Source organism: Zea mays, chromosome 7 (genome assembly GCF_902167145.1).
Source record: "Zea mays cultivar B73 chromosome 7, Zm-B73-REFERENCE-NAM-5.0, whole genome shotgun sequence".
NCBI classification, from domain to species: Eukaryota; Viridiplantae; Streptophyta; class Magnoliopsida; order Poales; family Poaceae; genus Zea; species Zea mays.
In genome coordinates, this window is record NC_050102.1 from 135,984,846 (window position 1) to 136,055,669 (window position 70,824).

General features: G+C 45.0%; 3 protein-coding genes and 1 long non-coding RNA gene across 4 annotated transcripts; 2 read left to right on the forward strand and 2 right to left on the reverse strand.

Annotated features, from left to right (window-relative positions):
* The first annotated feature begins 2,023 nt into the window (after positions 1-2,023).
* Positions 2,024-6,304, forward strand: LOC103632909 (uncharacterized). Its single transcript, XM_020541672.2, has 8 exons — positions 2,024-2,058; positions 3,623-3,685; positions 3,820-4,327; positions 5,190-5,315; positions 5,400-5,485; positions 5,587-5,757; positions 5,867-6,047; positions 6,267-6,304. The coding sequence occupies exons 2-8, from the start codon at positions 3,641-3,643 to the stop codon at positions 6,302-6,304; spliced, it is 1,155 nt and encodes a 384-aa protein (XP_020397261.2). The 5' UTR covers positions 2,024-2,058; positions 3,623-3,640.
* Positions 6,305-11,485: 5,181 nt separating this feature from the next.
* On the reverse strand, positions 11,486-26,245 carry LOC109939271 (uncharacterized). Its single transcript, XM_020541673.1, has 6 exons — positions 26,167-26,245; positions 12,629-12,736; positions 12,429-12,512; positions 12,147-12,347; positions 11,752-11,952; positions 11,486-11,653 (listed from the first exon to the last, which is right to left on the reverse strand). The coding sequence occupies exons 1-6, from the start codon at positions 26,209-26,211 to the stop codon at positions 11,486-11,488; spliced, it is 807 nt and encodes a 268-aa protein (XP_020397262.1). The 5' UTR covers positions 26,212-26,245.
* LOC103632912 (uncharacterized) lies at positions 24,886-25,468 on the forward strand. Its single transcript, XR_002263527.1, has 4 exons — positions 24,886-24,958; positions 25,063-25,137; positions 25,243-25,349; positions 25,454-25,468. It is a non-coding gene; the product is annotated as an uncharacterized lncRNA (long non-coding RNA).
* A 22,814-nt stretch (positions 26,246-49,059) lies between the features above and the next one.
* LOC100281504 (uncharacterized) lies at positions 49,060-54,012 on the reverse strand. Its single transcript, NM_001368021.1, has 7 exons — positions 53,666-54,012; positions 51,235-51,562; positions 50,983-51,123; positions 50,766-50,897; positions 50,447-50,659; positions 49,770-50,360; positions 49,060-49,676 (listed from the first exon to the last, which is right to left on the reverse strand). The coding sequence occupies exons 1-7, from the start codon at positions 53,923-53,925 to the stop codon at positions 49,158-49,160; spliced, it is 2,184 nt and encodes a 727-aa protein (NP_001354950.1). The 5' UTR covers positions 53,926-54,012; the 3' UTR covers positions 49,060-49,157.
* Between the last annotated feature and the right edge of the window lie 16,812 nt (positions 54,013-70,824).

A 70,824-nucleotide genomic window follows, 5' to 3' on the forward strand; every position in this document is an offset into this window, starting at 1 on the left:
TTGTATTCCTCTCTATTTAGAGAGGCCAAGAGTATGGTTGTGGCTTGGGAGTTGAAGTGCTCGATTTGGGCCACTTCGTCCTCATCATAATCCCCATCCCCTACGGATGGTACCTGTGCTCCAAACTCAACAACATTCCATATACTTTTGTGGAGTGAGGTTAGATGAAATTTCATTAAATCACTCCACCTAGCATAATCTTCACCGTCAAAGGTTGGCGGTTTGCCTAATGGAACGGAAAGTAATGGAGTATGTCTAGATGTACGAGGATAGTGTAAGGGGATCTTACTAAACTTCTTACGCTCTTGGCGTTTAGAAGTTACAGAGGGTGCATCGGAGCCGGAGGTCGATGTTGATGAAGTGTCGGTCTCGTAGTAGACCACTTTCCTCATCCTCTTGTGCTTGTCCCCACTCCGATGCGGCTTGTGGGAAGAAGATTTTTCCTTCTTCTCTTTGTGGTGAGAAGAAGATTTCTTCTCCTTCCCTTTGTTGGAGGAGCTCTTCTTCTTCTCCTTCCTCTTGGTGCGGGATTCTTCCGATGAAGTGCTCCCGTGGCTTGTAGTGGGCTTTTCGCCGGTCTCCATCTCCTTCTTGGCGTGATCTCCCGACATCACTTCGAGTGGTTAGGCTCTAATGAAGAACCGGGCTCTGATACCAATTGATAGTCGCCTAGAGGGGGGGGGTGAATAGGGCGAAACTGAAATTTACAAATATAAACACAACTACAAGCCGGGTTAGCGTTAGAAATGTAAACGAGTCCGCGAGAGAGGGCGCAAAACAAATCACAAGCAAATGAAGAGTGTGACACGCGGATTTGTTTTACCGAGGTTCGGTTCTCGCAAACCTACTCCCCGTTGAGGAGGCCACAAAGGCCGGGTCTCTTTCAACCCTTCCCTCTCTCAAACGGTCCCTCGGACCGAGTGAGCTTCTCTTCTCAAATCAAAGCCGGGAATAAAACTTCCCCGCAAGGGCCACCACACAATTGGTGCCTCTTGCCTTGATTACAATTGAGTGTTGATCACAAGAGCAAGTGAGAAAGAAAAGAAGCAATCCAAGCGCAAGAGCTCAAAAGAACACGGCAAATCTCTCTCGCTAATCACTAAAGCCTTTTGTGGAATTGGAGAGGATTTGATCTCTTCGGTGTGTCTAGAATTGAATGCCTAGCTCTTGTAAGTGGTTGAGAAGTGGAAAACTTGGATACAATGAATGTGGGGGTGGTTGGGGTATTTATAGCCCCAACCACCAAACTTGACCGTTGGTGGAGGTTGTCTGTTCGATGGCGCACCGGACATGTCCGGTGCCCCCGCCACGTCATCACTGCCGTTGGATTTTGACCGTTGGAGCTTCTGACTTCTGGGCCCGCCTGGATGTCCGGTGCACACCGGACATCTCCTGTTCATTGTCCGGTGCGCCAGTATGGGCGCGCCTGCCTTCTGCGCGCGCTGCGCGCGCATTTAATGCGTTGCAGGTAGCCGTTGACGCCGAAATAGCCATTGCTCCGCTGGTACACCGGACAGTCCGGTGCACACCGGACATGTCCGGTGAATTATAGCGGAGCGGCTGCTGCGCGTTCCCGAGGCTGGCGAGTTCCGGAGGCCGCGCTTTCTTGGAGCACCGGACACTGTCCAGTGTACACCAGACAGTCCGGTGAATTATAGCGCGCCGGCCTAAGAAATTCCCGAAGGTAGCGAGTTCGAGTTGGAGTCCTCTGGTGCACCGGACACTGTCCGGTGGTGCACCAGACACTGTCCGGTGTACACCGGACAGTCCGGTGCCCCCAGACCAGAGGTGCCTTCGGTTGCCTCTTTGCTCCTTTGTTGAATCCAAAACTTGATCTTTTTATTGGCTGAGTGTGAACCTTTTACACCTGTATAATCTATACACTTGAGCAAACTAGTTAGTCCAATTATTTGTGTTGGGCAATTCAACCACCAAAATTAATTAGGGACTAGGTGTAAGCCTAATTCCCTTTCAACAACAACCTGTGGTGAAGCAGGCGGGTCTGGAGTTCCACTGTGCGAAGGTTGTGTCCCGGCATCTGGTGGCACTGTCGATCCGGTGAGGGTGCTCTTCGTTTTACTTCATCTTTTCCTGTGCTCGAGTATATTTTCCTAGTTCTACTGTTTTTTTGGGATGTTCAGTATGCAATGTGTGTTCTTCTGTTTCTATTAGCAAAGGAACAAATTATGCAATTCTAGTTAAAATTTGTCCTAGTATATTTGAGGATAACATAGGTATTGTTGAAATTTATATATAGTTAATGCATGCAATTTTGAAGTTGTAATTTAGCATTGAAATGTATGTGCGATGTCTGTGCCTTGACGGAGATGAATGAGTGTGAGATGTCTGTGCGAACTGTGATGTGGTTCTTTTAAAGGAAATCTAGGTTGCTGCCTGGATTCTCTCTTAGGTCCATCAGCCAGGGATTCAGACTTACATATATATGATGCAACTATGTCTGGTACTATATAAATAGGCAAATGAAAAAAAAAGATTAAGTATAGCCGTATATATAGGAACAACACTGTAACTGAAGAACAGTGGCAAGTGTTGTGATCTTTTATTGTGAAGCAGCAGACAACTCCTACTTTTTTTTTGTGGTGATGGTGCATACTAATGCATAGAGGGACAGAGAGAACCAAGAGCTGATACAGATTGAAGAACTGAATTGGGTGTATCCTAGCTTGTTGTTCAGGGATTTGGAATAAAGAGAGCTTGATGGAGGAAGCTTGAACATTTTTTAGGCTCATCTGCTCCTGGAACTGGACAAGATGATGTCCTGGTCAATTATTAACTCCATTAACTTGCTGCTACTGTTGGGTTATTCCTGTCCTGGTTCATTAAATTGCCACTGTTGATTATACACTAGCTACTAGCTGCATCTTTCTGATTCATGCGAGCATTTTGAGGCCTGTCTTGTCTCTCTTGGTCTGCAAGACAGGAGGCAAAGTGGCTTCAGAGCTACAAAAAATGATTTTATATGGGATGGAGCTGCAGAGTTTAATTATAGCCGTGGAGCAGCTCATTCTTGTTTTTTCAGTTTTTTGTTTGATTTTTTCCTTATGTCATCTCATGTTAATGTCCCTTAGGAGTTTTTTTTGTCTGGAGTAGGTTCTATTATATCCAGGATTTGCATCATTGATAATCTGTTTTTGTGTTTATTGTTTAGGTAAATAATCTAAGTTAGCTAAGGGTCTATTTGGTTGGGCTGTGGCTGTGAAAAAAGTTGCTGTGGGCTGTGAGCTGTGGAAAAAGCTGTTGTAGGCTGTGAGCTGTTAAAAAGCTAAAAACCGTTTGGTGGAAACCACTAAAAATCGTTAAAAATTCTTCGATATATGTTTTCACAGTTCCATCCGAAAAGCCACTAAAAGCAGGTCTAGAGGTGCTTTCAGATTTGCACTACAAGAAAGTCGACTTTTAGAAAAAGCTGCTTCCTGGATCCAGCCCTTTGGTTGGCTTTTGGCTTTTAGGGGTGCAAAAGCCAAAGCCAAAAGTCAAACCAAACACACCCTAAGTATAGTTGTGTGGAGTTATAAAATGTATTTTCTCAGTATATTTAGTTCTTAGAAATTGTTTATTTATATTTAGTTTTTTATTTACAATTTTTTTGTTATTTTTGCAGGGCATCATTTCCTCTCCTATGGTTAAGTTGATTGAAACTTTTGCTGTTTTTTGCAAGTCTCAGGTAGTTTGTTCTTTTTGATCTTCTTTTTTTTCTGTACAAGTTCTCAATTGTATATTTTTTATATGCAATTTTTTTCATGTGGTTTTTGTTTATTTTTTTGTTACTTAATTTTATTTTTTATTTTTTATCTCTAGAGAGCTGCTTATAGGGAGAAGGTGTTAATTGAAGCAGAGAAACAATTTCTGCATGATTTCACTTTTTTCAAGGAAAAGTTATTAGTTGATTTTGGCCAAATAGTGGATGTCGAATGCATTGATAGTACTTGCCAAGTTCTGTGTGACAAGGTCAGGGGTTGTTGTTCAATTTGCAAGTCAAGATGTACTGAAGCTATCATCGATTCTCTAAAAATTTTGGCTGAAGCAATGACTATTAAGCATCAGAAGTTTTTGAATTCCAACAACCTTCTGGCGAAAGATATGGATATTAAGTCAGATGAGAAAGCTACCAAAATTGATACTAATGTGCAGCCAGTTGATGTTAAGTCGAATGAGAAAGGGGCTGGTGTGGGCATTGTTGAGGCTTCTCATGGAAAAGCTCATGTGGTTATTACAAATCCCCTGATAACAGTGCCCATACAGTTGGAGACACCAATCGTTAATAGGCTGGATGGAAATAATGGAACATCTTTGAATCCACCAGTGGGTTAGTGCTTTTTAAAATCTGTTTTTAATGTTTTTTTGTTTTCCTTTTTTTTGCATTTTGTACTTCATTGTATTTGCTCAATGCATTTTTTTATTCTATGTGCTACCTATGTGGGCATGTCTGGGGAAAGCGGAAATTGTAGGTGATGGATGAGATGTCTATGTCAGGGTATGGAACTGTACTGTGTTCCATGCCCTATCATGTATATGTTCGTCGTTGTCTTGCCTCTCTCGGGGGCAAAAGCAAAAGCCAGGATTGCACTTGGTGGGGAGAAAAGGAGGGTATAAATCATCATCTTTCATCAAGGGGGGTAGCGCTGTGACTTGCTTATTGTGCCTACACTATGTGGTTTTTTGCTGTGTTTTGCATTGGCATTTTTTGTTTCGAAGCTCCTTCGCATGTGACATGTGCGAGTTGTTTGATTGATCTTGCGTTAAACTCAGTCTCAGGACCTGAGTCCACCTTTTTGCACCTTGATTGGATAATACAATAACCTTTTTTGTTGCGACCCCTTGGCATGTGATTAATTATGTAGAATATGAAACTCTATTTATTTTTCAAGCAGTCACTGCCCTTGAACGCATACTTTTTTTCTTGCGTGATTTTGGTAGGTGCCACTGAACTCCTTTTTTGGTTTCTTGCTTTAGCATCATTTTTTAGGTTATTATTGCTCTGTTTTTTTTGGTCGTCGTGTAAACCTAATACGAATCTGATGTATGTCTATTTTTTCTTTATTTTTTTATCGCAGAGTGTGCTCATCCTCTCAACAAGCGATTCCATTACTCAAAAACTGATAAGTTGGGTCTCTTTCCATGTACAAAGCTTTTCTCACTTATGGGTCTTTTTGACCTTCAAATTACAGATGATGAAAGTGATCACAATGGAAGGGGCAGAAATACTGCAGCTGCTATATGTCCACACGAGCCAGCTGGTGTTCCAATTGGGCTAGGCCAACTTGCTCCTCCTATAGCCACCCATGTCGTTTATGGTATATTTCTCTCAATGGCGTACTATCATTAAGACCATTTACTTAAGTCACATGCAAATCCTAATAGAAGGCCTATTAATCTAGGTGCAACATCAGCAGCGGCAACAGGTTGTGTTAACAATGATGTTTATAGTGGTGTTGCTTCTGTGGTGTTGTCTCAGAATCCAAAGGTATAGTTTGTGGTTATTTTTTTATGTTTATTATATTTGTTTAGTTTATAATTTAATATTTTTTTGTATATCTGTTTTTGTGTGTGTTTGCCTTATGTTAGGCACATGCTGCTGGTGCATTTTTAGTAGGGAATGATAATATATATGAGCCTACACTAGCATTGAATTATTCAAAGTTAAACTCAACTGAAAGACATAGGAACTCCGGAGGAATAAGTGGCAAAAAGGAAGAAGTTATTGTCATTGCTGATGATGTAGGGGCTGATCATGAGGTGATTTTTTCGGTTTATTCTCTCATGTAGTCTGTTGTATATTTGTTATCTTTTTTCAATCTTTTTTAATTTATATCGTATAAACATACATTATGTTAAATTTTTCTAGGTTCAAACTGTTGCTGTTAATATGGTTGGCGCTAATTTACATGGTAGTAGTAGATCCAAATCAGCAGCTGCAGTTGATCAGATGTACAATGATATGAACATATTCAACGTAGAGTCAGAAGCTGGGGGATTCTTTTTGGGAAATCAACTAGAAGTTGGAAATGTAGTCAGGAATGATGTTGGTGAAAATTGGTTACAAGTTTCAAAATGCTCACGCCCGTTTTCCATGTTCTAATGTGCTATTGCGATATTATAATATTCTTTGTGGCATGGGGCGGAGCCAATGGAAAGAGTAAGTGTAACTTTTATTTTTATTTCAATTTTTTTCTTTATTATGTTTATTTTCTGTTCCTATACACCAATTTTCATAATAGTCTATTTTTTTTACTTTTTTTGTTCAGTTTGGTCGCAGTTCGGTTTTCCAAAACCACCACTGTAAATTGGGAATCTTTTGGACTGTCAATAGAACCCAATGGTCACTGTGACAACTTTTTTATTGCTGGATTTTGCCGGAAACATTTTGAAGATATTCATCCTAGGCTGTCAAAGAAACATTTCTTTTATCCAAAAGTGGGGGTAATTATTCTTCAACTTTTTATTTGGTTTTGTTTTGTTTTTTTTGTAATTTTTTTTATTGTTTTTCATTTTTTTAAAAATTTCTATTGTTACTACAGCATTCGATGATGGAATACAATAGCTAATATGAAGTTGAAGATCTAAGGAAATCGTTTCTAGGGGCTAATTTTGCTTTGAAGTTGCACCGCTCTAACAAGGTTTTTTGTTTGCTTAGTTTGTTGTAATTTTTTTGGTCCAAACAGCAGCCTTAATGTGCCATACATTTATGTCTTGTTCTTATTTTACCTCAATCTGTTTTTTCAGCTGTATTTTCCAGTGTGCCATGCGAACCATTGGTTTTTGTTCATTGTTGATTTGAAGAATAAGCGTTTTGTTTTTATGGATTCATATTTTGATGAGGAAGATCCTTTTCAATGCTTTTTTAGAGACAAGCTTGTAAGTGCCTTTTTTCTTCTTCATGTATTTTTTGTTTTCTTGTGTATATTATATATTTTATTGATATTTATCCTTTTTTCATTTTTTTATAATGTTGTGTGTTTTTTTCTAGATTCGGGTGTTTAAAGTCCTATGGTTATTATATTCTGATTCAAACATAGATGTATCATCATTCAAAATTTTATATCCCGCGGTACCAAAACAGGAAAATACGTAAGTTTCATTTCTATCCTTTTTTTCTTTTTTTTATTAGAATCCAAATTTAGTTGCTATCTTAATTTTTTTATATATTTTATATGGTTTAAAATCTCACTCAATATATTATTTATTTGTAGATATTTTGTAGTTGTTTTTACTATTAGTAGAATACAAATTCAGATACTATCATGTTTTAGTTGTTAATTGCCCATGTCTCTGATCTTCACTGGGTGTAGTGTTGTGCTGCTGTGATGTCAGTCTGAGGCTCTATTTTTTGGTATACTGTTATGGATGGTGGCAGATAAGACATAATTGGTATATGTAGTCTTTTTTTCCTAAGTTGTTTGTATTCTTATTCCCAGTGTGTTGCTCACTTCTACTGTCTTATAAATGCTCTTGCCTGATCTGTCCGAGATTTTCAGCAATTTTGTTGGTTTGTTTTCATTGCCTTTTCCATGTGTAGTGTATCGTCATTTGTTTAGCCTAGTTTAGACCTTAGTTAGAGTTGCTCTGCCTAGTTTAGTTGGTCATGCTTATGTATCATCATTCAAAATTTTATATCCTGCAGTACCAAAGTAGGAAAATACGTAAGTTTCAACTCTATCATTTCTTTTTATTAGAATCCAAATTCAGTTGCTATCTTAATTTTTTCTACATATTTTATATGGTTTAAAAACACCCACAACAAATTATTTCTTGTAGTAATTTTGCCTTCTTTAATTATCATAGGCATGACTGCGGTATTTTCACACTTCAATACATGGAATATTGGGATATATCTGTTGATATGATGCTCAAGTTCCGCACTGAGGACATCCCTCAAATTCGAATCACCTTGGCCAACGATCTCTATTTTAGTGAGAAGAACACTGAAGACAAGTCTCTAGTTCGCAACATGTTTCTTCAGGTTTTTTGTGATTCAATTTGTGTTGTTTTTTGGGCGCTCTTATTATTTTGTTTTTTCTAGTTTTTTCCTTTTTCGTGGGTGGTGTGTGCAGTGCTGATGGTGGTATGGAGTTTTTTTGTTTTTTGTGCATCATTTTTTTGGTCTGATTTGCTTTTTTTTATACCAGAATATTGATCCTCGGATTGTCAACTAGCATATTTGAACCATTGGGAAGTAGCTGTTCGTGTTTTCTATGGATGTTGGAGCAGCAATGGCAGATATTTCTGATTCATCATTGTCAAGTTTTGATCCATAGCTTCTTTTTCCAATAAAAAAAACATGTTATATCTCATGTTCATTTTTCCCCAGTGTATGTAATAAAAGTGTGATTTCGTACTATTATTGAATTAAAGAGTTTGTTTTTTACTGTTTAGTAAGTTCTTTTTTTTCTAGAGTTTTTTGTTCAAGCGATTCCATGACTCATCTGATTTAAAAACAAAACCATTTTTCTGCTTTTTGTACTATCTCTATTAATATATTATAAATGCAGAGCTCATCCCATCATCCCACCCCCCTAAAATTTTCTTCATTTCTTTTCTCCATTTTTTCTCCAATTTTTTGCTCATGTTTCTTGAAGAGAAAACGCATATTGAACTTTTGGTTAAACAAAAAAATTGTTATAATAGGAACTTTTTTTATCATCTTGTCCTTTACGACTCTACTTAGATAATAGGAACTTCTTTATCTTCTCCATAAACTCAAGTAGATTGGAATCCGTGGCAGCTAAATAATGTTTTTGTGGTATAAAGTGTGTAAATCATTGCTGGTGGGCCTAGCCAATGGAGCACGACCCAATACCAGATAAGCTAGCTATGCGGTACATGGATGGGCTGATGCGATGGATCTAATCAGGCAAGCATGATCTGTTTTTCAACACTTTGTTTTTGCAAGCGATTACATGACTCAACTAAAAGAAAAACAAACTTTTTTTTGCTGTTTGCACCAACTATATGAATATATCATAATTGCACAGTCCATCCCTTCCCCTTTCTCCACTAAGTGTTCTTCATTTTTCTCTCTATTTTTTCTGCATCTTTTTCAGTGTGAGTGTTCGTGGTTCTGTTAGGAGGGGGGAGCAGTAATTCTTCAAGGTGCTGTTCTTTTTATCTTCTTCTTCTCCTTTCCTTGTGGGCCTATAAACACAAATTATAGCTTATAAGTCAATGTAATTATAAAAAAACAAAAGCAGGTTTTTAGATAGACATACTTGCTGCTGCATTGCTTGTTTTCTTGTTTTTCTTTGCTCTGCCTTCTTCATCTTGATGCGGATTTCCTCCACTAGTGGCTTTAACCTTGTAGGTTTTTTTGGCCTTCCTTTCTGTTTAACTGCTTCAGGGTTATGCAGATTTTCAACTATTGGTCCTGTATGTTTTGCAGCATTGTCTTCCTTGTCCTGTCGAAGGTCCTGCTATTACATCTTCTTCTGATGATAGCATTTGGCAAACCTTTTCTTGTAGTTTGTCTAATTCTTCACATATAAACTCCATAGTTTTCTCTGTTTTTGCTGCTGCTGATGTGAGTAATGCTGCTTTCCGGCTCAATAGGTTGTGTCTTAGCACTGGGTGGGTTGGCATTGATGCACGCAGCAGTGGTCCATCTATTTGTTTCTGTTTTTTCTTCCACCTGGTCAGTATGTATTGCTCTGGGATTTTCGTGAGCCCTTCTTCAATGATCACTTTAAGTATATGGGAGCATAAAATGCCATCCTTGTCAAACTTGCCACATACACAAGTGAACTCTTCCATTCCATATGTTAGGTTAGCCATAACAAGGTACCTCCTTATTTTATGTGGCGTTTCTTCTTGGTTTGATTTTGGATACACCTCGAAAGTATGCAGATTAGATGTTCTGTTGTAACTTAGCCTTGGTGTTGATTGCAACTGGAACTGGAATTTCTTGAATATGTTTCTATTGTAGACTTCTTGTGCTTGCCTCTCTATTGTATATCCAAACATTAGTTCTTTTGGACGTTTACGATTGCTTTCATTATCCTCATACTCCTCTGACACATTCACTTGCTCCACAATCCTTTGGTACTCACGCAAGAAGCTGATCACACTATAAGTCGAAGTCACATTGTCTTTAAACCTTGAGTTTGTCCCCTCGCTTCTACCTGTGCTTTGCAAGAATGGGAAGAAGTCATTTTTGAAATATACTGGTATGAACCTGGCTCTTGTTTCCCACATTTTGCTGAAATACTTGTTGTTTTCTAGGTGGTAGTCCTCAACCATTTGCTTCCAGTCCCTCTCAAATTCAGATACAGTTAGTGAATAGTTAACTATGTCCTCAAAGTCCTCTGGTATTCCTATATTTCTTGCAAAGCAATTTCCATTTTTTTGGTAGCATTTGCTTTTTATGTGGAAGAAGCAATTCCTATGCACTGTTTCAGGGAAAACCTCTTTGATCGCAGATCTCATTGCCATATCTTGATCTGTTATTATTGTGCGGGGATGTTTGCCTCCCATGGCCTCAAGGAATGTCTTGAATATCCACTTGAATGTTTCTATTGTTTCATCAGAAATGAATGCACATGCGAACAAGCATGTATGTGCATGCCCTGTAACACCCACAAATGGGGCAAATGGCAGGTTGTACTTGTTACTCATGTATGTGGTGTCGAAACTGATGCAATCTCCATACATCTCGTAGTATTTCAAAGATGTCCCATCTGCCCAAAACATGTGCTTCACCTTTTTATCTTCATCAATGACAATTCTGTAGAAGAAATTTGGATCTTCCTTCTATTTTTCCTGAAAAAACTGCAGTGCTTGTGTCATATCATTCCCTGTTACTTCCTTGTTTATTTTAGTTCTGTAGTTGCTAACATCTTTTTTTTTGTATGGCAATGCTGTCATACCTCCTCTCAGATAAGACAATATAGCTATCATCTTCCGTGTAGGTATGTTGTTGTGGTTCAATGTTCTTATAATTCCTTTTCCATATCTGTCATGTACTTATGCCCACTAAACATGTTGTTGCTGTCTGCTGGTCTGAGCTCATGATTGTGTTCCAAGTCTAACTTATCGATCACCCATTTTTGTCCATGTTCCTTTATAACCATGAATACTCTGCAATCTGTTTTAACTTGGACATTTGTATTCCTTTTTGGGCCTTTCTCGCAGCGCTTTTTTCTATGCAAATATCTTGTTCCTGCTGGTATGTCTTTTTTGTTTTGCCATGTTTGTTACATTTCAGCTCCACCTTTGTTACTTCATTGCTTCTTTTTTTGTTGGAAGTCCTGAAAGTGTGGGTGATTGCTGGTTTAAAACCAGCCAAAAAACCATAGAAGAATAAGAAGTGCTCTGCATCTCCCCTGATCTTAAATTCCATCCCAACTTGAGGTGTGTATTTGCTGTCTATTGATGCATTGTTCCCTTCTGTTGCAGCTATCTGCTCACTCATAATGAAGGCATCAATCTGATCCTCTGTTAACTCTTCATCTCCTGCATTTGTTGTTTCAGTTTCTCAATCATCAAAGTTTGCACTAGCACTTGATGTTTTAGTTTCTTTTCCATCATCATTTTGCGCACATTCAGTTAGTTGTTGTACATGCATTATCTCAAAGAGATCCCCGTGGTATACTGCTTCCCCATATTTAGATGTATCAGCTTCATTGCATTCCCCAAATGTCTCCTACAAAAAAATTCAGTTTTTTCATTAGTTTTCTATTTTTTATTTATGTTATGAAATGTATATTAATATTATTTTTTCCCACAGACCCACACACTTACCTTGGATATGTCTGCATTTGCAAGCGGGGAGTCCTCCTCAAGAATCATCTGTGTGTATGTCTCACATGGTGCTCCTATTAGGTTGTTGTTCATTGTTTCATTTTGTGTGCATAGGCCACTTTGCATTTCATTGCCTACTTCACTCACTGATTCTCCTTGCGAGTTATATATCTGTTCCATCATTAGATCCATGTATCCAAACTACATAATCATCAAGGATCAATCAAATTCCCATATATAATTTAGTAGGTGTTGTTCATGTTTTTTTCATTTTATTACCTGGTTTGAAACATATCAACACATCCTATTGCCACTATAAACATCATTGTTAACATCATTATTTATGTTATGAAATGTATATTACTATTATTTTTTCCCACACACCCCACACTTACCTTGGATATGTCTGCATTTGCAAGCGTTGAGTCCTCCTCAAGAATCATCTGTGTGTATGTCTCACATGGGGCCACTAGTAGGTTTTTGTTCATGGTTTCATTTTGTGTGCATAGGGCACTTTGCATTTCATTGCCTAGTTCACTCACTGGTTCTCCTTGCGAGTTACGTATCTGTTCCATCATCAAATCCATGTATCCACCCTGCATAATCATCAAGGATCAATTAAATTCCCATATATAATTTAGTAGGTGTTGTTCATGTTTTTTTTTGCATTTTATTACCTGGTTTGAAACATATGGCAGCGTCATTTGTGCGTATATCTGAGTACTGCTTGATCCATTTTGAGTAAAACGCCTTCCAGCCATCTGTTTTTTGCACATTCATAAAAAATCACAAAAAGTTTTTTAGTCTTCAAAACATGTGGATAGAATTTTTTCATCTTATTCAACTGCAATTACGGGAATTCTCATATACTTTTTACCTGAGTACTTCCAATTATCTCCAATATATGCTGCTGAAAATTGGTAATTTCATCTTCTGAGAATATGTTGTCTTCAGTGACAAACTTGTTAGTACCATCAACATGAATCTGCTATGATGTTGTCATTTATGTTAGTCTTGTCAATTCTGTTTGCTTGTTCTTTTTGGATCAATCAACTGTGCTGTAATTTTTGTATGCTTATTTAGGTGCTACTGGATTGCCCTCTCAGGATATCTATTGTGCTTACAGCTGGTAACTTTTGTTTCTTTTTTTGTTCTATAGATCTGTGAGAGATCACTGACACAATCGACTGGAGGTCCATCAGGACCCAACACTCCAAATTTTGTACATGTTTTTCAGTGTTTCCCACTGTTTTTTTTGTTATTTAGTGGTAACAGCATGGAGGGGCCAACATCCAGCAGTTTTGAGAACATTTAGCCAGAGGCTTAGCAGGTTTGTGGTCGTGTTCATGTGTTCTTATTTACCATTTGTGCTGTTTGAATTTATTGCCAGGACCCATCACATGACACTTCTAACTTCTTTAATGTAATTTACAGGGGTTTCAATGATGCTGTCAATGGGTTTCCAGATGACGGTTGGTCACTGATGAGCAGTGACGGTGTTGAGGTTGTTACTATTGCTATCAACTCTACTAGTGGTAAATGTGTTGTAGATTGTTTTTGCTCTGATCGTTTTCAGCTTAGTCAGAGGATGTTCAGATCATGCAGATATAGTTCTTGGAGGCGGAGGGCAGAGGGAAGTTCATGTGTAGCATTTTTTGTGTTTTTGCTTGTTCTGTTTCGATCAAACAGTTGTGCTGTAATTTTTGTATGCTTATTTAGGTGCTACTGGATTGCCCTCTCAGGATATCTATTGTGCTTACAGCTGGTAACTTTTGTTTCTTTTCTTGTTCTATAGATCTGTGAGAGATCACTGACACAATCGACTGGAGGTCCATCAGGACCCAACACTCCAAATTTTGTAAGAGCCGAAGTGCTTCCTAGTGGCTGTTAGAACTTGCTCTCCCGAGCAAGTTGATCCAACGGGGGAGTGGGAGCAACGTAAACAAGGTTTCAATTCGAGGTGGCAAGAGCTCTGTTAATCTAGCCTCTAAAGGGCACTGTGCGAGGGTATTTATAGGTATCTGAGTGCCCAGCGTCCTGAGTTAAGGACGCATGTGCCCTCAGGCGCCTAGGTTATCCCTGGAATATTCCCATAAAGCAGGGTTACAGACTGTAATTACAGGGAGACCTTTACAAATTAGGCCCGTAATGCGCAGCGGCCATGCAGGGCCTGTTGCAATGGGCCGGATCACACGTGGGCCTCCATGTTGGACGAGGCCACGAGGTGAGACGACCTCGTCACAGGTCTTCGTCCGGCGACGCGTGGGACGAAGGGTAAGTTTGCCAGTCGTCTTGTCTCCATTGGTGCAGCGAGGTTGGCGAAGGCATAGAGCGAAGGGTGGCGTCTTCGCCTTCGCCCCAACATTTGCCCTCTGAGGGACCAGTTCGACTAAGTCATCTGGTGCCGAAGACGTCGCTAGATGGTGGAGACGCTGCCCTCGCTCGAAGTTGTTTCGCGGGGGTTTTTGACATGACTGTTGATTGACGTCGTACTGTTGGATTGCGGGTTTCCCGAAGCGCCGCGCCCTGTGTATAAAAGGGGGCGGGGGGCGGCGTGTTTTGAACTTTATCTTTCCGCGCTCCGCGAAAACCCTAACTTCCTTCTCAAACCGCTCACTGCTCGTCTGCCCTCCTTGCTCTTGCTCGTCGGAGATCTGGCCCGTGTGAAGCAAACCGCCCTCCGCCACCGACGGTACGTAGCCATGTCGTCCTCTTCCTCTTCTGCTGCCGATACACCGTCGGCCGGCGCGTCGTCCAAGGAGACGCTGAGCAATGTGGCGGCGGAGGAGTTGCGCACCGGCGACACAGTGGAATTCGGCGTGTCGCGGATGTCCTTGGTCCGTGTGCAAGACATGCAACAGCTTGGGTATTTTGGCAGCGGAGTGGCCCGTGTCCCGGGGGCAGAGGAGGTCCCCGAGCCGGAAGGCGAGTTGGTCGTCTTTGAGGCTTTTTTCGCCACTGGCCTTCGTCTGCCCGCGCATCGATTTGTGGGAGAAGTTCTGCGTAAATTCGACGTCCAGGTCCACCAGCTGACGCCGAATGCCGTGGTGGCCCTGGCAAAATATGTCTGGGCAACGACTTCGTACGGCGGGCAGCCTTCGGTCGAAGTCTTCGCGAAGTATTATTGTCTGCATTGGCAGAAAAGGAAAATCGGAAATAAGATTGCTCAATTTGGATCTTGCACATTTACGCCGAAGACCGGTAAGACTTCGATGGAAGTCGTTGAGTTGGTTCCCTACGCCCGCAATAAATGGGGCAACTGGTGGGAATTTTGGTTCTACGTTGCCGAAGGCACAGTCGAAGACCATCCTGGGCTCCCCGTGGCCGTCATGTGCTCGCATTATTACTCAGCGTACCCGCAGTTTGAGGTAGCGGAGGAGGATGGAGACGAAGGGGCCTTTCGGTGCGCGGCCCGCATGAGTAGCGGACGCGATCTGGTTGAGGAGTTTGTCGGGTATGGGGTATGGCCCTTGGCGCGTGGCTGGGCGCTGGACGAAGTATGCCCTCGCCAGATGCCTTCCCGTGGCGGGATGCTGGTGCGGAGTCCCGCCTTCGTACTGGATTTGCATGGCCGAGATCCCGCCGCATTCGTGCGTGAGGCGGAGGATGGGGCAGTGTGAATTGTTGGTCGCTACGTGCCAAAGATGGAGGCCCAGCGGAGTTGAGATATACGTGGATCCAACGACCGCCTGAATAGGGTCTTCGAGTTGAATTGTTTGCCGTATGGTGGTTATCCCGGGCAAGACGTTGTCGACCGCCGCGGGAAAAAACCGGCGGTTGAGACTGAAGACGACCTCGCGCCGGAGGCCGCCCCATCCACTAAGAAGAGGAAGCTAGGTACTACGATGGGAGAACTGGGGGTCTCCGATAGTTTTGCTATGGAATTGATGGGGACATGCGCGGCCCCCGGGGGAAGGATGTCTTCGCCCGAGCTCCGGGAGTCTTCGGCGCGGATGCTGGAGGTTACCGGGGGTCGATGGCCTAAGAACGTTCCTATCCCCCGCGCGGCCGGCGAAGACTTCTTTACGTCTCGCATGGTTCGTGACTTGAGAGTGTTTCCTTACGGACAAAATATTGCTGCTGTTGTGTCGGCAATGATGAACAAGGATCGCCAGGAAGCTGCGCAGAAGCGCCGGGCGGTCATCAGGCTCCTCGAAGCTAGGCCAAAGAGGGCGCGGGGGACTGTGAAGGCTACCGTCCCCGGCGGTAGCCAGCCTACGCTGGCGGCGAAGTCGGCCGCCCCTAGGTCCGGTAAGGTGCCGGAAAGCATGAAGGCGGCCAGCACCGGCAGAACCAAGTCTGCCCCGGATGGAGCTGCGAAGGTCCGAGAATTGCCTTCGCCGGGGAAACGTGTTGCCGACTTCGGCACAAATATTAGCGTGGATGACTATCTCGTTGGTAAGTTTTTTTTTGACTGGTGATATGCTACAGGATCGGGCGAGGGGCAACTTGCTGTTGTTCCGCCTGTAGTGGCGACCACGGTATCTGCCACGGTGCCTGGGGTGAAGGGTAGCGCTCTCAGCGCTGGCGGTGAGATTTCGGCGGTCACTGCCGTCAAGGACGAAGCGGGCACTGTGTCCCGCCAGCTGAGGGAGGCGTCGCAGCGGCTGAGTCAAGTAAGTTGAGCTGGACTTCGGTGTTTACCGTTTCCATGGGGATTGTGGTCTCATGTGTGTATGTTAGGCTGCCGACTTCGCCGACCGCGTGGCGTCGGGGGCCCTTACTGCAGATGTGTCTGCCGAAGTCGAGAGACTTCGTGCGCAGCATGCTGACGCCGTCCGGGAAAAGTCGGTCGCGGACAGCAAGTGCCGCAAGCTGGCGGAGAAGGTGGCCGCCCTGGAGGGTGAGAGGACGGACCTCCAGCGCCAGCTGGTGGAGGAGAGGAGGGAGGCTAACCAGGCCATCGCCAAGGCGCAGGCGGAGGCCAATTTGGCGCGGGTGGAGGGTAGTCTCGCCAACCAGCGCGCCGAGGAATGGGAGGTGCGGTTCAACGCTCTGCAGGCCCGCATGGAGAGGGCCGAGGCCTCTACGTGCTCGGAAGTTTAGCGGACGCGCAAACAGCTCGTGGACTCGTACCGCGAGCTGGGCGCGCGGACTGCTGATTTCGAAGTGCCCGACCGGGAGGCGGGCCTTCGCTTCCTCGAGTGGCTGCAAGAGGAACTGTTGGCGCTCCCGACCATTGTGGAGGGATTTATGTCCTTTGCCTCCCTCGTCACCTGCGAAGGGGCGATGAACGCGCTGTCCCGCGAGGGGTGCAGTCACTATGAGGTCTTCGACCGATCTGATGAAGATTTTGGGCGCGAGATTTTCAAGGTCGAAGACCCTGTGGTGAAGGACTCCACGGGTGCCCTCTTTGACCGGATGTGGGGCCCCCACGGTCGGGAGGTGGTGAGGGAGCGGTTCGACCGGGCGAGGGATCAGGTAAAGTTTGTCTTTTGTCTAGTGTTGTTGAATGTGGGGTATGTGTGGGCTTGTTGAATCGGTGTGCTGTGTTGTAGGCGGCGCCTGCCGAGGACGTGGAGGACTTCGGACCCCAGAACAGCGTGCGGCCCGAAGCGGAGGCCAACCCGGTGGTGGCCGAGGCTGAGGTCGACCCGGCACCGCCCCCGGAAACTGGTGAAGGCTCCCACGCTGCCCCTGCGGCTACTGTGTCCGGTGGTGGCTCGTCGCCAACCGTTGTGCCGAGGGTGGAGGATCCCCCGAAGGCGGCGACGGAGCCGGCAGCGGAGGATCCCATGGCGGCGGCTGGGTCTTCGCAGGTGGCTTAGTGGGTGTGGGGTAGTTAGAGAATTTTGTCTATGTTGCTGAACCTTGGTTGCTGCGCAGGTTCAGGATTCTGGGCCTGCGCATGCAACCGCTACTGCTAATTTTGTGGCGGCTTCGACCGTGGATGCTGGGAATGAATCGGATGAGTCTGCGTCTAAGTTTTCTGATTTTGGTGACTCTGGGAGTTCGGTTGAGTGGACGGAAGAGTCTTCGGATGAGGACTTGGATTACTTTGCGGCCTTGGATGTGGCTACGACGGAGGCTTCTCCGCGTGTTGCGGATGCTGAAGGTGTGCCTGGTCCGAGTGCTGGGCGGATGGCGAAGCGTAGAGTGAGTGAAGCGGATGGCGGTCGACTTCGTGTGGGCAGGGCTGGCAAGCAGGAATTGTTGTCCTCGCCCACTGGGGCGAGTGTAGGTGAGGGGGAGTTGCGAAGTCTTTTTGAGGGTGAGGAGCTTAGGATAATGCTATTTAACTATAGGGAGATGTGAATCATTCCGAAGGTTGAACCAATGTAAGGTGTGATGCCCTCGCTGTACGTGTGTTACTATAGTTTGTATGATGAGGCTGTGCGCCTTCGCGCATCTGGCTATGTCCATAGGTGCGTTGCGCGCTTGGTCTGGCACATTTGTTATGTTGGTCCAGCTGCGCCTGTAGTTGCTCTGTGCGCGGAAAGTTTCTTGGTGTAGACTTTTGCATGGATGTAATGCGCTTGCGTTTTGGCGCGCTTGTTGAATTAGTCCGGCTGCACCCTTAGGCGACTTTTGCACGGATAGTCTTTTGAAGAAGACTTCGATTTTGCGCACTTATTGTGCTAGTCCGGCTGCACCCTTAGGCGACTTTTGCTCGGATAGGTTTTTGAAGAAGTCTTCGATTTTGCGCACTTGTTGTGCTAGTCCGGCTGCACCCTTAGGCGAGTTTTGCTCGGATAGTCTTTTGAAGAAGACTTCGATTTTGCGCACTTGTTGTGCTAGTCTGGCTGCACCCTTAGGCGACTTTTGCGCGGAGTGTCGCATGCGAGGGTAGCTAGCGCTGCCCCTCGCGGTGACTTTGTATTGGTCGAATGTCGAAGACCGTCGATGTGGTCTTTTTCGACGTAGATTTTTGCGGGGGATTTTTCACTCGTATATTACATGGCTCCGCCTCGTTAAAAACCTCACCCCCCGGGAGGAAAAGAGTGCGGGCCAGAATAAAATTGTTTTGCGAATTACAAGGGCGAGCTGGCCCTGAGGAGTCAAACAAAAAATTTGCGGAGATTATCAATGTTCCAAGAATGCTCCAAGTCCTCGCCGGATGGCGTTGTGAGCCTGTACGCGCTGGGGGACGCCTTCGTCTTGACGATGAAAGGGCCCTCCCACCTGGGCTCCAGCTTGCCCCTGGACTCTGTCTGAGCTATCCGGACGAGTACGAGGTCTCCTTCGCTGAATTCCCTCGGGATGACTATGTGGTCGCGCCATGCTTTTGTTTGGGCTTGGTATTTGTTTAAAGCCTGTAGGGCGAAGACGCGGTCTCCGACGATGAGGTCCTTCGAAGTGGGCTCGTCCACGTCGGGGACGGCTGACGGGACTGTCCGTGGTGACCCATGTTTTATTTCTTGCGGGGTCATGGCCTCCGATCCATATAGGAGGCGGAAAGGGGTGAACCCAGTCGCCCTGCACTAACTCATGTTTAATGCCCAGACTGCTTCAGGTAACAAATCGGCCCACTTGCCCTTTTTATCGTCAAGGAGCATCTTCTTGACAGCTGTGAAAATTTTGCCATTTGCGTGTTCCACAACTCCGTTGGATTGCGGGTGGTATACTGAGGCGAAGGCAAGCTTGGTGCCAATGGAGAAGCAGAAATCTTTGAAGTCTTGGCTGTCAAATTGCTTGCCATTGTCAATTGTGAGTTCGGACGGGACTCCGAAGCGGCAAACAATGTTTTGCTAGAAGAATTTCTAGGCAGTCTTCGATGTTATTGTGGATACGGCCCTCGCCTCGATCCATTTGGTAAAGTATTCGACAGCGACGAAGGTGAACTTGAGGTTCCCCTGGGCCGTGGGTAGGGGCCCGACGATGTCAAGGCCCCAGCGCTGAAGAGGCCATGTGTGGGCGATGAGCTTCGTGAACTGCGAAGGGCTTCCCGATCGTGGAGAAAATTTCTGGCAGGCTTCGCAGGACCTTGTGACCCGATTTGCGGCGCAGATCATGGCGGGCCAGTAAAAACCTTGACGGATTACTTTTGCGGCTAGTGCCCTAGACCCTGCGTGAGAGCCGCAGGTCCCGCTGTGGACTTCGCGCAGAATTTGGACGCCTTCGGTCTCAGTGACACACTTAAGCATGGGTTGACTGACCCCCTTCTTGTAAAGCTGTCCTTCGATTAGTGCGAAGTCCCGGCTTCGATGTTTGAGGCGCTTGGCTTCATTGATGTCGGTTGGATGATAGTACCCCTGTAGGAACAGGGTTATTGGTGCCCGCCAGTCTTCGGTCATGATAAGGTTGACTATGCGGTGGCCCTCGCTGTCATTGGTTATTTGGAGCCCCTCTGGGCTGCGGACGGCTGGCGTGCCGATGACATGGTAGAATACGTCGGAGGGCAGGGCCTCGCCTCTGGCGGCTGCCTTGGCCAACGCGTCGGCCTCCTCATTCTTGGCACGGTCCACATGCTGCAAGGTGAAACCTTTGAATTGCCTCTCGAGACTACGGATAGCTGCAAGGTACTGCATAAGTGCGGGGTCCTTCGCTGCGTAGTCTTTCTCGACTTGGCCGGCGACTACCTTGGAGTCCGTTCTGATGATGCAGGTGGTGACACCAAGGGCCCTTAGCTTGCGAAGGCCGAGGATGACAGCTTCGTATTCTGCTATATTGTTAGTGCATCTGTCAGACTCCAAGGCAAAGCTGAGGCGTGCTGCGTATCTGTGCTTGACCCCTGTGGGTGAAGTAATGACTGCAGCGGCGCCTGCCCCCGCATGGCACCATGCGCCGTCGCAATGGATTGTCCATACTTTTTCTGTAGACGGGTCTGGCTGTGTTGTTGGCCCAGTCTAGTCGACGACGAAGTCAGCCAGGACTTGTGACTTGATGGTTGTCCTAGGTTCAAATGTGATGTGGTAGCTGGAAAGTTCGGCTGCCCATTTGGCGATCCGGACTGATGCCTCCGGGTTTCTAAACAATTCGCCGAGTCCCCTATCTGAGGTGACCCGGACCTTGAATGCCTCGAAATAGTGGCGCAATTTACGCGAAGCCATAACAACTGCATAGGCAATCTTTTCCAGTTCCGTCATATTACATTTTGATGGTGTGAGCACTTCGGAGATGTAATAAACTGGACATTGCCTGATCATGCCCTCTGTGGTCTACTCTTGAACTAGTGTTGCGCTAACCGCATGTGGCGAAGCCGCAACATAGAGCAACAGGGGTAGCGAGGAGTCTGGGCTTGTAAGAATCGCCAATTCCGATAGGTACTGCTTCAATGAAGCGAAGGCCGTCGCCTGCTCTGGTCCCCAAGCGAAGTCTTTTGCGCCGCGGAGAGTTTTGAGGAAAGGGAGACTTCGCTCTGCGGATTTGGAGATGAATCTGTTGAGGGCGGCCAACCTGCCTGTCAGGCGTTGGACGTCTCTGGCTGACTGCGGGGGCGTTATGTTGATGATGGCCTGAATTTTGGTTGTGTTGGCCTCAATTCCGCGGTGTGACACCAGGTAGCCCAATATTTTCCCCTGGCGAACACCGAAAACGCACTTTTTGGGGTTTAGGCAAAGTCGTGCGTCCCGCATGTTCGCAAACGTTTCGACGAGGTCAGCAAGATGGTCCTCCTTGCTTCTGCTGGCGACGACGATGTCGTCCACATACGTGAATATATTTCTGCCGACTTGTCCCTCGAGCACCGTTTTGGTGAGCCGAGAGAAAGTGGACCCGGCGTTCTTAAGTCCCTCCGGCATTCTGATGAAGCAATACGTGCCGAAGGGTGTTATGAAGCTGGTGCTTGCCTTGTCCTCCTCCTTCATATATATTTGATGGTAACCAAAGAAGCAATCGAGGAGTGACATGACCTCACACCCGGCCGCACTATCGACGATTTTGTCGATCCGATGCAGCGGGAAGTTGTCCTTGGGGCAGGCCTTGTTAAGACTGGTGAAATCGATGCACATCTGCCACTTGCCGCTCTTCTTCTGCACCGTTACTACGTTGGCGAGCCATGTGGGGTAGGCGACTGGCTCGATAAATTTGGCCTCAAGCAGGCGATGTACCTCGGCCTTGGCGGCTTCTGTCTTCTCGTTAGACATCTTACGCAGCCACTGCTTCTTCGGCCTCACCGAAGGGTCGATTCCTAGACTGTGCTCAATGATGGAGCGACTGACTCCAACTAGGTTGAGGGCGGACCAGGCGAAGACGTCTTTATTCTTGGACATGCAACAGAGGAGTCTCTCCTCATCGTGCGAAGTGAGGTCTTCGCTGATGGTGACCGTCTGCTTGGGCGTGACCTGGTCGAGGGGGACGGTCTTGGTCCTGTCGTTGCTCTGCAGCTGTGCTTTGTCGTGTTCTTTGTCAGTTGGGCTGGTAGACGCGGGGACCTCGCGCTGGGCCGTGAGGCAGTGCACGTTTCTTTGTCCGGGGACGAAGTCTCGTTCTATGTTGCGCGCAGTCTGCTGGTTGCCGTAGACCGTGATGGCGCCTTGCGGACCTGGTATCTTCATGCACATGTAAAGTCCGTGAATGGCTGCCTCAAACTTGTTGATGGAGCCCCGGCCCATTATGGCGTTGTACGGGTACACCATGTCGACGATGTTGAATGTGACTTGCTCACTTCGGGCATTGGGTGCTACACCGAAGGAGAGAGGTAACTCTATTTTGCCGACAGGAAAGGTGCCCTTGCCGCCGAAGCCGTATAGTGGGTTGTCCGAAGGCTTGAGCAGACTGTGGCTTATGCCCATGCGATCGAAGGCATGGAGGAAGATGATATCTGTCTGGCTGCCATTGTCGACTAAGACTTTGTGCAGATCCCATCCTGCCACGCTGCAGTTGATAACCATGGCGTCGATGTGTGGTGCACTACGCAGGTCGACGTCGTGGGCGTCGAAGGTTAATGGTAAATGGGACCACTTTGTCTGGACGACTGGGCCTGTGATGACGACGTGGTTGACGCTGCGGTAATGGTCCCTCTTCTGCCGCTTTGTGTCGAAGTTAGCACTGGACCCTCCAGTGATCATATGAATGACTCTGCGATACGACTGATCGGCGAAGTCCTCTTGCTTTGGGGCATGGGGGTGGTGGATGTTTTGTTGTTGCTGGTGTGGAGGTGGGGGTGGGGGAGGTACGTTTTGTACCTCCTGGTGGTGCTGGTATGCGTGGTGCGGTGGATGCGGAGTGGGGCCGTGGATGTATGGCGGAGGGGGTTGCTGATATGTGTGCGCGACAACCCTAGGGTTGTCGGCTGGTTGCGCCCGTGCCATCCTGTCTCTGGTGGCCTTCGTCTCTGGGCAGTCTCTGGTAGGGTGGGCACAGTCTTTGCCGTGGAATAGGCAGTAAAATCTGTGCGGCTGCTGCGCACGTCCCCGGCCCCGACCACGAGTTCCGTTCCCGCGGCCCTGGGGGGATACTCCTGGCGGCGAGGGGCCTCGCCAGCGGGGTGCTGGTTGGCGATGTTGTGCACTTGCTGCTGATTGCGGCCGTCCCGACCGGAGTCTGGCTGAGAAGGCCTCGTCCACGTGCGGCTGGACTATGGAGTGTCTTTGGGTTTCCTCTAAGACTCGACTTTGCGCTGGTGGAGCTCTTCGGATCTGGCATATTTTTCAAATAGCTGATACAACTCCTGGAGATTCTTGGGCGGATCCCTGATGCAGTGTCTGTAGAGGACGTCGGCCCGAAGGCCACTGATGGCGTAGTGGATGGCGATTTGATCATCGACTGAAGGTAGTTGTGACTTGAGGGTTAGAAACTTGCGGTAGTACTCCCGCAGAGTTTCTTTTTCCAGCTGCTTGCAGAGTTAAAGTTCGGCCAAGGCGTCGGTGTCCGGGCGGTACCCTTGGAAGTTGAGCAAGAATTTGTCCCGGAGACTTCTCCAGGAGTCGATGGACAATGGCGGTAACCTGGTGTACCAGGTGAGGGTTGGGCCTTCGAGGGCAATGATGAATGACTTGGCCATCGTGGCGTCGTCCCCTCCGGATGATGCAACGACGACCTGATAACTCATGATGTACTGTGCTGGGTCAGTGCTGCCGTTGTACTTGGGATAGGTCCCTGCCCTGAAGTTGGCGGGCCATGGTGAAACCTGCAGGTGAGGCGCCAGGGGACTTCGCTCGTCAAGATAATTGATGCCTTGGAATGCCGCGACGTGCGGGACGGCGTATCCGCGCTGAGGGATGAACAGGTCTTCGATTTGTGCGCGCCGTTGGAGGGGTGGGCCGTGTTGCAGGCCGAGTTGGCCTTCGCTCTGCATGAGGGCGATCTCTTGTTCGAGCTCCTGAGCCTTCTGCTCTTCGTCGCGTATCATCTGTCGCACCTTGGCTTGTGCGGACACGCGTTGGTGCTTGGCCTCGAGGATCTCTTTTTGCTTCTGGAGGTTGCGGTTCTTGATGCGCAAGGCGCGCAGTTGTAGCTGTTCTTCTGCCGAAACGCCAATGACTTCGCCGTACTCGGTGGCATCCGTGCCCTCTGGTGGAGCGAAGCCTGGGGGAAGTTGTGGTTGCCCTCCAGAGCTGCAGGTGCGGAGACTGCCTTCGGGAGTGGGTTGCTCGTTGCGCTGCCTCTTGCTGAGTGCGTCGTCTTCGCAGGCTTCTTGGTGGGTGGTGTCGACAAGGGCCTTGCCCTTTTTCTCGGCCAGTAGTGCTGCCTTCGCAGCCTCGTCAGCCTTCGAGGTAGCTCTCTTGGGTGCCATCACGGGTGGTTTTTTCGTAGCACAAACGGTGGGTGCCAAATGTTGGAACTTGCTCTCCCGAGCAAGTTGATCCAACGGGGGAGTGGGAGCAACGTAAACAAGGTTTCAATTCGAGGTGGCAAGAGCTCTGTTAATCTAGCCTCTCAAGGGCACTGTGCGGGGGTATTTATAGGTATCTGAGTGCCCAGCGTCCTGAGTTAAGGACGCATGTGCCCTCAGGCGCCTAGGTTATCCCCGGAATATTCCCATAAAGCAGGGTTACAGACTGTAATTACACGGAGACCTTTACAAATTAGGCCCGTAATGCGCAGCGGCCACGCATGGCCTGTTGCAATGGGCCGGATCACACGTGGGCCTCCATGTTGGACGAGGCCGCGAGGTGAGACGACCTCGTCACAGGTCTTCGTCCGGCGACGCGTGGGACGAAGGGTAAGTTTGACAGTCGTCTTGTCTCCGTTGGTGCAGTGAGGTTGGCGAAGGCATCGAGCGAAGGGTGGCGTCTTCGCCTTCACCCCAACAGTGGCTATCTAATTCGACCCCTGTGAGGGAGGTGGCTCCATGATTCACATTGTGGATCATGTTGATTTAGATGTAAGTGGAATCAATATTATCCTATCCATTCTGAAGGCTTTAATCATATCTAGCTTGAATAAAAACTTATGTGCTTGCATCTTATCAATCTTACCTTCTTGTAGGCTTGGAGTGTGCCTGAGGTCCTTAGACCACTTTATGAATCCCCGAAGATTCTTGCACAGAAAACAACTATTGCTGTATGTTCCGCTATTATGCTTTCTCAATAATTCATTGGTACCAAGTACTATTTGCCACTGATGTATGAATGATCGAGTCATGATTTTCTTATTCCTATGATGCAGGCACTGCGTCACATTAGGCAAATTGTGCATGAATCGAGTGGGGAAATGCCCTATGGAGGGGGCTGACAGCCAGCAGTTTTGAGAACATTTAGCCAGAGGCTTAGCAGGTTTGTGGTTGTGTTCATGTGTTCTCATTTACCATTTGTGCTGTTTGAATTTATTGCCAGGACCCATCACATGGCACTTCTAACTTCTTTAATGTAATTTACAGGGGTTTCAATGATGCTGCCAATGGGTTTCTAGATGACGGTTGGTCACTGATGAGCAGTGACGGTGCTGAGGTTGTTACTATTGCTATCAACTCTACTAGTGGTAAATGTGTTGTTGATTGTTTTTGCTCTAGTCGTTTTCAGCTTAGTCAGAGGATGTTCAGATCATGCAGATATAGTTCTTGGAGGCGGAGGGCAGAGGGAAGTTCATGTGTAGCATTTTTTTGTGTTTTTGCTTGTTCTGTTAGGATCAAACAGCTGCGCTGTAATTTTTGTATGCTTTTTTTAGGTGCTACTGGATTGCCCTCTCAGGATATCTATTGTGCTTACAGCTGGTAACTTTTGTTTCTTTTCTTGTTCTATAGATCTGTGAGAGATCACTGACACAATCGACTAGAGGTCCATCAGGACCCAACACTCCAAATTTTGTAAGAGCCGAAGTGCTTCCTAGTGGCTATCTAATTCGACCCTGTGAGGGAGGTGGCTCCATGATTCACATTGTGGATCATGTTGATTTAAACCATTGGAAACATGAGATGGGGGGAAAGCCATGAGAGCTCTGACTTTTTGGTTGGGGTGAAAGAGTGGGCAGAGATGCTGTGTTGTTTATTTCGAGCATGGGATTTTTTTTCTTCTGCAAAAATCCAGGGGGCCTCAACTTTTTTTAACAGAGAAGCATCAATCAAAATGAGATGGGGGGCACAGATGAGTATACCTTTTCAATTTCTTTGCCTTTTTCATCTTCCTCTGTCATCATCATGTACTTTGTATCCTCATAGACATTGAACGTTCTGTTCTTTTTTCTAGAGAGGGGGGAGGATTTTGTGTTGGGCGCTGGCGGCTGGGGTGGAGGGCTGGGGGCTGGGGTTTTGTGGTTTTGTGTTGGGGTCTGCTGGTGGCTGGCTGGAGGGCTGGCGACTGGGGGGTTGTGTACTGCACTGGGCTTTTTTTGTCCTTTTTTGTTGCCTTTTTTTCATGTGTACTACATTTGGGCTGGTAGGCGGTACATGTGGAGGGTTGGCCCAATACGTGAGATACATGTAGCTTTTCCCTTTATCTGCCGTGCTGGGTTGGACGCCTTTTTTTTGCCTTTTGTGGAGTTTTCCATGTGCCATGCTATTCTGTCTATTGGTACGATATGTTTCTGTTCCCCTATGCTGGGTTTTCCTTGTGCTATACTGCTATGTAATTCTGCCCAAATGTTTGTACATGTTTTTCAGTGTTTCCCACTGTTTTTTTGTTATTTAGTGGTAACTGAAAGTCGCCTAGAGGGGGGGTTGAAAAAGACCCGGCCTTTGTGGCCTCCTCAACGGGGAGTAGGTTTGCGAGAACCGAACCTCGGTAAAACAAATCTGTGTGTTACACTCTTTATTTCGCTTGCGGTTTGTTTTGCACCCTCTCTCGTGGACTCGTTTATATTTCTAACGCTAACCCGGCTTGTAGCTGTGATTAACTTTGAAAATTTTAGTTTCGCCCTATTCACCCCCCCCTCTAGGCGACTTTCAATCGGTATCAGAACCCGGTACTTCATTAGAGCCTAACCGCTCGAAGTGATGTCGGGAGATCACGCCAAGAAGGAGATGGAGACCGGCGAAAAGCCCACTACAAGCCACGGGAAGGCTACATCGGAAGAGTCCCGCAACAAAGGGAAGGGGAAGGAGAAGAAAGCCTCTTCCCACAAGTCGCATCGGAGTGGCGACAAGAAAAAGAAGATGAGGAAGGTGGTCTACTACGAGACCGATACGTCATCACCTTCCACCTCCGGCTCCGACGCGCCCTCCGTAATTTCTAAGCGCCATGAGCGCAAGAAGTTTAGTAAGATCCTCTTACGCTATCCTCGCATTCCTAAACATACGCCTTTACTTTCCGTACCATTAGGCAAACCACCAACTTTTGATGGTGAAGATTATGCAAGGTGGAGTGATTTAATGCGATTTCATCTAACCTCACTCCACAAAAGTATATGGGATGTCGTTGAGTTTGGTGTACAGGTACCATCCGTAGGGGATGAGGATTATGATGAGGACAAGGTGGCCCAAGTCGAGCACTTCAACTCCCAAGCCACAACTATACTCCTCGCCTCTCTAAGTCGAGAGGAGTATAACAAGGTGCAAGGATTAAAGAGCGCCAAGGAAGTTTGGGACGTCCTCAAGACCGCGCACGAGGGAGATGAGCTAACCAAGATCACCAAGCGGGAAACGATCGAGGGGGAGCTCGGTCGCTTCCGGCTTCGCAAAGGGGAAGAGCCACAAGACATGTACAACCGGCTCAAAGCCTTGGTGAATCAAGTGCACAACCTCGGGAGCAAAAAGTGGGATGACCACGAGATGGTTAAGGTTATTCTTAGATCACTTATTTTCCTTAACCCCACTCAAGTTCAATTAATTCGTGGTAATCCTAGATATACACTAATGACTCCCGAGGAAGTAATCGGGAATTTTGTGAGCTTTGAGTATATGATCAAGGGCTCAAAGAAAATCAACGGGCTAGATGATCCCTCCACGTCCGAAGCACAACCGGTGGCATTTAAGGCGACGGAGGAGAAGAAGGAGGAGTCTACACCGAGTAGACAACTAATTGACGCCTCAAAGCTCGACAACGAGGAAATGGCGCTCATCATCAAGAGCTTCCGCCAAATCCTCAAGCAAAGGAGCGGGAAAGATTACAAGCCCCGATCCAAGAAGGTTTGCTACAAGTGTGGTAAGCCCGGTCACTTTATAGCAAAATGCCCTATTTCTAGTGACAGTGACAGGGGTGACGACAAGAAGGGGAGAAGAAAGGAGAAGAAGAGGTACTACAAGAAGAAGGGCGGCGATGCCCATGTTTGTCGCGAGTGGGACTCCGACGAAAGCTCTAGCGACTCCTCCGACGACGAGGACGCCGCCAACATCGCCGTCACCAAGGGACTTCTCTTCCCCAACGTCGGCCACAAGTGCCTCATGGCAAAGGACGGCAAAAAGAAGAAGGTTAAATCCAAATCCTCCACTAGATATGAGTCTTCTAGCGATGATAATGCTAGTGATGAGGAAGATAATTTGCGTACACTTTTTGCCAACCTAAACATGCAACAAAAGGAAAAGTTAAATGAATTGATTAGTGCTATCCATGAAAAGGATGATCTCTTGGATTCCCAAGAGGACTTCCTTATTAAAGAAAACAAGAAGCATGTTAAGGTTAAAAATGCTTATGCTCTAGAAGTTGAAAAGTGCGAAAAATTATCTAGTGAGCTAAGCACTTGTCATGAGACCATTGACAACCTTAGAAATGAAAATGTTAATTTGTTAGCTAAGGTTGATTCAAATGTTTGTAATGTTTCAATTCCAAATGATAATGTTGAGTTGCTTGCTAAAATAGAAGAATTGAACATTTCTCTTGCTAGCCTTAGGATTGAAAATGAGAAATTGATTGCTAAGGCTAAAGATTTTGATGTTTGCAATGCTACTATTTCCGACCTTAGAAGTAGAAATGATATATTACATGCTAAGGTTGTAGAATTAAAATCTTGCAAAACCTCTACATCTACCGTTGAACATACTTCTATTTGCACTCGATGTAGATGTAACACCCTGAATTTGGGGGTATAAAATTTCTTTTCTAATATCCACCAAATCAGGTGTTACCCTCTTCTTCCTTTGCCTTTCTTTATCTTTTCAAAGCAGTGAAGGAATATTTTGCTTTTATGTAAGTATTAGATGTATTAATGAAACTCTAAAAGGGTTTTTTTGATTGTTGCATCACATGTTGGAGCATTAATTTTGTTTGTTGTTGATTGAGTTAAAAGAGTGTTACTATTTAATTTATTCTCTTTTTGTGAAGCCCAACTTAATTAATAATAGAAATTTACCTAAAAATATCTATTGAATATTTTATTTGAACATATTATTATTTCAAATTATTATAATTTTTCATATTTAGAAAGACATATATTTATTCATATATTTCGAATAACTTATGTGAAAAAAAGAAAAGAAAAGGGAATTTCGAAATAAATAAATAAAAGAAGAAAAAAAGAAATCCAAAAAAAACAACCGTCCGGGGGCAAGTCCACCCCATGTGCACCAACTCTCTCCCCATCCTTTTCCTTTTCTTTGTGCCTATGACGTTGGGCCCCACTAGCTCATTTCTCTCCCACATTTTCTCTCCCACGTATTCTTCTCTGGTTGGTTTGATTTAGCAGGCGTCGCAGGGCCAAAACCGCCGCTCGTCTCTGCTTGCCCGCGGCCAGCGCGGCGACCCGGCGTAGCTCGCCTGTGCAGCCCCGGCGAGCCTGCCAAGACTGCCATCGAAGTCCCGACGCGGTCCTGCCTTTTGGCGCTGCCCGCCCTGCCTAGACTCCGCCCGTGCCACGACTCCACGGCAGCCGACGAATCGGAGCCGCCTCGTTCCCGTCGAGCTCGTCCTGCCGGAGCGCTGCCATCCCCGTCGAGCTTGCCGTCGGCGCCGTTCGCTTCCCCGAGACGCCCGTCGTTCGTGCTCGTCTTGCTGTTTGCCGGTGCTGTCGTCGTTCGTGCCCGCCTCGACGTCCGTCGTCGGTTTCGGGTGAGCCTCCTTTCCCCCCCTCTCTCTCTCTCCGGCGTTTTCCCCTGTACGCGCCCAACCAAACCCCTGTTGAGACCCCTCCCGTGGCCTCTCTGCTCGAAGCGAGCAGTGTCCGTCGCGGCCAGCAGTGCGCACAGCCTGTCGTGGCGTGCGGCCCGGCGTGGCGCACGGCCAGCGCGGCATGCCCGCGACGTGTGGCCGGTGCAGCTCGCCCGTGCGTGTCCCGGCGTGGCTGCTCGTGCCCCGGCGTGGCAGGTAGCGTCGTTTCGTGGCCGCGCGACACGTTCACCAACCCGCACGTACACGAAAACCCCAGACCCACAATCTCGCAGCAGGCACCCGCATTTGTGTGCGCACAGCGCGTCGTCGGGTCCCGACGACGTTCGTCTACCCGTAGACGACGCCCGTCTACCCCTGAACCTGTTCGTCTACCCCGCGTGTTAGTAGCTTTATTTTGTTGTGACATAGGCTTTCGTTAATTATTTAGTTTATTTGCTTAATTGATGATTATTAAAATGGAAATCTAGTTACGCCTAATTTATAGTTTTAATTTGCGCTTTGAAAATACCTATTAACGTGATTAATGCCATATTGAGTGAATTATTACTTATTTAGTATAAACACGACATTTGTTAGTGATCCTCGCGTGTTACGCACGCTGTTTGCGTATTGTCGTGCGCGTTATTTCGTGCGTTAATCGTGTCCTGTTTGTGCGCCGTTGTTCGTTCGCGCGTGCTGTTTCGCGTGTCGTGTGCGCTATCCGCGCGCGATATTAAGTCATTCGCTTATAATCACTCATGTCAGTTAATTAGTTATTTATTTAATTATCCTCGATTAAAATAGTGAGTTAGTCAAAACTAAGTAGTTTTAATTTATATTTCATAAATAGCGATTAATAAAGTTACGTCGAATTAAATATTCTAATTAATACTTGCTTAGTGTAAACACGCTAACCCCTCGACCGTAGCTTCAACTATCGCAGTTCTTTTCCTCGCGTAACCGTAGAAGCACTCTCTATTTTATATTGCTCGCTTTTATAATATTTTATCTTGTGTGGTGTAATGTTCTTATGCAAGTATATGTCTTCTTGTGCCTGTTTGTATTTGTTGCGCGTCGCGAATAGACTGCAATCCATTTTCGAGCTTCGAGGAATCGATGATCAAGCCTTGGTGACCCTGAGCATCTATTTGGTGAAGGCAAGTGTCCTCTGACCCATTATGTCCCATTCACTTTTAATGCAATGTCCCGCATTACTTAATTGAAACCTAAGGATTTACTAGCTTTCTATTCACCTTGTCCTTGATTTACCTTTTGGGTTACTATGGTTAGCTACATGCTAGCGCTTTACGTTAATCAATGAACATGATGAGATACAATGATGATACTATGGTCTTATTCTGGATATGATGATATACTTGTGGCATTTAAGGGGACTCGGGTTGTTTCCCGAGTACCTCTCCGTAAGGACCTGTTCGTTGAGAGACCACCCGGGATAACAGTGCAACCATGAGGGTGAAATGGGATGCCCTTAGCTAATTAATTAGAGGAACTAGAGGTGTAGTTGCTTCGCCGTCGTGCCGTCAATGGGGTCCAGGCACAGTGCTTGCTCTGCCGAGGCTGAGTGTCGAGGTTCTTTCGTTTTGCTTTTGTTAGTCACCCTCCTGCGGGGAGAGGTACTGTGTTTATCAAACTGGAGAAACCTAACGGGCGGCTATGACCTCTAGGGAATCTTTGTAAAAGCTACATAGTGATACCGTGCCGGACCACCTAGGAAGTGATCAATGGGGATTAGCTCTCCCCGGGCGAAACGGGAATCACGGCTCATGGGTAAAGTGTGCAACCTCTGCAGAGGGTTAGAAACTGATATATCAGCCGTGCTCACGGTTACGAGTGGCCTTGGGATCCTCTTTGATTAGAGATACTTGATCAGAGATGTATGGTTTACAGGTGGTGATGAGGAGGATGGTTATGATTATGACTACGGTAATGGTAAGTGGTATTCTTTCCGTTTGGAAAGGGTACTTTGGGTTAATAACTTGGGTTAACGCTAAAACATGGCTTTCTACTAGTAATAATAACCTGACCAACTAAAAGCAACTGCTTGACTTAACCCCACATAAAGCTAGTCCACTACAGCCAAACGGGACATTTGCTGAGTACGTTGATGTGTACTCACCCTTGCTTTCACAAAACATCAGGTTGCCTTTGGTGCAATCTATGCTCAGGTAACGAAGGTGTCGAGGCGGATCTCCAGGAGTTCCAGGACTTCAACGAGTTCGAGGATTAGGCTAGCGACCTCCCCCAGTCAGCTACCTGTGGTGGGTTGTTTACGTTGGCTACGTTCCGATTCTATGTGCTTTGATTTATATTATGTAAATGGCTCTAGTCTGTAATACTATTACTTACTCTTCATTGTAAATTCTAATCATTGTGCTATGATGAGTCATTTATGTAATCACTGTGTACGTGAATTACTGATCCTAGCACGTACATGGTTCGCATTCGGTTTACCTTCAAAACCAGGTGTGACATAAGTTGTATCAAAGCCAGGTTGACTGTAGGAACCGCTAGCCTAGAGTAGCAATGGTCGTTTGAAGGATTTATTGACTATTACTTCACCCCATCCTTGATTCTGCTTCAAAATATGAGTCACCTCGACTAATTATTTGGTGTGCTCCTATATGCCCCTTGCCAAAAGAATTTTATTCTAGTATGGTCTATACTTCTCTCAATCTATTAGATTTGATCTCACTCTTGTGCTTGCGACATCTTTGTAGATGCCCCATGACCATAACCTTCTTGTTTTTTGGGGTTCTTTCCTCTTCCATCGTTAAATTGCTATCATTTCGCAATATCTATTCCATTGGTATTGACATGCTCGTATCCTTGCATTTTTAATATTCTTATCCCTTAATTCAAAGTACTTACCCTTGTACCTCTGTTGTTTATTTAAACAGTTCGGTTTATATGACCATGACCTTCCTGCCTTGTGAGTCCTTTCCCATTCCGTTGTTAAGTCATTATCTTTTGGCAATTTCTATTCTCTTGGTATTCGTATGCTCGTATCCTTGGAGTCTTGCATACTCTCATATTTTCATGTATGCTTACCTTCATACCCCAATGACTATTCAAGACATTTCAGTTAGCATGCCCTTGACCACCCTTGTTTCCTAATAATCCATGAGCGGTCATTTTTATTTTGCACATCCTTGGTGATTTCGTTAATTCCTTGTAACTTCATTCGATAATGAATTTTTACTTCAACTCTTCTATCAGAACCTCACTTATCTTATCCTTGATAGTTTTCTCAACTTCATCACTTTGTGAGTCTTGCCTTAACTTTGTCCATGGATTATGCTTTTCATCGTTATCACCTTTACCCTTATCACCTCTATATCTTACCTAATGTTTATCTTATATCGGCCCTTTAAAACCTCATCTTTTCATCTCAATCTGAGCGCTATACTTTGCCTACTTTTCCCTTGGTCGTGTCCTCTTCTTTGTCAGCTGAGAGTTTTTAACTCTATCCTTTGTTGTGCTCTTATTTGTTATTTCCTTTACCATTCTCATCACTCTATCCTACCTTGTGATTACATTATGTCTATTATCTAAAATCTCCAATCTCCATCTGAGAGCGGTGTTTTACTTACCTCACCCTTAACTATATCTTTTTTTACCGCGTGTAATCTTGGACACAACTCCATTCTTCATTGAACTCATACCACTGGCTCTCTCACGCCTTCATCTTTTCTCCCATGCCCTTATCTGTTGACGCCTATGACCCTTGCGATATTGATGTCTTCTACCTAAATGCTCACCTTGAACTTATCCTTTAAAAGTCTCCCCTTTCTTTCAACCCAGTTTGAGAGCTATGAGTTACCTATCTCTCCCTTGATTTCTTTTCGCTCCTTGTTGCCTTACAGGTTTTGTCTTAATTCCATCCTTTGTTGTGTGTTTTAGTTGCTATCACCATCTCCTTGTCATCCATCGATCTTGCCTTGATACTCATCTTTATTTTGGCTCTTTAAAAATCTCCTCTCTTCCACCTCAATTGGAGAGTGGCAGTTTACTTATCTGGCCCTTGGACGTACCCTGTCATTTTCCATTTACAGGTCCTATCTTAACTCCATACTTTATGGTACTTATATCCTTTGCCTTATGCCTATTTACCTCCTCCCCTACATCCTTGTCCGTTATTACCTTTAAAACCCTCGTGATACCTATGCCCTTGCCCTCCTGCTTACCTTGAACCTACCTTTTGAAGCCTTCTCTTTTCCATCCTTGTTCGAGGATAATGTCTCACCTATTTCACCATTGACTGCTCCCCCTTCTTTGACGCCTTGCAAGTTTTGTCTAAAATACATCCTTTGTTGTGTGTTTGTCCATTTTCACCTTAACCCTTGTCATCCCTCGATCTTTACTTTGATGCTTATCATGTACCTGCATTTTAAAGCCGCCTATCCCATTTCATTTCAAGAGTGATGCCTTACCCATCCCGCTCTTGTTCGTTCCCTTTTCCTCTGTTGTGTTGCAAGTCTTAGCTTTTGTTCGATATCACCCTTACCTTCCTAATATCTAGATTTTTCCATGATGTTTATCTTATGCCTACCTTTTGAATTATCATCTTTCCCATCTTGATTTGAGAATGGTGTTTACCTACCCTACCCTTGATTGCATTTTCTCCCTTGTAGACTATAATCCTTGTTTTAACTCCACCCCTTATTGTGCTCGTGTCCATATACTACATGTCTTATTCTTCTCCTTGTCCTTCAACAATCTTAGAGAGTACCTATTCCCTTTTCAAGAAAGACCGCCATTTAATTAAAAGGAACATATAGCAACGAGATGTTTGTTGTTGTATGCTTGAACTGTTTATCTTTGTGTTATGACTGATTTGCTTCTTTGTGATGAGTGCTGATGCGTTGTGGCCCTTGGTCCACAATGACATCAGTTTACTAGCTGATTGCCATAGAGTAAGGTAGCTGGGTGCTCTCCCTTTTCTCTCTTTAATCCATCTATGATTACCTTTTCTATTTATACCCTTCCCTCTTGCACCTGTCCAGTTGGCATCCTACAAATGCTCTTAATCAGTCAAGATCAGAGTCGTCGACATCTTCACCAAGTGCATATCAACACTCCTGTTAAGGGGGTTAGCTGCTAACCCCAATGAAGACAATGTGATCTACATCAACCAACAAGATCAGAGTGGTGTAGCGAAAGCGTGTGTGGGTCCTAACCCACAGGTCCAAGGGATCCTCAAGAATTGTATCGATTGGTCTCAAGCGCCTGAAGGTCAAAGCATCCAGTCCGCAAGTTAAGCTTACAAAGTCAAAGTCAACTCAAGAAAGCCGTGAACAACGGATGAACCAACCTTGTTTCTCTTGCTAGCTTCTTGAATCTCGAGGGCGAGATTCTGTTAAGGGGGTTAGATTTGTAACACCCTGAATTTGGGGGTATAAAATTTCTTTTCTAATATCCACCAAATTTAGGTGTTACCCTCTTCTTCCTTTGCCTTTCTTTATCTTTTCAAAGCAGTGAAGAAATATTTTGCTTTTATGTAAGTATTAGATGTATTAATGAAACTCTAAAAGGGTTTTTTATTGTTGCATCACATGCTGGAGCATTAATTTTGTTTGTTGTTGATTGAGTTAAAAGAGTGTTACTATTTAATTTATTCTCTTTTTGTGAACCCAACTTAATTAATAATAGAAATTTACCTAAAAATATCTATTGAATATTTTATTTGAACATATTATTATTTCAAATTATTATAATTTTTCATATTTAGAAAGACATATATTTATTCATATATTTCGAATAACTTATGTGAAAAAAAGAAAAGAAAAGGGAATTTCGAAATAAATAAATAAAAGAAGAAAAAAAGAAATCCAAAAAAACAACCGTCCGGGGGCAAGTCCACCCCACGTGCACCAACTCTCTCCCCATCCTTTTCCTTTTCTTTGTGCCTATAACGTTGGGCCCCACTAGCTCATTTCTCTCCCACATTTTCTCTCCCACGTATTCTTCTCTGGTTGGTTTGATTTAGCAGGCGTCGCAGGGCCACTCGTCTCTACTCGCCCGCGGCCAGCGCGGCGGCTCGTGGCCAGCCAGCGCGGCGACCCGGCGTAGCTCGCCTGTGCAGCCCCGGCGAGCCTGCCAAGACTGCCATCGAAGCCCCGACGCGGTCCTGCCTTTCGGCGCTGCCCGCCTTGCCTAGACTCCGCCCGTGCCACGACTCCACGGCAGCCGACGAATCGGAGCCGCCTCGTTCCCGTCGAGCTCGTCCTGCCGGAGCGCTGCCATCCCCGTCGAGCTTGCCGTCGGCGCCGTTCGCTTCCTCGAGACGCCCGTCGTTCGTGCTCGTCTTGCTGTTCGCCAGTGCTGTCGTCGTTCGTGCCCGCCTCGACGTCCGTCGTCGGTTTCGGGTGAGCCTCCTTTCCCCCTCTCTCTCTCTCCGGCGTTTTCCCCTGTACGCGCCCAACCAAACCCCGGTTGAGACCCCTCCCGTGGCCTCTCTACTCGAAGCGAGCAGTGTCCGTCGCGGCCAGCAGTGCGCACAGCCTGTCGTGGTGTGCGGCCCGGCGTGGCGCACGGCCAGCGCGGCATGCCCGCGACGTGTGGCCGGTGCAGCTCGCCCGTGCGTGTCCCGGCGTGGCTGCTCGTGCCCCGGTGCGGCAGGTAGCGTCGTTTCGTGGCCGCGCGACACGTTCACCAACCCGCACGTACACGAAAACCCCAGACCCACAATCTCGCAGTAGGCACCCGCATTTGTGTGCGCACAGCGCGTCGTCGGGTCCCGGCGACGTTCGTCTACCCGTATATGACGCCCGTCTACCCCCTGAACCTGTTCGTCTACCCCGCGTGTTAGTAGCTTTATTTTGTTGTGACATAGGCTTTCGTTAATTATTTAGTTTATTTGCTTAATTGATGATTATTAAAATGGAAATCTAGTTACGCCTAATTTATAGTTTTAATTTGCGCTTTGAAAATACCTATTAACATGATTAATGCCATATTTTGTGAATTATTACTTATTTAGTATAAACACGACATTTGTTAGTGATCCTCGCGTGTTACGCACGCTATTTGCGTATTGTCGCGCGCGTTATTTCGTGCGTTAATCATGCGCTGTTTGTGCGCCGTTGTTCGTTCGCGCGTGCTGTTTCGCGTGTCGTGTGCGCTATCCGCGCGCGATATTAAGTCATTCGCTTATAATCACTCATGTCAGTTAATTAGTTATTTATTTAATTATCCTCGATTAAAATAGTGAGTTAGTCAAAACTAAGTAGTTTTAATTTATATTTCATAAATAGCGATTAATAAAGTTACGTCGAATTAAATATTCTAATTAATACTTGCTTAGTGTAAACACGCTAACCCCTCGACCGTAGCTTCAACTATCGCATTTCTTTTCCTCGCGTAACCGTAGAAGCGCTCTCTATTTTATATTGCTCGCTTTTATAATATTTTATCTTGTGTGGTGTAATGTTCTTATGCAAGTATATGTCTGCTTGTGCCTGTTTGTATTTGTTGCGCGTCGCGAATAGACTGCAATCCATTTTCGAGCTTCGAGGAATCGACGATCAAGCCTTGGTGACCAAGTGATCGAACTCTTCGAGTTCTACGAGGCTGAAGACCCTGAGCATCTATTTGGTGAAGGCAAGTGTCCTCTGACCCATTATGTCTCATTCACTTTTAATGCATTGTCCCACATTACTTAATTGAAACCTAAGGATTTACTAGCTTTCTATTCACCTTGTCCTTGATTTACCTTTTGGGTTAATATGGTTAGCTACATGCTAGCGCTTTACTTTAATCAATGAACATGATGAGATACAATGATGATACTATGGTCTTATTCTGGATATGATGATATACTTGTGGCATTTAAGGGGACTCGGGTTGTTTCCCGAGTACCTCTCCGTAAGGACCTGTTCGTTGAGAGACCACCCGGGATAACAGTGCAACCATGAGGGTGAAATGGGATGCCCTTAGCTAATTAATTAGAGGAACTAGAGGTGTAGTTGCTTCACCGTCGTGCCGTCAATGGGGTCCAGGCACAGTGCTTGCTCTGCCGAGGCTGAGTGTCGAGGTTCTTTCGTTTTGCTTTTGTTAGTCACCCTCCTACGGGGAGAGGTACTGTGTTTATCAAACTGGAGAAACCTAACGGACGGCTATGACCTCTAGGGAATCTTTGTAAAAGCTACGTAGTGATACCCTGCCGGACCACCTAGGAAGTGATCAATGGGGATTAGCTCTCCACGGGCAAAACGGGAATCACGGCTCATGGGTAAAGTGTGCGACCTCTGCAGAGGGTTAGAAACTGATATATCAGTCGTGCTCACGGTTATGAGCGGCCTTGGGATCCTCTTTGATTAGAGATACTTGATCAGAGATGTATGGTTTACAGGTGGTGATGAGGAGGATGGTTATGATTATGACTACGGTAATGGTAAGTGGTATTCTTTCCGTTTGGAAAGGGTACTTTGGGTTAATAACTTGGGTTAACGCTAAAACATGGCTTTCTACTAGTAATAATAACCTGACCAACTAAAAGCAACTGCTTGACTTAATCCCACATAAAGCTAGTCCACTACAGCCAAACGGGACATTTGCTGAGTACGTTGATGTGTACTCACCCTTGCTTTCACAAAACACCAGGTTGCCTTTGGTGCAATCTATGCTCAGGTAACGAAGGTGTCGAGGCGGATCTCCAGGAGTTCTAGGACTTCGATGAGTTCGAGGATTAGGCTAGCAACCTCCCCCAGTCAGCTGCATGTGGTGGGTTGTTTACGTTGGCTACGTTCCGATTCTGTGTGCTTTGATTTATATTATGTAAATGGCTCTAGTCTGTAATACTATTACTTACTCTTCATTGTAAATTCGAATCATTGTGCTATGATGAGTCATTTATGTAATCGCTGTGTACGTGAATTACTGATCCTGGCACGTACATGGTTCGCATTCGGTTTACCTTCAGAACCGGGTGTGACAGTAGAGATGTTGATATTAATGCTATTCATGATCATATGGTATTAATTAAGCAACAAAATGATCATATAGCAAAATTAGATGCTAAAATTGCCGAGCATGAACTTGAAATGAAAATTTTAAATTTGCTCGTAGTATGCTTTATAGTGGGAGACGCCCTGGCATTAAGAATGGCATTGGTTTCCAACAGGGAGGCAATGTCAAACTTAATGCCCCTCCTAAGAAATTGTCCAACTTTGTTAAAGGCAAGGCTCTCATGCCTCAGGATAACGAGGGTTACATTTTGTACCCTGTCGGTTATCCTGAGAGCAAAATTAGGAGAATTCATACTAGGAAGTCTCACTCTGGCCCTAACCATGCTTTTATGTATAAGGGTGAGACATCTAGTTCTAGGCAACCAACCCGTGCTAAGTTGCCTAAGAAGAAAACTCCTAGTGCATCAAATGATCATGACATTTCATTTAAAACCTTTGATGCATCATATGTGTTAACTAACAAATCCGGCAAGGTAGTTGCCAAATATGTTGGGGGCAAGCACAAGGGGTCAAGGACTTGTGTTTGGGTACCCAAAGTTCTTGTGTCTAATGCCAAAGGACCCAAAACCATTTGGGTACCTAAAGTCAAGAACTAAAATTGTTTTGTAGGTTTATGCATCCGGGGGCTCAAGTTGGATCATCGACAGCGGGTGCACAAACCACATGACAGGGGAGAAGAAAATGTTCTCCTCCTATGAGAAAAACCAAGATCCCCAAAGAGCTATCACATTCGGGGATGGAAATCAAGGTTTGGTCAAAGGATTGGGTAAAATTGCTATATCTCCTGACCATTCCATTTCCAATATTTTTCTTGTTGATTCATTAGATTACAACTTGCTTTCCGTATCTCAATTATGTCAAATGGGCTACAACTGTCTATTCACTGATGTAGGTGTCACTGTCTTTAGAAGAAGTGATGATTCAGTAGCATTTAAGGGAGTGTTAGAGGGTCAGCTATACTTGGTAGACTTTGATAAAGCTGAACTCGACACTTGCTTAATTGCTAAGACTAACATGGGCTGGCTCTGGCATCGCCGACTAGCACATGTTGGGATGAAGAATCTTCATAAACTTCTAAAGGGAGAGCACATTTTAGGATTAACAAATGTTCATTTTGAGAAAGACAGGATTTGTAGCGCATGCCAAGTAGGGAAGCAAGTTGGTGCCCATCATACACACAAGAACATCATGACGACTGACAGGCCACTGGAGCTCCTACACATGGATCTATTCGGCCCGATAGCTTATATAAGCATCGGCGGGAGTAAGTACTGTCTAGTTATTGTGGATGATTATTCTCGCTTCACTTGGGTGTTCTTTTTGCAGGAAAAATCTCACACCCAAGAAACCTTAAAGGGATTCTTGAGACGGGCTCAAAACGAGTTCGGCTTAAGGATCAAGAAAATAAGAAGTGACAACGGGACGGAGTTCAAGAACTCTCAAATTGAAGGCTTCCTTGAGGAGGAGGGCATCAAGCATGAGTTCTCTTCTCCCTACACGCCACAACAAAATGGTGTAGTGGAGAGGAAGAATAGAACTCTATTAGACATGGCAAGAACCATGCTTGATGAGTACAAGACTTCGGATCGGTTTTGGGCCGAGGCGGTCAACACCGCCCGCTACGCCATCAACCGGTTATATCTTACACCGAATCCTCAAGAAGACATCTTATGAACTCCTAACCGGTAAAAAGCCCAACATTTCATATTTTAGAGTCTTTGGTAGCAAATGCTTTATTCTTGTTAAAAGAGGTAGAAAATCTAAATTTGCTCCTAAGACTGTAGAAGGCTTTTTACTAGGATATGATTCAAACACAAGGGCATATAGAGTCTTTAACAAGTCCTCGGGACAAGTTGAAGTTTCTTGTGACGTTGTGTTTGATGAGACTAACGGCTCTCAAGTAGAGCAAGTTGATCTTGATGAGATAGGTGATGAAGAGGCTCCGTGCATCGCACTAAGGAACATGTCCATTGGGGATGTGTGTCCTAAGGAATTCGAAGAGCCTCCAAATGCACAAGATCAACCATCCTCCTCCACGCAAGCATCTCCACCAACTCAAAATGAGGATGAGGCTCAAGTTGATGAACGGCAAGTTCAAGAAGATGAGCCACCTCAAGATGATGGCAATGATCAAGGGGGAGATGCAAATGATCAAGACAAAGAGGATGAAGAACAAAGGCCGCCACACCCAAGGGTCCACCAAGCAATCCAACGAGATCACACCGTCGACACCATCCTCGGCGACATTCACAAGGGGGTAACCACTAGATCTCGAGTTGCACATTTTTGTGAGCATTACTCTTTTGTTTCCTCTATTGAGCCACACAGGGTAGAGAAAGCACTTCAAGATTCGGATTGGGTGGTGGCGATGCAAGAGGAACTCAACAACTTCACTAGGAATGAGGTATGGCATTTGGTTCCACGTCCTAATCAAAATGTTGTAGGAACCAAGTGGGTTTTCCGCAACAAGCAAGACGAGCATGGTGTGGTGACAAGGAACAAAGCCCGACTTGTGGCCAAGGGATACTCCCAAGTCGAAGGTCTGGATTTCGGTGAAACCTATGCACCCGTAGCTGGGCTTGAATCAATTCGTATATTATTGGCCTATGCTACTTACCATGGCTTCAAGCTTTATCAAATGGACGTGAAGAGTGCTTTCCTCAATGGACCAATCAAGGAAGAGGTCTATGTTGAGCAACCTCCCGGCTTTGAAGATAGTGAGTACCCTAACCATGTTTATAAACTCTCTAAGGCGCTTTATGGGCTCAAGCAAGCCCCAAGAGCATGGTATGAATGCCTTAGAGATTTTCTTATCACTAATGGCTTCAAAGTTGGAAAAGCCGATCCTACACTCTTCAATAAAACTCTTGAAAATGACTTGTTTGTATGCCAAATTTATGTTGATGATATTATATTTGGGTCTACTAACGAGTCTACATGTGAAGAATTTAGTAGGATCATGACACAAAAATTCGAGATGTCTATGATGGGGGAGTTGAAGTATTTCTTAGGATTTCAAGTGAAGCAACTCCAAGAGGGCACCTTCCTAAGCCAAACGAAGTATACTCAAGATATTCTAAGCAAGTTTGGGATGAAGGATACCAAACCCATCAAGACACCCATGGGAATCAATGGGCATCTCGACCTCGACACGGAAGGTAAGTCCGTGGATCAAAAGGTATACCGGTCGATGATAGGTTCTTTACTATATTTATGTGCATCTCGACCGGATATTATGCTTTCCGTATGCATGTGTGCAAGATTCTAAGCCGACCCTAAGGAAGCTCACCTTACGGCCGTAAAACGAATCTTGAGATATTTAGTTTATACTCCTAAGTTTGGGCTTTGGTATCCTAGGGGGTCCACTTTTGATTTAATTGGTTATTCGGATGCCGATTGGGCAGGGTGTAAAATTAATAGAAAGAGCACATCGGGGACTTGCCAGTTCTTGGGAAGATCCTTGGTGTCTTGGGCTTCAAAGAAGCAAAATTCCGTAGCTCTTTCTACCGCCGAAGCCGAGTACATTGTCGCAGGACATTGTTGCGCGCAACTACTTTGGATGAGGCAAACCCTTAGGGACTATGGTTACAAATTAACCAAAGTTCCTCTTCTATGTGATAATGAGAGTGCAATCCGCATGGCGGATAATCCCGTCGAGCATAGCCGCACTAAACACATAGCCATTCGGTATCAATTTTTAAGGGATCAGCAACAAAAGGGAGATATCGAGATTTCATACATTAATACTAAAGATCAATTAGCCGATATCTTTACCAAGCCACTTGATGAACAAACTTTTAACAAACTTACGCATGAGCTAAATATTCTTGATTCTAGGAACTTCTTTTGTTGATTTGCATACATAGCTCATTCATATACCTTTGATCATGTCTCTTTTCATATGCTATGACTAATGTGTTTTTAAGTCCATTTCAAACCAAGTCATAGGTATATTGAAAGGAAATTGGAGTCTTCGGTGAAGACAAAGGCTTCCACTCCGTAACTCATCCTTCGCCATCGCTCCGAGCAACTCTCCAACTTTGGTATAATTTTCCCTTATGTCTTTTACCAAAGGGGAAGAGAGAAACAAAAAGGGCTCTAATGACTCCATTTTTGGCGATTCATGCCGAAGGGGGAGAGAGTATTAGCCCAAAGCAAAAGGACCGCACCACCACCCTAATTTTAAAACTAATGATTTTCAAATTGGTATCTTATTGTGTTCAAAAGGGAGAAAGTAGTATTTTCAAAATCGATATCTTAAAACCCTCTTGAACACTAAGAGGAGAATTTCATTAAGGGGGAGTTTTGTTTAAATCAAAGGAAAAGCATTTGAAACAGGGGGAGAAAATTTCAAATCTTGAAAATGCTTCGCAAAATCTTATTCATTTACCTTGACTGTTTGCAAAAGAACTTTGAAAAAGATTTACAAAAGAATTTGCAAAAACAAAACATGTGGTGCAAGCGTGGTCCAAAATGTTAAATATAAAGAAACAATCCATGCATATCTTACAAGTATTTATATTGGCTCAATTCCAAGCAACCTTTGCACTTACATTATGCAAACTAGTTCAATTATGCACTTCTATATTTGCTTTGGTTTGTGTTGGCATCAATCACCAAAAAGGGGGAGATTGAAAGGGAATTAGGCTCACACCTATTTCCTAATTGATTTTGGTGGTTGAATTGCCCAACACAAATAATTGGACTAACTAGTTTGCTCTAGTCTATAAGTTATACAGGTGCCAAAGGTTCACACTTAGCCAATAAAAAGACCAAGAAATGGGTTCAACAAAAAGAGCAAGGGATAACCGAAGGCAGCCCTGGTCTGGCGCACCGGACTGTCCGGTGTGCCACCGGACAGTGTCCGGTGCACCAGGGGACTCCAAGCCAAACTTCGCACCTTCGGGAATTTTCAGAGGCGCCTCGCTATATTCACCGGACTGTTCGGTGCACACCGGACAGTGTCCGGTGCTCCAGAGGAGAGCGGCTCTGAACTCGCCAGCTTCGGATTTCCGCTCCGCTATAATTCACCGGACATGTCCGGTGTACATCGGACTGTCCGGTTAGCCAGCGGAGCAATGGCTACTTCGCGCCAACGGTCACCTGCAGAAGCAATTAATGCGCGCCAGAGCGCGCAGAAGTCAGGCACGCGCGAAGTGGCGCACCGGACACTCTACAGTACATGTCTGGTGTGCCACCGGACATCCAGGCGGGCCCAGCAGTCAGAGCTCCAACGGTCGGAACCCAACGGCCTGGTGACGTGGCTGGCGCACCGGACACTGTCCGGTGTGCGCCGGACTGTCCGGTGCACCATGCGACAGACAGCCTCCACCAAACGGCTAGTTTGGTGGTTGGGGTTATAAATACCCCCAACCACCCCACATTCAAGTCATCCAAGTTTTCCAACTTACAACCACTTACAAGAGCTAGGCATTCAATACAAGACACACCCAAGTGATAAAATCCTCTCCCAATCCCACAAAAGCTTTAGTGTTAAGTGAGAGAGATTTGTTGTGTTCTTTTGAGCTCTTGCGCTTGGATTGCTTTCTTCTTTCTCATTCTTTCTTGAGATCAATACTCACTTGTAACCGAGGCAAGAGACACCAATTGTGTGGTGGTCCTTGCGGGAAAGTTTTGTTCCCGGTTGATTTGAGAAGAGAAAGCTCACTCGGTCTGAGGGACCGTTTGAGAGAGGAAAGGGGTTGAAAAAGACCCGGCCTTTGTGGCCTCCTCAACGGGGAGTAGGTTTGCGAGAACCGAACCTCGGTAAAACAAATCCGAGTGTCACACTCTTTATTTCGCTTGCGATTTGTTTTGCACCCTCTCTCGTGGACTCGTTTATATTTCTAACGCTAACCCGGCTTGTAGTTGTGATTAACTTTGTAAATTTCAGTTTCGCCCTATTCACCCCCCCTCTAGGCGAATTTCAGTAACAGCATAGGAGTTCCCTTTTTTTGTAGGGCAGACCTAGTACAGTGTGAAAGCATTTTGCGGTTGAAGAATTGCTTCAGTTTATTCCTTTCCCATACTTATATGAGTTGGGAGCCTCCGGCACTGGGTCTACATTTTTTTATTCTGCTATATTTGGGCATGCTAAGAGCCTAAGGTTAATTCATTTTGCAACAATTTGATATGCTTTTCTTTGTTCTTGTTTGTTCTTTTTTTATTTCTCTCTTAATTGTTGTACTCTCTGTCTTTTGCTATTCTCCCAGTCGACCTATAGTCCTGAGTCTTGACGCTTCAGGTTCAAGAAAAGGAGCTTTATGATGGAAAAATGGAGTTCAGTCTGCTCAACCCTTACTGTTACTGTGTCGGCCGAGATGTGCTAGGGTCGCTGGTGGTTGAGATTTCAGATCAGGAGCTCTGGAGTCTAGACTCTGGATTGCAGCGAGCCAAAGAATTCAAATCAGTCACTGGTTTGTTTCCCAGATCGCGGACAGCGGCAACCTGCAGTCGCTTGCTTTCGTCCTTGAATTGCCAGCGTCATTGTCATCAACGCAAAGTAGTGTAGAAAGGTTGTTTGGCTTCAGGCGGTCTCCAGTAGCAGCATGTCTATCCCACTTCATATTTCACTGCTAGTTTTAAACTCTACTATATAAATAGTATATTTACAATGTAAAACAGTATTATGTACGTTTATATGCACACTCTTACTAGAGATGGCCTCATAGAGAAAGAACTCCAAACTTATACAACCCCTGATTTAGATGGATATTATGGTGGAGTTTGTTTCAGTTTTCTTTCCAATTTCTTACACTCAGAAGCTATTGTGAACTGTAAAACGTTCAGCTTTTCAGACCGTTTTTTATGAGAGTCGTTTTGGTAAACCATCCAAAATCAACGTGTAGCTGTAAATGTTGTCAAGTTTTTTTAGTGCCTTTTTAGTTCCTTTTGCTTATTATGTGCTTTCTGACTCAAATTGTTGACTAGATTGTAGCAGCAGTGAATTTGGGAGCTTGAAGCGTTCATCCGAGACATGGAAAAAGTGATCTGCCGGGCATATCTCCTTCAATGCAAGCGAATCTTTTTCGAAAGAAACTCTTGATTGGTGTGTCTTAGCCCGTGGGAACACCCATCTCTCCTCTCTGGTGAACTACACATAGTGGTTATGTGCTCCTCTATGCTCCACAACAAGCAGGCTGATGCATTATTTTCCTGAAGTTGTTATATTCCAGTCTATGCCAGACATCTACATGTAACTCCACCACCTTTGGTCTTCCTTTGTTTTGTGCTATTGTATTTGCATGAACTTTTGTATGATGTTTTTTTGATGTAATATGTTTTAATGTAAAGTATTGTATGGTACTATGCTTTTTGTTCCATGTATGATTATGTTTTAGTTTGTTTTTCTAGATTCTTAAGGAATCAAGTGACGAGGAATGCGGCTACCATGTTATTGTGATGTAATTTTTTGTTAGATGTTTCCATGTTTTTTGTTTTGTTTTGCTAATGATTTTTGACTTTATGATTTGTTATAGTTTTGTTCCATGTATGATTATGTTTTAATTTGATGTTTGTTTGACGTAATATGTTGTAATGTAAAGTATTGTGTATGATTATGTTTTAGTTTGTTTTTCTAGGTTCTTAAGGAATCAAGTGACGAGGAAAGGGAGCAAGCTAAAGAGATGATGAAGTACTAGGCATCACTTCCCCTGCTCCTTTGATTTTCGTTCGCATCATTGTAATGTCTATCATGTTTTTTGACTTTATGATTTGTTTTAGTTTTTTTCAATGTTATATTTTTTTGTCTTTGCTAGGTGGAGAAAAGCCTAGGGATCATGAAGCTGAAAAAGTTGAAGTGGCAAGTATCCACTTCCCTTGCAATGTACGCTATTTTCGTGTGATGTATGATCTGTTTTGTGAGTTTTTGCTTCATCATTTTTTTTCTAGATTTGTGTCTGAGTAGCAAATTTTTCAGAAGTGTTTGGCCTCATGCAGGCAACTACTGTTATCTGAGCACATAACAGTGTTTTTTGTGTTTTTTGTTTTGTCAATTTTTTTTTTGTGTTGTAAGATGTTATTATCATGTTGTTTTTTGTGTTGTAAGATGTTTCTTTGTAGTTTTTTGTTTTCTATTATGCGGCTACCATGTTAGTGTGATGTACTTTATTGTTAGATGTATGATTATGTAAAGTATTGTATGGTACTATGTTTTTTGATGTAATATGTTGTAATGTACTTTTTTGTTAGATGTTTCCATGTTTTTTGTTTTGTTTTGCTCTTGATGTTTTGGTGTTGCTTACTTTCATGTTTTTTGTATCGAGATTTTTGACTTTATGATTTGTTATAGTTTTGTTCCATGTATGCTTAGTTATTATGTTATGTTTTGCTCTTGATGTTTGGGTGTTGCTTTCTTTCATGTTTTTTGTATGATGTTTATTTGATGTAATATGTTGTAATGTAAAGTATTGTATGGTACTATGTTTTTTGTTCCATGCATGTATGATTATGTTTTAATTTGATGTTTGTTTGATGTAATATGTTGTAATGTAAAGTATTGTGTATGATTATGTTTTAGTTTGTTTTTCTAGGTTCTTAAGGAATCAAGTGACGAGGAATGTGGCTACCATGTTATTGTGATGTAATTTTTTGTTAGATGTTTCCATGTTTTTTGTTTTGTTTTGCTCTTGATGTTTTGGTGTTGTTTACTTTGTTTTTTTTTTGTATCGTGATTTTTGACTTTATGATTTGTTATAGTTTTGTTCCATGTATGATTATGTTTTAATTTGATGTTTGTTTGATGTAATATGTTGTAATGTAAAGTATTGTGTATGATTATGTTTTAGTTTGTTTTTCTAGGTTCTTAAGGAATCAAGTGACGAGGAAAGGGAGCAAGCTGAAGAGATGATGAAGTACTATGCATCACTTCCCCTACTCCTTTGATTTTCGTTCGCATCATTGTAATGTCTATCATGTTTTTTGACTTTATGATTTGTTTTAGTTTTTTTCAATGTTATATATTTTTTTGTCTTTGCTAGGTGGAGAAAAGCCTAGGGATCATGAAGCTGAAAAAGTTGAAGTGGCAAGTATCCACTTCCCTTGCAATGTACGCTATTTTCGTGTGATGTATGATCTGTTTTGTGAGTTTTTGCTTCATCATTTTTTTCTAGATTTGTGTCTGAGTAGCAAATTTTTCAGAAGTGTTTGGCCTCATGCAGGCAACTACTGTTATCTGAGCACATAACAGTGTTTTCTGTGTTAGAGGTCATTTTTGTTGTTCTACATCTATTTTTGTTGAACAACAAAAAAGTACAAGACAACATGTTAAATATTAACAGAAACAACTTGTATTGTTTTTTTTGTATATTAGGTTTTTTATCTATTTTTAGAGAGAAAAATCTGTGTGTTTATTATGGCCATTAGATCTTGATCTAGTGGATATGAGATGTGTGTGTTTTGTGTTTGCAAAACACACAGATTTTCATTGAAAAAATCTGTGTGTTTTTTCAGCTAAAAACACACGTGTGTATAGACAGTCCCCTCATTTTCACCAAAGAAGCAGAGTTCTGTCCGGTTTCTAGCTAGAAACGTGAATTAATTTGGCTTTGCAATTGGGAGGTGGCGTTATAAATATTTTTGAGCTTCCGTAAACATTCGTTCATCCCCCTCCGATTGCCCACCCTTACGTCTTTCGATCTTATATCTCCGATGCCTTTTTTTTAGATAAAAGAAACAATTACGGCCTTCCCTTCAAAGGAAGTTAGGACCGAGTATAAAACTATGACACTACCATCTACAAACAGACACACCCAACAGGAAATTAGAACGCCTATTGCAATTCACCAACCAACGACTAAAGGGACTAAAAGACGCCATCATAACGAAAGTCTATTTGTGAAGCGCCAATCAAAGTGTGCATAGCAACTGCCTCCAAAGACCTGCATAGCGTCCACTGTGGTTGTGAGGATCCACTCGATTGCCGATGCTTATCTTGTTTGGCGTCTTATTGCAGTATCTGACAGTATCGTATCACCATCAGCAGCTCATGCATATAGAGAACAGGAGGAACACACGTGTAGCAATGGATCACTTGGAGACTGGAGTGTTTAATAGGTATTAGTGGTATTACACGCCTGTTGCCCATAATCGTCATACATGCGAACGTGCGTGTGCCCGTACACGTATTATTAGCACCTCAAAGTCAAAAGAATGGCACAATGAGGGCCAGCGTCACAAAGCCAACGGAGGCTAGCGTGATCGGGAACGGCATCCTCCCCCTGTCCTTCCTGACGAACATGGCTTCATAGACCGGGACGTTGAGGAGCACCAGCACCCCGCAGAGAGCGACCTGGACGAAGAACACATCCAGTGCCGCCGCCATCCCTGCCAGGCACACGAGGTTGAGCAGCGCGACGGCCGCGACGATCACGTACTCCGGCGACGCCGTCCCGAACTCCATCATCTCCTGCTCGTACCTCTTGGCCTCGTCCTCGTCGCTCACCTTGGACGACACCACGAAGCCCATCTTGGACAGCCCCAGCGAGTCCCTGACGGTGTCGACGAAGCCGTAGAGGTACGAGGTCGTTCTCCGGACCAGCCACATCCTCTGCCCGTTCCACCACCCTCTCAGCGTGTCTCCGCACCACAGCGCCTCCCACGCGCTGTAGACGTTCTTGGCGACCGCGACGTAGACGAAAGGCGCGATCCACGGACTCGTGAGCTGATGAAACAAACACACACACACAGTCAAGACTCAAGAGAGAGCACATATATATGCTTCAATGCCATTGAATCACACGTACGACATGCATACCTCAGGGAACAGAGGGGTGCCCTTGAGCAGGCACAGCGAAGGGACGACAGCGTAGTACAGCGTAGGCAGCGAGTTGGGCGCCCATAGCCCGTAGATGGAGTAGCCCATCTGGTGCGGCAACCTGGTTTTGCCCCGTCGTCCAAAGACGAAGGGGCAGTACCTGGAAACGAAGATGCCGAAGTTGCCCTCGCTCCACCGCTTGTGCTGCAGTATGGTCTGGGCGAGCGTGGTCGGCGCGACGCCGACGAACGCCGCTCTCGCGGGGTTGCTGTACACCGACTCCCACCCTCTGCAGTGTATCGCCAGCCCCGTGATGACGTCCTCCACCGAGCAGCCGTACTTGAGCCCCACCTCGTCTCCCCACCGCGTGTCGTCGTCGTGCTCGTAGGCGCAGGTCGCTAGCGACTTGGCCTTCGCTTCGGTCTCGCCGTCGACGCGGTGGCGGTGCTGCTGCTGCTCCTTGGTTCCTCTGTCCCAGTCTTCCTTGTAGTCCTCGGTGAACCTCCTGCCGCACAGGGTCTCCCTCCTATGGAAGCATCCCGTGCCGATGTACAGCGGGCCGCCCCAAGCGTCCAGGCCGCTCAGCTCCACCTTGTGATGATTCAGCGCCGCCCAACATTGTCAGTGTCGCTGTCAAGAGGCATGCATATATAATTTCAGTACTTGACAGTACTAACCTGGTTGATGACATTGAGGGAGTTGCCGTATATGTTGTTCTTGGTGAGGTTGTTGTAGTTCTGAGGGTACTGCACGAACGCGATCCTGTGGCCCGTTTCTTCGTCGAGGAAGAAGCACAGCGCGTCTCTGATCGTGTCGCTGTTGTTGGAATACATGTCGCAGTCCACGTTCAGGATGATAGGGCTGTTGCTTATCACGGACGATACTCGGATCTGCAGTTCAAATTGGCGGCGATCTCGCACAGATATTATAAATATGTTAAGCAAACAATGTCCCTGCATGCTAAGCTACCAGCTGGTGCGAATGAATGAATCATACCAGAGCGTTCATCGCCCCGGCTTTGAAGTTGTGGTGGTACTGAGGCCTCTTCTCTCGTGCCACGTACACCAGCGTCGGCAGCACATTGCCTTCGTTGTCAGCTACAGCCTTGTCTTTCCCATCTATCAGAATCTAGCAAAAGAAAACATCATCTATATTTTTATAATACAAAAAAGTCTGGAGAAATATAGAGGGACGGGAATAATGATATATATACCTGAACGATCGGGTGGTGGTCTTTTGAGGTAATACCCGTATCCCACTCAGAAAACCCTTTGTGTTTCGCTCTAGTTTCTTCAGGAACATTGCCCGTCCGAGCAGCGGAGTCAATCCGCTCCGTCATTTCATCGTATAGGTTCTGCGCGGACCAGAAGAAATATCAGTTCGTTGCCACACGCTGCCTACAAGCTAGCTAGCAAGACATGCATCCGTCCGTCTATACACAGTAAAAACACACGCGTGCACGTACTTTGACGGACGTCCACTCCTGCAAGGCGTGCGGCGGATCATGACGAGGCTTCTCATCAGACTGGGCGAAGTAAGCGGCCGGCGACCGTGGCTCGACGCCGTACCTCCTGCAGAACGGGAGCCAGTGCTTGGCGAAGGCGGAGGCCTCCCACAGAGCGTAGAAGGTGAGGATGGAGCCGCCGTCGTCGGAGAGGTAGACGTTGAGCTTCGCGGGCGGGTAGTTGTACGCCATCACCGACAGGACCGTGGCCACGACAAGGCTCGGCGGCTCCGACCGCGGGTCCGCTGTGCACACGAAGATGTCCACGCAGGGGAGCCGCTCTCCGAACCTGCTCCGACATGATACCAATAATGTTAACGTACGACGGCAATCAAAGCAGTATCAGCCAATGTCCGAGCTTGAGGCCGACAATGGAGCAGCAAAGATGGTATAGTTTATGCCGAAACCCTGAGTCCAGGCTCTGTGCCATGTTCGTGACCCCGGCCCGACTTGTGCATCACCAAAGGATATTTTGTGCCTGGACAGTATCATAGGAGGCTCTGGCTGGGTTTAGCAGCCAACCTCCTCGCAGGCATTACGACGCACACACACCACCTGTTGGATGGTGTCTTGACTTTATTAATTAGCTTCAGTTTCATATGGACCAACGGAGATCGAAGGGGGACGCACCTTACTGGAATTGAATTCCATTCTAACGATACTAATTTAGGCTAATATAGTTTTATTTAAAATATATTTGTATACTATTATTTAAAATACATTTTACGGCAGAGAAAATAAGTCGAAGTGCGTCGTGTAAGTTGCAGAGTAGAAACATATTCTAGTAATACATAATATCATTTCACGTCCTCCACCGCATGAATTTAAAATAGTCTTATATCTGAAAAAGTGATAAAATGTTAAATTCCAATAACCCAAATAGATCACTTTATTGAATAAATTTTAATTCCTCGAAAATAAATGGTTCAAGAGAACATGCGCCCAAGGACACCATCTTCAAGTCACATCCTATGGTGTGGGCCGCATGGAGCCAAATCTAATAATGTATCATTTGGAATGCAGAAATTTTAGGTGAATCATACACGAATTTCACTGAAATCAGTTTATTTTCGTAGCAAAACACATGAAATAGTGGGGGGGAAACTCCTATGTCCCAAACGAGCCCTAAAAGCATTGGTGCAACTGGCGCTAGAGTTAGAAACCCGTGACACCACAGCCACACAGGCCACCAGCACCACCGTCGCCGACGGCATCATTGAAACGCACCGTCGTCGACAGCCGTAGCGCTGAACGACAACCCCCACACCAAGGCGTGCGATAGAGCCCACGTGGCCCAACTGCCTTCTGCAGTAAACAATCTCGCGAGCTACACAGTGGCCTTGGCCTCGACGTCTTAGGCAGTAGTCAGTAGAACAAAACAGACAGGCATGGTGCAGTCAGAAGAACCCGTGCCATATCCATCGTTTTAATTTGGCTGCACGCGGCGCTTATATATGCTGCAGAAGGACCTGAATGGACCCCCCAATCAGCTGATGCATCGCCACTGCACGAGTCTATCTTATCTGCTCCTCCTGCGTGCCTGTGGTCTGCAGTCTGTAGCACGCACGGTTTCATACTTAGATTTGTTTGCCCCCACAGCCTATCGGCTGTCGCAACTTCTAGCTTCCACAGTCCACATTCCGAACCCAGCTCATGTATAGAAACGGCTCACCTTGTGAACGACCATCGTTTGGAATTCATTTTTTAGTAATATATACTCATCCATTCGTAGTTAGTTTAGCTCTTAATTTTTATGTCCATATTCAAATATTTGAAGATAGATTTAAACATATATATACTAAATATTGTATAAACCGATTAATTAACTAAAACGAATTTTAATATGGAATGGAGGGAGTATAAGAGTCATGGGTTTAAACCCTCAAGAAACGAGAGTGTATGTGCAGATCATCTCCAAATAGGTGTCTCAAAAATAATTTCCCAAAAATTAAAATACTACATCATTTAAAGTGTTCAGGGCACTGAAAATAAATTGAGCTCCAATCGTTAAGCTCTATATCATGTATTTAAGAAAGTAAATTGCATTATTAGAAAAGAAAAATGTTGATAATGATATAGAAAATATGAATATGACATTAATATGAGGTGTGGTGTATTTAGGTCACTTTATAGTGTGTCCTATATTTTTTTATATAAACATTTGTAACATAAGATGTTGTTGGAACTGCTAGTTTCTATGTACTTATAGGGGTGTGTGACCGTGTGATACTTACATGTATTAAGCTAATATATAGAGAGAGTTAGTGGACTATGACCACCAGTTAGCCTCATTATTAACTCATATTAGCCTTCCTTTGAAAAATGACTGGACGTGCAACAAGCAAAATAGTTTGTATATGTGCATGCACACGAAGAAGGTCAAGTCACAGACCTGGCGGCGAGCCTGTCGTGGAAGGTGCGGCGGCGGATGGGGCACCAGCGCACGGACTGCGTGATGACCCAGTAGAAGCCGAACCAGAGCTCCGCCGCGAGCATCCCCAGCCACGCCGCCCTGCCGCCGGAGCCGGCAGCCGGGACGTGCGTCGCCCTGTAGCAGAGCAGCAGGCATATCCCCAGGAACACCGTGACGGCGTGGAGCCTGTAGAGCGCCCGGCCACCGTGCTTCTCCGTGGCGAACAGCCTCTCCTCCATTTCGACTTCTCCGGTCCGGAGCACGACTGCTGCAGCTGATGAGCAGGAGCCGAATAATAATAATAATAATAATACTGATGAGCCGAGGACCGGAGAGCAGCAGCGGGTGGCGTATATAAAGCCGATGGATCGTGTGTCATTGGCTCGCTGCCGATACGTACGCCGACAGGGGCGGCTAGCGACCGATGCAGCTAATCGTTGCAGAGACGGCACGTGCACTGAGGTGTTCAGTGTAAGTGACAGTGTCAGCGTAAGGCTGTCTTCACCGATTTTCTATTTCAAACTCTACTGTTTATAATTATTTATTATGTAGAATAGTATAGTATTTTATATGATCATGTACATGATATGTTGAAGACAGTAAACATCGTTATCTAGAGTATACAATCTCAATCTGCTGAAACTTATAGTAAATATTAATACAATATGTACTTTCTAATACCATATTTTGTTAGAAATATAGGCATTTTCCGTATTATTTTAATTCCATAAATTAACATTATGATGATGACATATAAAATATGTTTAATCATAGAAATCATTATCTCAAATATATCCATAACAATATGGATCAAGAGAACATGAAACATATGAATCATATAAATATAATAAGCATATAAACATGAAACATGTATTATTATGGAACAACTGAAAATAAACAGATAGCAACATAAACAGCATGACTGTAAAATTAAGACAAACAGATTTATCATATTACTAGTATGATCAGGCATCAGACATGTTATGATATAATACGACAAAACAGATTGAATAAATTTACGGCTATAAATAAAACAGCAGGTATGAACATATATAATTTGCAGAATGAAAAACAGTAAGGAGATGAATTGATCATACCCTCCCATGCGCTCCGAGGATCTAGATCCTTGTCCAACTTCACTTGTCATGTCAGCAGGAGGAAGACTTTGGGCAGTCGCGTAGACGCTCCCCAAAAACCTAATTGCCGATCCCTCGTGCAAGGTCTCGAACGGCAAGGGCTCCGGAGGCACCTGCCCTCTCGCTTCTCTGTGCGCGCAGAGTCACGAGATGGAAATACCCTCACTCGGCTGCTGGACTGTGTTCTGAAAGTGTTTTCTCTTGTGTACCGAGTGACAGGGGTGCTCCTCTATTTAACCTCTCGCAGAGGGAAGCTGAAGGAGAAAGGTCGCCGAGTCACGCCAAGAGTCGGCCAGCTCTAGCCGAGTTATGCCATGAGTCGGCCAGCTCTCGCCGAGTCACGCCATGAGTCGGCAGCTGAAGGAGAAGGGTCACTCGGCTGGCTGACGAAGAGACAGGGTCACTCGGCTGACGTACGCGGTTAGTGAGTGCTAAAAATTAACACAACCACACCACGCCCGCTCGCCTGCTTGCCTGCCTGCCTGCCTGCCTGCCTGCCTGCCTCGCCACGCCACGCCCGGCCCGGCCCGGCCGGCGGCGGCGGCAGCGCGCGCGCGCGTGTGGCACGCCCTTGTCCATTTCTTGACTTCTCAAGTTAAGTGGAATAAATCCCACCATATAAGTCAAGGCAAAAGACCCTTGGACTTCCAATATGGTACTATTGGTATTCTCCACCATTACACACCATAGAGTTTATTCAATAAATGGGCCAAGCCCATAAAAGATCCAACAATCCCCACCAAACTCTAGGGTTTGTAATGATGAAGTATCAGAATCACAATCCTTTGATATACCAGTGTTTCGATGGAGACTGTTAAGTTGAACATCCATCTAGAATAAGAGTTTCACTCATTCACAACTGAACAATGGACTATGCCTTGAATTGACAGTTTTGTGCGAAATAAGATTCACTCAAATCCTTTGCTGATACTTGAAAGGGAATTAGGCTTACACCTAGTTCCTAAATAATTTTGGTGGTTGAATTGCCCAACACAAATAATTGGACTAACTAGTTTGCCCAAGTGTATAAATTATACAGGTGTAAAAGGTTCACACTCAGCCAATAAAAAGACCAAGTTTTGGATTCAACAAAGGAGCAAAAGGGGCAACCGAAGGCACCCCTGGTCTGGCGCACCGGACATGTCCGGTGCACCAGGGGACTCAGACTCAAACTCTCCACCTTCGGGAATTCCCAGGGCGACTCGGCTATAATTCACCGGACTGTCCGGTGTACACCGGACAGTGTCCGGTGCGCCAAGGGAGGTCGGCCTCAGAAACTCGCCAGCTTCGGGAAACTCCAACGGCTAGTCCACTATAATTCACCGGACTGTCCGGTGTGCACCGGACTGTCTGGTGCGCCTCCGGAGCAACGGTCTTCTCCGCGCCAACGGCTCTCTGCCGCGCATTTAATGCACGCTCTGCGCGCGCAGGAGTCAGGCGCGCCCATACTGGCACACCGGACAAGGAACAGTAGATGTCCGGTGTGCACCGGACACCCTGGAGGGCCCACAAGTCAGAAGTTCCAACGGTCAGAATCCAACGGCAGTGATGACGTGGCAGGGGGCACCGGACTGTCCGGTGTGCACCGGACTGTCCGGTGCGCCATCGAGCAGGCATCCTCCCAACGGCCACTTTTGGTGGTTGGGGCTATAAATACCCCAACCACCCCACCATTCATTGCATCCAAGTTTTCCACTTCTCAACTACTACAAGAGCTCTAGCATTCAATTCTAGACACACCAAAGAGATCAAATCCTCTCCAAATCCCACACATCGCCATAGTGACTAGAGAGAGTGATTTGCTTGTGTTCTTTCGAGCTCTTGCGCTTGGATTGCTTTCTTCTTTCTTGATCCTTTCATTGCAATCAAACTCACTTGTAATTGAGGCAAGAGACACCAATCTTGTGGTGGTCCTTGCGGGAACTTTGTGTTCCAAGTGATTGAGAAGAGAAAGCTCACTCGATCCGTGGATCGTTTGAGAGAGGGAAGGGTTGAAAGAGACCCGGCCTTTGTGGCCTCCTCAACGGGGAGTAGGTTTGCAAGAACCGAACCTCGGTAAAACAAATCTCCGTGTCTCACTTGCTTATTCGCTTGGGATTTGTTTTGCGCCCTCTCTTGCGGACTCGTTTCTTATTACTAACGCTAACCCCGGCTTATAGTTGTGTTTATATTTGTAAATTTCAGATTCGCCCTATTCACCCCCCCTCTAGGCGACTATCAATTGGTATCAAAGCCCGGTGCTTCATTAGAGCCTAACCGCTCGAAGTGATGTCGGGAGATCACGCCAAGAAGGAGATGGAGACCGGCGAAAAGCCCACTACAAGCCACGGGAGCACTTCATCGGAAGAGTCCCGCACCAAGAGGAAGGAGAAGAAGAAAGACTCCTCCAAACGGAAGGAGAAAAAGTCTTCCTCTTCTCACCACAAAGAGAAGAAGGAAAAGTCTTCTTCCCACAAGCCGCATCGGAAAGGCGACAAGCACAAAAGGATGAGGAAGGTGGTCTACTACGAGACCGACACTTCATCATCATCGACCTACGACTCCGATGCGCCCTCCGTTACTTCTAAGCGCCAAGAGCGCAAGAAGTATAGTAAGATTCCCCTACACTACCCTCGCATTTCCAAACATACACCTTTACTTTCCGTCCCATTAGGCAAACCACCAACTTTTGATGGTGAAGATTACGCTAGGTGGAGCGATTTAATGCGATTTCATCTAACCTCGCTCCACAAAAGTATATGGGATGTTGTTGAGTTTGGTGCGCAGGTACCATCCGTAGGGGATGAGAACTATGATGAGGATGAGGTGGCCCAAATCGAGCACTTCAACTCTCAAGCAACAACAATACTCCTCGCCTCTCTAAGTAGAGAGGAGTATAACAAAGTACAAGGGTTGAAGAGCGCCAAGGAGATTTGGGATGTGCTCAAAACCGCGCACGAAGGAGACGAGCTCACCAAGATCACCAAGCGGGAAACGATCGAGGGGGAGCTCGGTCGGTTCCGGCTTCGCAAAGGGGAGGAGCCACAACACATGTACAACCGGCTCAAGACCTTGGTGAATCAAGTGCGCAACCTCGGGAGCGTAAAATGGGATGACCACGAGATGGTTAAGGTTATTTTAAGATCTCTTATTTTCCTTAACCCTACTCAAGTTCAATTAATCCGTGGTAATCCTAGATATACTAAAATGACCCCCGAGGAAGTTATCGGGCATTTTGTGAGTTTTGAGTGCATGATCGAAGGCTCGAGGAAGATCAACGAGCTTGATGATGCCACCACATCCGAAGCTCAACCCGTTGCATTCAAGGCAACGGAGGAGAAGAAGGAGGAGTCTACACCAAGTCGACAACCAATAGACGCCTCCAAGCTCGACAATGAGGAAATGGCGCTCGTCATCAAGAGCTTCCGCCAAATCCTCAAGCAAAGGAGGGGGAAGGATTACAAGTCCCGCTCCAAGAAGGTTTGCTACAAGTGTGGTAAGCCCGGTCATTTTATTGCTAAATGTCCTATATCTAGTGACAGTGACCGAGGCGACGACAAGAAGGGGAGAAGAAAGGAGAAGAAGAGGTATTACAAGAAGAAGGGCGGCGATGCCCATGTTTGTCGCGAGTGGGACTCCGACGAGAGCTCAAGCGACTCCTCCGACGACGAGGACGCCGCCAACATCGCCGTCACCAAGGGACTCCTCTTCCCCAACGTCGGCCACAAGTGCCTCATGGCAAAGGACGGCAAAAAGAAGGTTAAATCTAAATCCTCCACTAAATATGAATCCTCTAGTGATGACAATGCTAGTGATGAGGAAGATAATTTGCGTTCCCTTTTTGCCAACCTTAACATAGCTCAAAAGGAAAAATTGAATGAATTGGTTAGTGCTATTCATGAAAAGGATGACCTTTTAGATTCCCAAGAGGACCTCCTTATTAAGGAAAATAAGAAACATGTTAAGGTTAAAAATGCTTACGCTCTACAAGTTGAAAAATGTGAAAAATTGTCTAGTGAGCTAAGCACTTGTCGTGAGATTATTGACAACCTTAGAAATGAAAATGCTAGTTTAAATGCTAAGGTTGATTCACATGTTTGTGATGTTTCAATTCCCAATCTTAGAGATGATAATGTTGATTTGCTTGCTAAGATTGATGAATTGAATGTATCTCTTGCTAGCCTTAGATTAGAGAATGAAAATTTAATTGCTAAGGCTAAAGATTTTGATGTTTGCAAAATTACAATTGCCGATCTTAGAGATAAGAATGATATACTTCGTGCTAAGATTGTTGAACTTAATTCTTGCAAACCCTCTACATCTATTGTTGAGCATGTATCTATTTGTACTAGATGTAGAGATGTTGATGTTAATGCTATTCATGATCATATGGCTTTAATTAAACAACAAAATGATCATATAGCAAAATTAGATGCTAAAATTGCCGAGCACAACCTAGAGAATGAAAAATTTAAATTTGCTCGTAGCATGCTTTATAACGGGAGACGCCCCGGCATTAAGGATGGCATTGGCTACCAAAGGGAAGACAATGTCAAACTTAATGCCCCTCCTAAGAACTTGTCTAACTTTGTTAAGGGCAAGGCTCCCATGCCTCAGGATAACGAGGGTTACATTTTGTACCCTGCCGGATATCCTGAGAGCAAAATTAGGAGAACTCATTTTAGGAAGTCTCACTCTGCCCTAACCATGCTTTTATGTATAAGGGTGAGACATCTAGTTCTAGGCAACCAACCCGTGCCAAGTTGCCTAGAGAGAAAGCTCCTAATGCATCAAATGAACGTAGCATTTCATTTAAGACTCTTGATGCATCTTATGTGCTTACTAACAAATCCGGCAAGGTCGTTGCCAAGTTTGTTGGGGGCAAACACAAGGGCTCCAAGACTTGTGTTTGGGTACCCAAAGTTCTTGTTTCTAATGCCAAAGGACCCAAAACAGTTTGGGTACCTAAAGTCAAGAACTAAATTTGTTTTGTAGGTTTATGCATCCGGAGGCTCAAGTTGGATACTCGACAGCGGGTGCACAAACCACATGACCGGGGAGAAAAGGATGTTCTCCTCCTACGAGAAAAACAAAGATCCCCAACGAGCTATCACATTCGGGGATGGAAATCAAGGTTTGGTCAAAGGACTTGGTAAAATTGCTATATCTCCTGACCATTCTATTTCCAATGTTTTTCTTGTTGATTCCTTAGATTACAACTTGCTTTCTGTTTCCCAATTATGTCAAATGGGCTACAACTGTCTTTTTACTGATGTAGGTGTCACTGTCTTTAGAAGAAGTGATGATTCAATAGCATTTAAGGGTGTGTTAGAGGGTCAGCTATACTTGGTAGATTTTGATAGAGCTGAGCTCGACACATGCTTAATTGCTAAGACTAACATGGGTTGGCTCTGGCACCGCCGACTAGCCCATGTTGGGATGAAGAATCTTCATAAGCTTCTAAAGGGAGAACACATTTTAGGATTAACAAATGTTCATTTTGAGAAAGACAGGATTTGTAGCGCATGTCAGGCGGGGAAGCAAGTTGGAGTCCATCATCCACACAAGAACATCATGACGACCGACAGGCCGCTTGAGCTACTCCACATGGATCTATTCGGCCCGATTGCTTACATAAGCATCGGCGGGAGTAAGTATTGTCTTGTAATAGTGGATGATTATTCTCGCTTCACTTGGGTATTCTTTTTACAGGAAAAATCTCAAACCCAAGAGACCTTAAAGGGATTCTTGAGACGGGCTCAAAATGAGTTTGGCTTAAGGATCAAGAAAATAAGAAGCGACAACGGGACGGAGTTCAAGAACTCACAAATTGAAGGCTTTCTTGAGGAGGAGGGCATCAAGCATGAGTTCTCTTCTCCCTACACCCCTCAACAAAATGGTGTAGTGGAGAGGAAGAATCGAACTCTATTGGACATGGCAAGAACCATGCTTGATGAGTACAAGACACCGGACCGGTTTTGGGCCGAAGCGGTCAACACCGCCTGCTACGCCATCAACCGGTTATATCTTCACCGAATCCTCAAGAAGACATCATATGAACTCCTAACCGGTAAAAAGCCCAACATTTCATACTTTAGAGTTTTTGGTAGCAAATGCTTTATTCTTGTTAAAAGAGGTAGAAAATCTAAATTTGCTCCTAAAACTGTAGAAGGCTTTTTACTTGGTTATGACTCAAACACAAGGGCATATAGGGTCTTTAACAAGTCCACTGGACTAGTTGAAGTCTCATGTGACGTTGTGTTTGATGAAACTAACGGCTCTCAAGTAGAACAAGTTGATCTGGATGAGATAGGTAATGAAGAGGCTCCATGCATAGCGCTAACGAACATGTCCATTGGGGACGTGTGTCCTAAGGAATCCGAAGAGCCTTCAAGTGCACAAGATCAACCGTCCTCCTCCACGCTAGCATCCCCACCAACTCAAATTGAGGATGAGGCTCAAGTTGATGAAGGGCAAAATCAAGAAGATGAGCCACCACAAGATGATGGCAATGATCAAGGGGGAGATGCAAATGATCAAGAAAAGGAGGATGAGGAAGAACCAAGGCCGCCACACCCAAGAGTCCACCAAGCAATCCAACGAGATCACCCCGTCGACACCATCCTCGGCGACATTCATAAGGGGGTAACCACTCGATCTCGTGTTGCACATTTCTGTGAGCATTACTCTTTTGTTTCCTCTATTGAGCCACACAGGGTAGAGGAAGCACTACAAGATTCGGATTGGGTAGTGGCGATGCAAGAGGAGCTCAACAATTTCACAAGGAACGAGGTATGGCACTTAGTTCCACGTCCTAACCAAAATGTTGTAGGAACCAAATGGGTCTTCCGCAACAAGCAAGATGAGCATGGTGTGGTGACAAGGAACAAAGCTCGACTCGTGGCCAAAGGGTATTCACAAGTCGAAGGTTTGGATTTCGGTGAAACCTATGCACCCGTAGCTAGGCTTGAGTCAATTCGCATATTATTGGCCTATGCTACTTACCATGGCTTTAAGCTTTATCAAATGGACGTGAAAAGTGCCTTCCTCAACGGACCAATCAAGGAAGAGGTCTATGTTGAGCAACCTCCCGGCTTTGAAGACAGTGAGTATCCTAACCATGTTTATAGGCTCTCTAAGGCGCTTTATGGGCTCAAGCAAGCCCCAAGAGCATGGTATGAATGCCTAAGAGATTTCCTTATTGCTAATGGTTTCAAAGTCGGCAAGGCCGATCCTACACTCTTTACTAAAACTCTTGAAAATAACTTGTTTGTATGCCAAATTTATGTTGATGATATTATATTTGGGTCTACTAACGAGTCTACATGTGAAGAGTTTAGTAGGATCATGACACAGAAATTCGAGATGTTGATGATGGGGGAGTTGAAGTATTTTCTAGGATTCCAAGTCAAGCAACTCCAAGTGGGCACTTTCATTAGCCAAACGAAGTATACTCAAGATATTCTAAGCAAGCTTGGAATGAAGGATGCCAAGCCCATCAAGACACCCATGGGAACCAATGGGCATCTCGACCTCGACACGGGAGGTAAATCCGTCGATCAAAAGGAATACCGGTCGATGATTGGTTCGTTACTTTATTTATGTGCATCTCGACCGGACATTATGCTTTCCGTATGCATGTGTGCAAGATTCCAATCCGACCCTAAGGAATCCCACCTTACGGCCGTAAAACGAATCTTGAGATATTTGGCTTTTACTCCTAAGTTTGGGCTTTGGTACCCTCGGGGATCCACATTTGATTTAATTGGTTATTCCGATGCCGATTGGGCGGGGTGCAAAATTAATAGGAAGAGCACATCGGGGACTTGCCAGTTCTTGGGAAGATCCTTGGTGTCTTGGGCTTCAAAGAAGCAAAATTCGGTCGCTCTTTCCACCGCCGAAGCCGAGTACATTGCCGCAGGCCATTGTTGCGCGCAATTGCTTTGGATGAGGCAAACCCTGCGGGACTACGGCTACAAATTAACCAAAGTCCCTTTGCTATGTGATAATGAGAGTGCAATCAAAATGGCCGACAATCCCGTCGAGCATAGCCGCACTAAGCACATAGCCACTCGGTATCATTTTCTTAGGGATCACCAACAAAAGGGAGATATCGAGATTTCTTATATTAACACTAAAGATCAATTAGCCGATATCTTTACCAAGCCTCTTGATGAACAAACTTTTACCAAACTTAGGCATGAGCTCAATATTCTTGATTCTCGCAACTTCTTTTGCTAGATTGCACACATAGCTCATTTATATACTTTTGATCATATCTCTTTTATATGCTATGACTAATGTGTTTTCAAGTCTATTTCAAACCAAGTCATAGGTGTATTGAAAGGGAATTGGAGTCTTCGGCGAAGACAAAAGGCTTCCACTCCGTAACTCATCCTTCGCCATCACTCCAAGAAAAGGACCTTGTCTTTGGGGGAGAGAGTAAAAGCCCAAAGTAAAAGGACCGGCCTTCGTCTTTGGTATAATCTTAACTCATTCATTTATGACCAAAGGGGAAGAAAAGAACTTCCAAGGGCTCTAATGATTCCGTTTTTGGCGATTCATGCCAAAAAGGGGGAGAAATGAGCCCAAAGCAAAAGGACCGCACCACCACCAATTTCAAAAAAACTTAGTGCTTTCCAAGAGTTTTCATCAAATTGGTATCCTATTGTGTTTAAAAGGAGGGAGAAAGTAGTATTTTCAAAAATGTATATCAAAACCCTCTTGAACACTAAGAGATGGATCTCCTTTAGGGGGAGTTTTGTTAAGTCAAAGGAAAAGCATTTGAAACAGGGGGAGAAAATTTCAAATCTTGAAAATGCTTTGCAAACTCTTATTCATTTACCTTTGACTATTTGCAAAAGATCTTTGAAATGGATTTACAAAAAGAATTTACAAAAACAAAACATGTGGTGCAAACGTGGTCCAAAATGCTAAATAAGAAAGAAACATTCCATGCATATCTTGTAAGTAGTTATATTGGCTCAATTCCAAGCAACCTTTACACTTACATTATGCAAACTAGTTCAATTATGCACTTCTATATTTGCTTTGGTTTGTGTTGGCATCAATCACCAAAAAGGGGGAGATTGAAAGGGAATTAGGCTTACACCTAGTTCCTAAATAATTTTGGTGGTTGAATTGCCCAACACAAATAATTGGACTAACTAGTTTGCCCAAGTGTATAGATTATATAGGTGTAAAAGGTTCACACTCAGCCAATAAAAAGACCAAGTTTTGGATTCAACAAAGGAGCAAAAGGGGCAACCGAAGGCACCCCTGGTCTGGCGCACCGGACTGTCCGGTGCGCCACCGGACATGTCCGGTGCACCAGGGGACTCAGACTCAAACTCTCCACTTTCGGGAATTCCCAGGGGCGACTCGGCTATAATTCACCGGACTGTCCGGTGTACACCGGACAGTGTCCGGTGCGCCAAGGGAGGTCGGCCTCAGAAACTCGCCAGCTTCGGGAAACTCCAACGGCTAGTCCACTATAATTCACCGGACTGTCCGGTGTGCACCGGACTGTCCGGTGCGCCTCCGGAGCAACGGTCTTCTCCGCGCCAACGGCTCTCTGCCGCGCATTTAATGCGCGCTCTGCGCGCGCAGGAGTCAGGCGCGCCCATACTGGCACACCGGACAAGGAACAGTAGATGTCCGGTGTGCACCGGACACCCTGGAGGGCCCACAAGTCAGAAGTTCCAACGGTCAGAATCCAACGGCAGTGATGACGTGGCAGGGGGCACCGGACTGTCCGGTGTGCACCGGACTGTCCGGTGCGCCATCGAGCAGGCAGCCTCCCAACGGCCACTTTTGGTGGTTGGGGCTATAAATACCCCAACCACCCCACCATTCATTGCATCCAAGTTTTCCACTTCTCAACTACTACAAGAGCTCTAGCATTCAATTCTAGACACACCAAAGAGATCAAATCCTCTCCAAATCCCACACATCGCCATAGTGACTAGAGAGAGTGATTTGCTTGTGTTCTTTCGAGCTCTTGCGCTTGGATTGCTTTCTTCTTTCTTGATCCTTTCATTGCAATCAAACTCACTTGTAATTGAGGCAAGAGACACCAATCTTGTGGTGGTCCTTGCGGGAACTTTGTGTTCCAAGTGATTGAGAAGAGAAAGCTCACTCGATCCGTGGATCGTTTGAGAGAGGGAAGGGTTGAAAGAGACCCGGCCTTTGTGGCCTCCTCAACGGGGAGTAGGTTTGCAAGAACCGAACCTCGGTAAAACAAATCTCCGTGTCTCACTTGCTTATTCGCTTGGGATTTGTTTTGCGCCCTCTCTTGCGGACTCGTTTCTTATTACTAACGCTAACCCCGACTTGTAGTTGTGTTTATATTTGTAAATTTCAGATTCGCCCTATTCACCCCCCCTCTAGGCGACTATCAATACTAGGCTGCAAAAGGGTATTCCCGCTGTTTAGAAGCATATAAGTCACACTTCAGTGCCTTTCATGAGTATTTAGGGATTACCCATTTCCCATAGACTGTGACTAGCAGTCTGACTCATATAGGTGTATTCCTCTGAAGATGTTCTGTAGGACAACATCTCACCTTTATAAGACTCTTGGAATACATTAAGGTAAAAACCATCCTGCCTTACAGATAGGAAAGATGTGCATCAGAAATGAGTTAAAGAAGGGATCTTTCCTCACAATCTACTCCTAGCTTGTTTCTCCACTCTACTTCACGGGATCTCCGATCACATAGAGCAGGTTACCACTAGAGTAGATCTCACATGGGTCTCATACCCATTTCCCTCGATGCACTTTCTATCACATTGCGTGATAGACCCTTAGTGAATTGATCTACCAGATTATTCGATGTGTGGACATAATCCACAGTAATAACTCCGGAGTTTTTCAACTTTCTGATAGATTTCAATCTCCTCTTAACATGCCTTGTAGACTTCATGTTATTCCTAGAACTGTTAACCTTTGTAATCACCGTTTGATTGTCACAGTTCATGGAAATAGCCGGTATCGGTTTTTCAACTACCGGTAAGTCCAATAGGAAATCACGAAGCCACTCGGCCTCAGCCCCAGCAGTGTCTAATGCTGCGAGTTCTGCTTCCATTGTAGACTTCGTTAAGATAGTCTGCTTGCAAGACTTCCAGGAAACAGCGCCACCTCCAAACAGAAACACATATCCGCTTGTGGCATAAAGCTCATCAGCATCAGAAATCCAGTTGGCATCACAATAGCCTTCCAGCACTTTTGGTTTTCCGGTATAATGAATACCGTATGTCATAGTACCTTTCAAATACCGCAACACTCTCTCAAGAGCACGCCAGTGATCATCTCCTGGTTTTGACACAAACCGACTTAGCTTACTCACAACATAAGAGATGTCTGGCCTTGTTGCACTTGCAAGGTACATGAGCGAGCCAATGATCTGGGAGTATGTCAATTGATCCCTTGCTATTCTCCGATTCTTTCTTAATAGCACACTGGGGTCATAAGGTGTTGGAGCAGGATCACAGTCACTAAAACCAAAGCGACTCAATACCTTTTCCACATAATGGGATTGTAACAAAGTTACCCCACCATCAGCTTCTCTAACAAGCTTGATGTTTAGAATGACATCAGCCTCTCCCAAATCTTTCATCTCGAAATTGCTCGATAGAAGATTTTTAACTTCCTCAATCACATTGAGATTTGATCCAAAGATCAAAATGTCATCAACATAAAGGCACAGCATAACAGACTCACCCCCACCATACCGATAGTATACACACGTGTCAGATTCATTTACAACAAAGCCAGCTGCTGTAAGAGTATTAGCAAATTTTTCATGCCATTGCTTAGGTGCTTGTTTTAGGCCATACAATGATTTTATCAACCTGCACACCTTGTTCTCTTGACCATCCGCAATAAACCCTCCTGGCTGATCCATATAGATCTCCTCATCCAACTCTCCATTTAGGAAAGCTGTCTTAACATCCATCTGATGAATGATAAGACCATAAGAGGCTGCCACGGCTATTAATGTGCGAATTGTAGTCAGTCGAGCCACTGGTGAGTAGGTATCAAAGAAATCTTCACCCTCCTTTTGGGTATATCCTTTGGCCACAAGCCTTGCCTTGTACCTCTCAATTGTACCATCAGGCCTAAGCTTTTTCTTGAAGATCCATTTGCAACCTATAGGTTGACAACCATAAGGACGGTCAACGACCTCCCAAGTTCCATTAGACATAATAGATTCCATCTCACTCCTTACTGCTTCCTTCCATAAGTCAGCATCAGGAGAGGAATATGCCTCACTAATGGTAGTTGGTGTGTCTTCCACAAGGTACACTATAAAGTCATTACCAAAGGATTTTGCAACCCTCTGTCTCTTGCTCTTTCGAGTGACTATAGTGTCATCCTCCTCAGGGATGTGCATGTGAGAATCCTCAGCATGATCTATAGGAATCGACAGTTCGTGCTCATGGGGAATTATAGTCTCATGACTTATATCACTAGGTGTATTCTTCATGGGAAACTCATTCTCAAAAAATGTTGCGTCTCTTGATTCCATGATAGTATCAACATACATATCAGGCACATCAGATTTTATAATTAAGAACCTATACCCAGTGCTGTGAAAAGAGTACCCAAGGAATACACAATCAACAGTTTTAGGCCCAAGTTTACGCTTTTTGTTGATTGGCACATTCACTTTAGCCAAACAACCCCAAGTGCGCAAATATGAGAGATTTAATCTTCTCTTTTCCCATTCCTCAAATGGTGTGATCTCTTTGTTCTTTGTTGGAACTCTATTCAGGACATGACATGCTGTCAAAAACGCCTCACCCCACCATGCCTTGGATAATCCCGCTGTACTCAACATGGCATTCACCAAATCTGTTAGAGTGCGGTTTTTCCTTTCAGCAATCCCATTGGATTGTGGTGAGAATGGCGGTGTCCTCTCATGAATAATACCATGTTCCACGCAGAACTCATCGAACACATTAGAGAAATATTCTCCACCTCGGTCGGACCTTAAACGTTTTATTTTCCTCTCAAGTTGGTTCTCAACTTCAGCTTTATAGGCCTTAAAATAATTGAACGCTTCATCTTTTGTTTTTAAGAGATACACATAACAAAATCTAGTGGAGTCATCTATAAAAGTGAGAAAGTATCTTTTACCACCTTTGGTCAAAATTCCATTCATCTCGCACAGATCAGAATGAACAAGTTCCAGAGGTGCCAAACTCCTCGCCTCAGCAGCCTTGTGAGGCTTGCGAGGTTGTTTTGATTCAACACACACATGGCACTTAGGCTTTTTGACCAAGTTAAATTTAGGAATTAAATTTATATTTGCTAACCGCATAAGACAACCAAAGCTTGCATGACAAAAACGTGAATGCCATAAATCCGACTCATCAGAAAAATGAACAGAATTCACGAGTTTATTACACACATCATGCAGAGATAAGCGGAACAAGCCTCCGCAGTCATATCCTTTACCAACAAAAATACCATGTTTAGACACAACACATTTATTAGACTCAAGAACAACTTTGTATCCATCTCGACATAGCATAGACGCGCTAACGAGATTCTTCTTGATAGAGGGCACATGCTGCACGCTCTTCAATGGCACCGTCTTTCCCGAAGTAAACTTCAGAATGACCGTACCAACACCAAGAACATGAGCACGCGACCCATTTCCCATTAACAAGGCGCCAGACCTCCCGACCTGGTAGGAAGTGAACATAGAGGCATCAGCACACACATGAATGTTTGCACCACTGTCCATCCACCACTCAGGTGAATTACAGACTGAAAGAACAAATGGTAAGGAATTACCATACCCAGATGTTCCTCCTTCAGTTTCAGTGGTTACAACATGAGCTGATTTCTTGTCTTGAGTGAACTTGCGATCAGGGCACTCTCTTGCCCAATGTTGATCACTGCCACAGACGAAGCATCCTCCCTTTCCCTTGTTATTGTTGTTCTTCTTTTTAAACTGTGCTGTTTGAACAGGTTTATTTGCATTCTCTTGTTTGTTCTGGTTTTTCTTCTTGTTAAACTTGCGGAAGTTTCTCTTCTGCACCACATTAGCAGTAGAGGTCTCCACACCTTTTCCATTGTCCTTTGTTCTAGCCCTTTCCTCAACATCAAGAGTACCAATGAGCTCTTCCACATTGAACTCTTGTCTCTTATGTTTTAGAGAGGTAGCAAAGTCCTTCCAAGAAGGTGGTAACTTGGCGATTATACCGCCAGCCACAAACTTGTCAGGCAAAGGACAAGGAAAAAGTTCGAGTTCCTTAGCTAGTGCCTGAAACTCATGAGCCTGTTCCACTACAGATCGGTTCTCAACCATTTTGTAGTCATACAGCTGCTCCATGAGATACAGCTCGCTACCAGCGTCAGTAACTCCAAACTTTCCGACAAGTGCATCCCATAGCTCTTTCCCCGTGGGAAGGATGATATAGCTTTTCTGGAATTTTGTGTCAAGTGCGCTAATCACTGCACCTCGAAAGAGGTTGTCTTCAGCCTTAAACTTAGCCTCGTCCTCAGGAGGTAAGTTGGCAGGCTTGCCCTCAGCGGCATGAAAACAAGACATTGCAGTTAGCCACAATTCCATCTTAGCCTTCCATATCAAGAAGTTTTTACCATCAAAAGGATCAGGCTTTAGCACAGCAGCAAAACCTCTGACAGAAAAATGCCTAACATTAGGTTTTTGGATTGTTAGAAATATAGGCATTTTCCGTATTATTTTAATTCCATAAATTAACATTATGATGATGACATATAAAATATGTTTAATCATAGAAATCATTATCTCAAATATATCCATAACAATATGGATCAAGAGAATATGAAACATATGAATCATATAAATATAATAAGCATATAAACATGGAACATGTATTATTATGGAACAACTGAAAATAAACAGATAGCAACATAAACAGCATGACTGTAAAATTAAGACAAACAGATTTATCATATTACTAGTATGATCAGGCATCAGACATGTTATGATATAATACGACAAAACAGATTGAATAAATTTACGGCTATAAATAAAACAGCAGGTATGAACATATATAATTTGCAGAATGAAAAACAGTAAGGAGATGAATTGATCATACCCTCCCATGCGCTCCGAGGATCTAGATCCTTGTCCAACTTCACTTGTCATGTCAGCAGGAGGAAGACTTTGGGCAGTCGCGTAGACGCTCCCCAAAAACCTAATTGCCGATCCCTCGTGCAAGGTCTCGAACGGCAAGGGCTCCGGAGGCACCTGCCCTCTCGCTTCTCTGTGCGCGCAGAGTCACGAGGTGGAAATACCCTCACTCGGCTGCTGGACTGTGTTCTGAAAGTGTTTTCTCTTGTGTACCGAGTGACAGGGGTGCTCCTCTATTTAACCTCTCGCAGAGGGAAGCTGAAGGAGAAAGGTCGCCGAGTCACGCCAAGAGTCGGCCAGCTCTAGCCGAGTTATGCCATGAGTCGGCAGCTGAAGGAGAAGGGTCACTCGGCTGGCTGACGAAGAGAACGCCTGCTTGCCACGCCACGCCCGGCCTGGCCCGGCCGCCGGCGGCGGCGGCGCGCGCGCGTGTGGCACGCCCTTGTCCATTTCTTGACTTCTCAAGTTAAGTGGAATAAATCCCACCATATAAGTCAAGGCAAAAGACCCTTGGACTTCCAATGTGGTACTATTGGTATTCTCCACCATTACACACCATAGAGTTTATTCAATAAATGGGCCAAGCCCATAAAAGATCCAACATATTTAAATCTGTATCCGACAAAAAAAAGGCAGGTAAGAAACAATATTCATATATCTGATTCTACTCATGTCATCAGATCTGTTTTTTTTTTACCTCTGACCGCTTTGTCTGCTGCATTACATTTTACAGCCACTGGCTTGCAAGGATACATTTTTTTCCTCGAAAAAAGGACGACGATGGGCAGTGCACCACAGCACGTGGCACGCTTGTTATTGGAGAGTTGGAATTGGAAGTTGCTATGTGGCCCGTTGCTAGCAAGATGGAGTATGCTTCCCCTGCTGCTCCGGAT

Excerpts from the sequence above, each read along its gene's own strand:
- LOC109939271 (XM_020541673.1), bottom strand. The coding sequence starts at position 26,211 with ATGATGATGACAGAGGAAGATGAAAAAGGCAAAGAAATTGAAAAG. Across the intron at positions 12,737-26,166 it reads AAGGCAAAGAAATTGAAAAG|ATTCATGTTGATGGTACTAA; the intron begins GTATACTCATCT and ends ACATCATAGCAG. Across the intron at positions 12,513-12,628 it reads AGATAATTGGAAGTACTCAG|ATGGCTGGAAGGCGTTTTAC; the intron begins GTAAAAAGTATA and ends TGCAAAAAACAG.
- LOC100281504 (NM_001368021.1), bottom strand. The coding sequence starts at position 53,925 with ATGGAGGAGAGGCTGTTCGCCACGGAGAAGCACGGTGGCCGGGCGCTC. Across the intron at positions 51,124-51,234 it reads AGGAGTGGACGTCCGTCAAA|AACCTATACGATGAAATGAC; the intron begins GTACGTGCACGC and ends TGGTCCGCGCAG. Across the intron at positions 50,660-50,765 it reads CCGGGGCGATGAACGCTCTG|ATCCGAGTATCGTCCGTGAT; the intron begins GTATGATTCATT and ends TTTGAACTGCAG.
- LOC103632909 (XM_020541672.2), top strand. The coding sequence starts at position 3,641 with ATGGTTAAGTTGATTGAAACTTTTGCTGTTTTTTGCAAGTCTCAG. Across the intron at positions 5,758-5,866 it reads ATGTAGGGGCTGATCATGAG|GTTCAAACTGTTGCTGTTAA; the intron begins GTGATTTTTTCG and ends AAATTTTTCTAG. Across the intron at positions 6,048-6,266 it reads TGTAGTCAGGAATGATGTTG|TTTGGTCGCAGTTCGGTTTT; the intron begins GTGAAAATTGGT and ends TTTTTTGTTCAG.